At 42.8% G+C, this 72089-nt stretch overlaps 4 protein-coding genes across 7 annotated transcripts in view; 1 reads left to right on the top strand and 3 right to left on the bottom strand.

Annotated features, from left to right (window-relative positions):
* Positions 1-8382, bottom strand: part of LOC109865036 (SPARC) — a 19537-nt gene extending 11155 nt beyond the window's left edge. Inside the window, exon 1 of the mRNA XM_031797798.1 lies at positions 8234-8382. The gene's annotated coding sequence lies outside the window, so the exon portion shown is untranslated. The remainder of the gene's footprint in view (positions 1-8233) is intronic.
* Positions 8383-31377: 22995 nt separating this feature from the next.
* LOC109865038 (copper transport protein ATOX1) lies at positions 31378-36052 on the bottom strand. Its single transcript, XM_020453153.2, has 4 exons — positions 35709-36052; positions 32406-32478; positions 31975-32131; positions 31378-31841 (listed from the first exon to the last, which is right to left on the bottom strand). Exons 1-3 carry the CDS (start codon positions 35715-35717, stop codon positions 32004-32006), a joined length of 210 nt encoding a protein of 69 aa, XP_020308742.1. The 5' UTR covers positions 35718-36052; the 3' UTR covers positions 31378-31841; positions 31975-32003.
* On the top strand, positions 36018-68575 carry slc36a1 (solute carrier family 36 member 1). 4 transcript variants are annotated; one of them, XR_004204236.1, is made up of 14 exons: positions 36507-36672; positions 48454-48542; positions 50617-50713; positions 51688-51814; positions 52099-52189; positions 53124-53212; positions 54116-54205; positions 54357-54441; positions 55761-55979; positions 59086-59184; positions 60174-60340; positions 63382-63551; positions 65028-66774; positions 66806-68575. XR_004204236.1 is itself a non-coding variant. In XM_031797796.1 (13 exons), exons 3-13 carry the CDS (start codon positions 50683-50685, stop codon positions 65300-65302), a joined length of 1443 nt encoding a protein of 480 aa, XP_031653656.1. In that variant the 5' UTR covers positions 36018-36672; positions 48454-48542; positions 50617-50682; the 3' UTR covers positions 65303-68575. The 4 variants fall into 4 exon arrangements, 2 of the variants coding, with proteins under 2 accessions (XP_031653656.1, XP_031653657.1); XR_004204237.1 differs by having other exon boundaries at positions 65028-66857; positions 66889-68575; XM_031797796.1 differs by having other exon boundaries at positions 36018-36672; positions 65028-68575.
* A 2059-nt stretch (positions 68576-70634) lies between these two features.
* The window catches only part of LOC109910216 (protocadherin Fat 2), an 82929-nt gene continuing 81474 nt past the window's right edge, over positions 70635-72089 (bottom strand). Inside the window, exon 28 of the mRNA XM_031797795.1 lies at positions 70635-72089. This exon is cut by the window's right edge and continues 707 nt beyond it. The gene's annotated coding sequence lies outside the window, so the exon portion shown is untranslated.

Genomic DNA, 72089 nt, shown 5'->3' with positions numbered 1-72089 from the left:
TTCTATTGGCCAGTCTGAGATATGACTATTTCTTTGCAACTCTGCCTAGAAGCCCAGCATCCCGGAGGCGCCTCTTCACTGTTGACGTTGCGACTGGTGTTTTGTGGGTACTATTTAATGAAGCTACCAGTTGAGGACTTGTGAGGCGTCTGTTTCTCAAACTAGACACTGTAATGTACTTGTCCTCTTGCTCAGTTGTGTACCGGGGCCTCCCACTCCTCTTTCTATTCTGGTTAGAGCCAGTTTGCGCTGTTCTGTGAAGGGAGTAGTACACAGCGTTGTACGAGATCTTCAGTTTCTTGGCAATTTCTCGCATGGAATAGCCTTCATTTCTCAGAACAAGAATACACTGATGAGATTCAGAAGAAAGGTTTTTGTTTCTGGACATTTTTAGCCTGTAATCAAATTCACAAATGCTGATGCTCCAGATACTCAACTAGTCTAAAGAAGGCCAGTTTATTGCTTCTTTAATCAGAGCTACAGTTTTCAGCTGTGCTAACAAAATTGCAAAAGGGTTTTCTAATGATCAATTAGCCTTTTAAAATGTTAAACTTGGATTAGCTGACACAATGTGCCATTGGAACACAGGAGTGATGGTTGCTGATAATGGGCCTCTGTACGCCTATGTAGATATTCCATTAAAACATCTGCAGTTTCCAGCTACTGTAGTCATTTACAACATTAACAATGTCTACACTGAATTTCTGATCAATTTGATGTTATTTTAATGGACAAAAAAAATTGCTTTTCTTTCACAAACAACAAGATTTCTAATTGACCCCAACACACACACACACACACACACACACACACACACACACACACACACACACACACACACACACACACACACACACACACACACACACACACACACACACACACACACGCACACACGCACACACACACACACACACACACACACACACACACACACACACACACACACACACACACACACACACACACACTCACACTCACACACACACACGCATCAAAGGGACATTTACAATGGAAGGAGGCCAGCCAGACAGTGAGCCACTAGATAGTGGATAAAGGAAGGAATATAAGGGACTTATAAGGGATCTTTGTCCTGTAGAGCAAAACCCCTGTCTCCCCTCTCTCTCTTCCCTCTCTTTCTGACTGAGCCCTGTGAAGAGTTTGATCTGTGCTTCAAAACAAGGGCCCTTTGTCTCACAGGTGCACTCCACTCTCTCTCTCTCTCTCCCTTTCTCTCTCTCTATCTCTCTCTCTCTCTCTCTCTCTCTTTCCCTTTCTCTCTCTCTCTCTCTCTTTCCCTTTCTCTCTCTCTCTCTCTCTCTCTCTCTCTCTGCAAGCACGTGGACCCCAAAAAATGTCTGGGTGTCAGAACAGCCCTGTTCACCCTCCTATCCTCACTAAACTAGGATACAGCAAGTGTCGGCGATAGGTTTGAAACTAAACGGTTCCTATTAGCCAATAATGAAATAATAGACAGGCCGCAGCTCAGCTTCAGATTGTCATAGACATGAATCGATGTATACCCATACGCATCAGAGTCACGTCTTTCGCGGGCATTTTAAGAGTTAAATATTGTTATAGATTATATTATATTACTATGCTCTATATTATCTGGATACTTTTTATTTATTTATTTCAAAATATTAAGCTAACAATAGGTTTCCCCACTGCGAGGTCAGCTGTCCGTCCTGTCTCCCTGTAGCGCTGTCTTAGGCATCTCACAGTACGGACATTGCAATTTATTGCCCTGGCCACATCTGCAGTCCTCATGCATCCTTGCAGCATGCCTAAGGCACGTTCACGCAGATGAGCAGGGACCCTGGGCATCTTTCTTTTGGTGTTTTTCAGAGTCAGTCGAAAGGCCTCTTTAGTGTCCTAAGTTTTCATAACTGTGACCTTAATTGCCTACCGTCTGTAAGCTGTTAGTGTCTTAAAACGACCGTTCCTCAGGTTCATGTTCATTAATTGTTTTTGGTTCATTGAACAAGCATGGGAAACAGTGTTTAAACCCTTTACAATGAAGATCTGTGAAGTTATTTTGATTTTTACGAATTATATTTGAAAGACAGGGACCTGAAAAAGGGAAGATTTATTTTTTTGCTGAGTTTAGTAATGATAAATAGTGGTATGATGGCCTACAGTTTTCTGGACATTTTGTTTGAATTATTGCAATGGGCTCATGTTTTACCGGTACGGTGTTCCGCCACGATGTCTTTTGCTCGGATGATGTACCGGACTGTACCGCCTAACTTTCACCCCTGACAGATACTCATGTCACAGATACCCCCCCCCCCCCCCAAAAAAAAGGTCAGGGCGTGGATCAGAAAACCCGTCAGTATCTGGTGTGACCACCATTTGACTCATGGAGCACCACACATCTCCTTTGCATAGAGTTAATCAGGCTGTTGATTGTGGCCTGTGGAATGTTGACCCACTCCTGTTCAAAGGCTGTGCGAAGTTACTGGATATTGGTGGGAACTGGAACACGCTGTCAAACACATTGATCCAGAGCATCCCAAACATGGTCAATGGGTGATATGTCTGGTAAGTATACATGCCATGGAAAAACTGGGACATTTTCAGCTTCCAGGAATTGTGTACAGATCCTTCCGACATGAGCTGTGCATTATCATGCTGAAACATGACGTGATGGCGGTGGATGAATGGCACGACAATGGACCTCAGGATCTCGTTATGGTATCTCTGTGCATTCAAATTGCCATCGATAAAATGCAATTGTGTTCGTTGTCTGTAGCTTATGCCTGTCTGCCCATACCATAACCCCACTGCCATCATGGGGCACTATTCACAACGTTGACATCAGCAAACCGCTCGTCCACACGCAAACCGCTTCTCCCCGGTACAGTTGAAACCAGGATTCATCCATGAAGATCACACTTCTCCAGCGTGCCAGGGGCCATCGAAGGTGCGCATTTATCCACTGAAGTCAATTACTACCCTGAACTGCAGTCAAGTCAAGACCCTGGTGAGGACAATGAGCTTCCCTGAGACGGTTTCTGACAGTTTGTGAAGAATTTCTTTGGTTGTGCAAATCCATAGTTTTATCAGCTGTCAACAGACCACTGCTGATGAGGACCATATGCAGTTTGGGTCATGTTCCTGCAAAAGTTGAGTGACAATGTAAGCAGCCAATTACAATGGCCTAAGATGTCACCACAACCAATCATGCCAAGCCTGTTTAGTCTGTTCAATCCCCATTCACATTGTTTTGATTGGCCAGGGAGGAAAACTACCCAGTAGGAGAAGGGATCAAGGCCCTGGTCTAGAGATGAGCCCTGCTATGTGTTCCTCTGCTGCGTCTGGAACTCTGGATGTGGAAAAAACCAGTGACTAGCTGGCAGCAGTTGGGCATGATGACGTCCCAAAATACTATGCACAAGGAAAGTTCTCTCTGCTTTGAAAAATAAAAAAAAGGTGTTTATTCACTGAGAACTTGGACTACCACCTCTAACAAACATATAGCTAGGTAGTGTCTGAGAGGAAGCTAGAGATGTGAAAACAAAGATACTGGTATCATCTCCAAGAAATGTCCATATTTAGCTTGGAGGGCTACTGCGTTCCCAAACTTCCTATTTAATGATATTTTAACATATTCGTACTTAGTCTTGTTTTCTTAAATTATGTGTAAGTCAATCAGTTCATTGGGAGGATGACTGACGTAACAGCAAAACAAATTATTTTATTTGGAAAGAAGTGCTCAAAATCAAACAGGGTAGAGGTAGAGGAAACTGTGATATAAAGAGGCCCTTTTTCAGCAGGTATTTCATTTGGATGTTTGTTGGGTTGGGGTGTAAACTCGACTATGAGGGAAAACAGCCCAGGCAGATCTAAATGGTTTTCAAAGAGGCTTTAAAGGCTGCAGGATTAGGGAATTCTTTCTGCTTATCCAGGGTGATATAACCGGTGGTTAAATGTCTTGGAAAAGAAGCCTGGTGGCTATAGGGGGACTAGTGGTTCAGTCTCTGTGCATGTCGGTCAGAGGAGGACCTCGGCATGGTAAATAGACAAACATTTACCTGCATTAAATGTACATTCTGAAAAACACTGGTAAAGTCCCTCTCAAAGACTCAATGCATTATTTGAACTCATGCACTTTTTTAGAAATAAAATATTTGTAAAAAAAGAAAAAAAAAACATTCTCTGGACAACTAGGTCCAATGAGATACATGATGCCGTAAAGGAAACAGGTGGTATCTGTCACAGGACACACCTGTCCATTCCATTCCTGAACCTTTACTGCAAATCTCACAACATGTCAAATGTTTAGAACCTATTCCAGAACCTTCAGGAATAGGTATGTTCACAATGTATATCCCAATCTTGATGTTATCGTTCTTTGAATAGCAAGCAATTGGAATAGCAAGCATATTTTACCATGCTTTAAATGACACCTTTTCACAACAAATCAAAGTGCTCCATCTGAGAAAAAGTCTCAGGAGTTTTTATATTGACACACGTGGGCCATTCATAACACATGGGCCATTCATAACACATGGGCCATTCATAACACATGGGCCATTCATAACACATGGGCCATTCATAACACGCGGGCCATTCATAACACACGGGCCATTCATAACACATGGGCCATTCATAACACATGGGCCATTCATAACACATGGGCCATTCATAACACGTGGGCCATTCATAACACATGGGCCATTCATAACACGTGGGCCATTCATAACACACGGGCCATTCATAACATGTGGGCCATTCATAACACACGGGCCATTCATAACACATGGGCCATTCATAACACATGGGTCATTCATAACACATGGGCCATTCATAACACACGGGCCATTCACAACACACGGGCCATTCATAACACATGGGCCATTCATAACACGTGGGCCATTCATAACACACGGGCCATTCATAACACACGGGCCATTCATAACACATGGGCCATTCATAACACATGGGCCATTCATAACACATGGGCCATTCATAACACATGGGCCATTCATAACACGTGGGCCATTCATAACACATGGGCCATTCATAACACGTGGGCCATTCATAACACACGGGCCATTCATAACACGTGGGCCATTCATAACACGTGGGCCATTCATAACACACGGGCCATTCATAACACACGGGCCATTCATAACACACGGGCCATTCATAACACATGGGACCTCTAAGCTACACAAGAGAGAACGGGAGAAAAGTCAAGGACTGATATATGGAGTCCATGTAACCCAAGTTAAGACTTAGTCACCTGAGCCGTTTAAATCATCCCTATCCCACCATCACCTCTCTCTTTCTTGGTCTCTGTCTCAGAGGGTTAACCTTAAAGCAGTGGGTTGAAACATGTGCCTAAGATACAAATCTGAATGGAGTTCCTGAGTCCTATAACTTAAATATGTGTTAAACCCTTTTTTTGTCATTCTCTCTGAACTTAAAATCCTCTCAGTTTGTCTACTGGTCCCAAACTTCAAACACACGCCTGTCTCACATAAAAATAAAATCCAGAAAGCTGTAACTAATAGAAAATCTGTGCCAATCAGGTGTTTGAGTTTGTACTGAGTTTGGAGTTTGCTTTGTTTCTTTAATAAACACATTTCCCTCTGAAGTCTGGCCTGATGTGGCTATATAGAGTATGTCAGTCATTTACTACGTAACACAGAAGCTCTTTTGTCATCTACAGTGGGCTAGTCAGTCTGCAACACTGGATACAGGCCTACAGACCCTCATCGCTCTAGCTGTACTGGCACGGAGCCAGAGGAGTGTCGCTAGACAATACGTTCCTGCTTCCTGTAAATCTAAACCTCTCTCCTCCTCTGAGTCTCTCTCTCTCCCTCTCTCTCACACCCATCCCCCCTGTGTTTCCATCCCCTTGTGATTCTGTACATTTGCTCAGTGGTTAAAGAAGTGAAGGAGTGAGATCCGGCGTTCCTGGTCTAGCTAAGGACTCTATGGTTAATTCCATCGTATTTTTTTATAATGCTGACTCGAGTTTAGATTTTCGCCATGTCCACGTCAGACTGTTGGTGAAGAGATGGCATGAGGACAATAACTTCCTTCCTGTCGAGGATTAGAGCTTTCTTAGGGTTGCCATGCAGCCAATTCAAAATGTCCACAGTCCTTTCTCTCTTTCTTGAATTGGTTTAAACTTTAAACTCTGCACAACAGTAGCTACCCTTCAGCACATAGAACCAAACAACTAGAAGAGGGAAATGCGACCTCCTCTCATACTAAGTTAGACAGTTAAATAAAGTATTTAAATTCACCAAAAGGCAAGAGGATAAGTGAAGAAAAAATAACTTTCCATTGCGTAAACAGTTTGCCATTCTTTAGTCTTTAACTCAAACCTGAATACTTAATTTAGTTCACTGCTAGACTGAAGATAAAAAAAATAGATCCTTTAAGCCAGCTTTGATTTCTCAACGGGTGAAACGGGCTTTTCCTGAAAAGCTGACAACTTCAAAACATGAAGAAAAAATATAAAAACATTGACTAATATGTCCTAATAGAGTTATATCATTGTACAAAATGGCAATTGAGAATAGATGGTTGTCCCTTTTCTTGTTTTAAAAGTATTTATTTGTATTAAAAGTTGCAGTTCTTCTCAGGCAGAACAGTGGACAGAGAGTTTGTCAAACTCAGAGTCCATCAGACAGACATCTGCAAGGTCTCACAAAGCCTCTAAACAGCTGGTGGGGATTGCCATGGTAACATGCATTCCTTTTGATGGAAGTAATTGGGAGTGGAGGGAGGGATCTGTTTTGAAAATAGCTCCTCTCTGTCTATTTCTCTCTCTCTCTCTCTCTCTCTCTCTCTCTCTCTCTCGCTCTCGCTCTCTCTCTCTCTCTCTCTCTCTGTCTCTCTCTCTCTCTCTCTCTCTGTCTCTCTCTCTCTCTCTCTGTCTCTCTCTCTCTCTGTCTCTCTCTCTCTCTCTCTGTCTCTCTCTCTCTCTCTCTCTCTCTCTCTCTCTCTCTCTCTCTCTCTCTCTCTCTCTCTCTCTCTCTGTTCTCTCTCTCTCTCTCTCTGTCTATTTCTCTATTTCTCTCTCTCTATTTCTCTCTCTCTGTCTATTTCTCTCTCTCTCTCTCTCTCTGTCTCTCTCTCTCTCTCTCTCTTGTCTATTTCTCTCTCTCTCTCTCTCTCTCTCTCTCTCTCTCTCTCTCTCTCTCTCTCTCTCTCTCTCTCTCTCTCTCTCTCTCTCTCTCTGTCTCTCTCTCTCTCTCTCTCTCTCCTCTCTCTCTCTCTCTCTCTCTCTCTCTCTCTCTCAATTAAATTCCATTTCAATATCAATTTAAGGGCCTTATTGGCATGGGGAACATATGTTAACATTGCCAAAGCAAGTGAAGTAGGAAATAAACAAAAGTGAATAAATAAATAAAAAATAACAGTAAACATCTCTGTCTCTCTGTCTCTCTGTCTCTCTGTCTCTCTCTCTCTCTGTCTCTCTGTCTCTCTGTCTCTCTCTCTCTCTTCTCTGTCTCTCTGTCTCTCTGTCTCTCTGTCTCTCTCTCTGTCTCTCTGTCTCTCTGTCTCTCTCTCTGTCTCTCTCTCTCTCTCTCTCTCTCTCTCTGTCTCTCTGTCTCTCTGTCTCTCTGTCTCTCTCTCTCTCTGTCTCTCTCTCTCTCTCTCTCTGTCTCCCTGTCTCTCTGTCTCTCTGTCTCTCTCTCTTTCTGTCTCTCTCCCTCTCTCTCTCTGTCTGTCTCTCTCAGGCTTTGTCGAGCCCCATCCCCCTCCACCACTCCTACTAGTGACTATGTGGCACACAATACTTCTGGAACATTGTGCTGTTCCAAAAGAGAATGAATGAAAAAGGACATCAATTGTTTGACTATAACTTTTCTATATTCTGTTGAAATAAATATTCTATTAACACTAGTTTAAAATAAATATTTACTCATTTCAAATTTTGCACTAAAACCTTTTAACCTATGCACCTTTCAAATATAATATATATTTTGTCGTGTCATTACTCTCTCACACAATATACTTTAACTTTCAAGGTGCGGTCAAGAAATAAACTATGATTTTCAAGCATAACTTGAATATATCTGCTCTTTTTTACAACCACAGGAAAGCCTCCAATCACTGTTATGCATATAAACACTGTGAAAACCCTGACATAGTTCAAGTATCACAGCAACTCAAAACACTGCACAATGTTTCTAGTGCCACGTTAGCTGAGAAGTCCTTACTGGCTAAATCGCAGCAAGTCATTCTGGAGGATACTCAGTCTTACCTTTAGAACACCAACAAGCAGAAAAGACAGAAGAGAAGTCAGCTGTGCAGGCTCCTGGGTCAATCTAACTGCTACACAAGTTCACACAGAAGACATTTACAGTGGGCTGGCCCAAGCAGCCCCCCTGATCCCCTCCCCCCTCAGGGGGTGGGAGGGTCTGACAGACGCTCCTAAATTTAACTCTATGCTGCCTTCTAGACAGAAGGCACTCTGAGGTGTGCTTTTTACTTCATTTTTGTTGTTGTTGACATTATTTAGAGACTGGGAGGATATGCATTTTCAGAAGTGATTATTCCAATGTTTCTATTTTACAGTAGACAGCAGATATTTAACTGTGTATGCATTTTACTTGACAGTGATAACGTTTTGAAAAACATGAAACCACTCCTGTTCAGCTTCTATGTTGTCTGACGAAGTGTCTGGGAAACTAAGGGGAGGATCTAATGACTGTTATTACTGTGATGTAACCGTCCTGACCAGGGTCATGTCATCGTGGTTCAAACCTAACTAATTAGGCCTACAGGTTTCCATCCTCGGTATGATATACACAACCACTAGATGACATTTGACAGTGACAGGTTTCCATCCTCGGTATGATATACACAACCACTAGATGCCATTTGACAGTGACTCCACGGGACTAACGATATGCTGTAACTACTGTAACTAAGTTGCTGGAATACAGAGAACACCCATTGTCAAATGATCATGTGTTTCACTCTCAATTTCAATGTCAGATGAGATGAAATATTGATTCATACTATTGTTTCTATAAGTTTAAAACATTGTTTCAAATATTTCTCATAAACATCAAGGGAACAAATTGAGAGGCAACGTGGAGATCAGTCATCTTATTGGCCTGCTGCAACAATTTCTCTATCATTGGGGGGAGTCAGTGACTGGTGCAACGTTGAACCATCAGACAGAAATAATCCATCTCAAATCACATTTTTGTGAAGTGGGTTACAGGAGTGTTTCCCATCTCCAGTCCTCCAGTACCCTCAACAGCCCACATTTTTGTTGTAGCCCTGGACAAACTCACCTGATTGAACTCATTGAGGGCTTGATGATTAGTTGACAAGTTGAATCAGGTGTGTCCGGGGTTGCAATAGAAACGTGTACTGTTGGGGGTACTGGAGGACTGGAGTTGAGAAACACTGGGTTGAGATACATATATATATCGGATGGTGCCTCTCTATGGTGGATTACTAATGTCTGTTTCCCAGTCAAGACCCGTGTGGACGGAGAACAACATCTGGATCAGACAAGGGGAAAATAGCTGCAATGCAACGTGGCATTTTCCATTCTGGCCGGAACAGATTCTTAAACCCCAGGCCCAATGCACGAAGAAGGAGGAGGTGTAATTATACAGAGTTGAACTGAGTCTCACGGTTCCCTGTAGACGTGGCAGCAGTACTGTCTGTACAGGCTGCTGTGTCTGAAATGGCCCCCTATTCCCTATGCGGGATCTGGTCAAAAGTAGTGCACTATAGAAAATAGGGGGCCATATAGTACACAGACTGTATCTGAACCAACAAGTCGTCACAGATGTAGTTATACAGAAGGGCTGGAAGATTGAATCTAGTGTAGACAGTGGTGATTTTAGAATGGAAATCTTGGTGGGGCAAAAACATAAATATGTATCTATTTTTTTTACATTGTTTGCAAACTGATATGTGACACGTATTACAGTTTTTCTCAATTGCTAAAACACTAAAACCCATTGGCTGAACAAAGTTCTCAGTTGTCTGGACTCATTTAGCTAATTATGCAGTCTGTTGTCAATACCTTAAACCCTTTCACATGGTAAAACACAATTTGCAGACTTTTCAGCAAAACTCTAAACACGTTCTCATTCTCAAAACACATTCTGCTCTCTAATGCACATGTCATCCATACTGGTAAACACATTCTGCACTCTAATGCACATGTCATCCATACTGGTAAACACATTCTGCTCTCTAATGCACATGTCATCCATACTGGTAAACACATTCTGCTCTCTAATGCACATGTCATCCATACTGGTAAACACATTCTGCTCTCTAATGCACATGTCATCCATACTGGTAAACACATTCTGCTCTCTAATGCACATGTCATCCATACTGGTAAACACATTCTGCTCTCTAATGCACATGTCATCCATACTGGTAAACACATTCTGCTCTCTAATGCACATGTCATCCATACTGGTAAACACATTCTGCACTCTAATGCACATATCATCCATACTGGTAAACACAAGTGGCAACAATCAAATACAAATAGAGAACACATGTCATTGATTGAACACAACCACTCAACATGGATTTAACCTGTTTCAAATGATGCGACACAACCAATATAAGTTGTTTCAGAGAGCAAACAGGTTGTTGAAGGTGGGAAGGAGTAAGTCTGAGAATAGATAGAAGAAACAATGTGAGAGGACGAGTGCGTATGCGAGGTGGGCGACGAGGAGGAAGAGGAGGAGGAGGAGGGCAAGAAAGAGGAAGAGGAGGACGAAGAGGAAGAGGAAGACAAAGAGTGGAAATATCTGATGAAATTCCACCAACAGTTATAGACCATGTTCTTGTCCATGGACTGACAATGAGGCAGGACTTAGAGTGCAACCCAATTTGAGCCGATGTTCTGTGTCCACCATAGTAAGGACATTCAGAGAAGAGAACAGGTACAGTATACTACTGTATTTTTGTAATTGCAAATTTACTGTACTACACTATATGGAGCAGTTTCAATAGACATGTGTAAAGTTAATCACTGTAAGTATTGTACTGCATGAATATGTTTTGTCACTGCACAACTACGTTTTGTAGAATTGCAAGGCTGCCACATGCAGGTGGAAGGACAGCTATATTCACTCTGGAGCAAGAGGCTGTTATAGTTGGCATGGTCCTTCACGATAATGCAATACGACTCAGAGAAATCCAGGAACGAGTGATACAAGACAACACACACTTCCAGGGAATCGACAGTGTGAGCATTTCCACAATTGACCCTGTCCTCCATCGTAACAGGATGCGAATGAAACAAGTATACAGAGTACCTTTTGAGCGCAACTCACCAAGGGTGAAAGAACTGCGAGCTCAGTATGTGCAAGTAAGTGTACATTCAGAAACATTTACTGTAATCCAGATTGTCTACAGTACTAACACATGCTATGTGAATGACATTACTCTTCAGTACATACAATGTATGTGAATCAGAAGCCTAATTGTACTCTACAGTATAGCACTGTCTCAGTACGACTTACAAAATCCTACATACAGTATATTGTATTTCTACACAGACAATATTTGACTTGGAATCCTTGGACAGATCTCATGAGTTCATCTTTGTCAATGAAGCAGGCTTCAATCTGACAAAGAGGAGAAGGAGAGGCCGAAACATGATTGGACAGCGGGCCATTGTTGAAGTCCCTGGTCAACGAGGTGGCAATGTCACAATCTGTGCTGCTATCAGCAACCATGGTGTTCTACATCACCATGTTACACTCGGGCCATATAACACCCAGCACATTCTAAGATTTATTGCCAATCTAAGAGATATTTTATTTGAGCAGGAGGTTCAAGAGCAGCAGGATCAAGAGCTAAATGAGAATCCCATTCCCACCTATGTGATAGTGTGGGACAATGTCAGTTTCCACCGAGCTGCTCAGGTAAGGGAATGATTTAACATCAATGGGCAGTTTGTGAACTTGTACCTCCCTCCATACTCGCCTTTCCTGAATCCGATTGAGGAGTTTTTCTCCTCTTGGAGATGGAAAGTGTATGATAGACAACCCTACACCAGAGTAAATCTGCTGCAAGCCATGGATTTAGCCTGTGGTGATATAGGTGAGGAATCATGTCAGGGCTGGATACGGCACACAAGAGGCTTCTTCCCCCGTTGCCTCAGGAGGGACAATATAGCTTGTGATGTCGACGAAGTGCTCTGGCCTGACCCAGCCCAAAGACAAGAAGAAGCACATTGATCAAATGTTTACTCCTTTGATTTTTGTCCCTTGTAGTATTGTATACTGTAGTACAGTGCATTGTAGGCTGTATACTGTAGTACAGTGCATTGTAGGCTGTATACTGTAGTACAGTGCATTGTAGGCTGTATACTGTAGTACAGTGCATTGTAGGCTGTATACTGTAGTACAGTGCATTGTAGGCTGTATACTGTACAATGGAAAAATTGTATGACCCTGAACATTTTGCTTTCCATTTATTAACAGTACTGACTGCTCAATAGATTTTGACTGGTTGCAGGTTCATATCAACAAAGAACAAGAATTACAGTATCACAGAGACAAAGGACAAGTTTGTGAGATGCAGGGTACAGTACTGTAAAAATAGGGGTACAAGGAGGAGGAAGAACAAAAAACAAAATTGCAAAGAGCAAAGCAGAGTAGTCATTTCTGATCGATTTTGAGCTACTATGATAGAACATGTTTTCGTTCATCAAAAGACAATGACGGAAAAATATGAATATATATATTTTTTTTGATTAAAAATGTACTTCTCCCTGAGAATTGTATGTTTTGAACAATGTGTTTTCTATTTTTCGGTGTATTGTTTACTGACTGCTTGAGAGTGTATATCATTTTGATCACTTTGTTTATGATTTGAGAGCAGTGTTTGATTTTGAACACAGGTAAAACTGTTTTGAGGCGAATGTTTCATTTTGCGAGAGGAGTCAGAGATTATGTAAATAATGCTTGAAGATGAGGTTTTGTGTTTAATGTTTTCAGGAAATGGAGCAAGGTTTCAGAAATTGTGTTTTAGCAATTGAGAAAAACTGTAATGCCAAAATAACATGCAAAACAGGCAACCCAGCTCATCGCCTTGCACTTTCACCACCCTGTGAAGTTCATCATCATGTATTTCATCTGTAGCCTAATAAACTGCATGCTTTCCTGAGTCGTAGTGGGAGGACCACATAACATGTCATCGCGTGACTCCAAATTTACGAAGGTTATTGGTTATTATATCATATTATATTGTGAATAAAAGCATTTCCACCGACATTTCTCGCATAGTAATTTTTACCAACACAAAAAGATCCCATCTTGTCTAGCATATTTTGTTTTGTCAACATTTGGAAAGTTTACTGACAAATGTTGTGTTTACATCAAGCCTGTCACAATTTTTTTGTTGTTGTTGACTTTACAGGCATAAAAGGATGGAAACCTGCTTAGTGGTGTGATGTTTTAGTTTTCTACAGTTTTTATATTTCACTTCTGGCAGACCTGCATGTGAATGAATGAAGTATATTAAATAAACCCTTCAGCATGAGTGAATTAGTAAAGTATATAAGTAATCCTTCAGCACGAGTGAATTAGTAAAGTATATAAGTACATTCTTCAGCATGAGTGCACACCACGGGGAAGCTGGGAAATCCAAAAAGGGGAGAGGGGAGGATTGAACATTAAATGCTGCTGGAAAGATCAAACACCTCAGCCTCATTTTCTCTATGAAGCCCCACTGAGTCCTAAAACAATGACTACTGCACTGGGAGGGACAGAGGTCCCTTTATATGATAGATGTTTGGCTTTATGCTAACCGCTACAAATGGTCAAATCTGCACCCTATGGGCCCTGGTCAAAAGTAGTGCACTACATAGTGAACATTGCCATTCGGGATGCAACTCCAACAGTAGCACAAACACGGACTGGAATAAATGAAAGCCTAGTGAGTTCATTTAGGGTTTTCCTCTTTGGTTAAAGTGTAAATTATAGGTTCTTGATTGACCTCTATTTGAACACCCACAATGATGACAATGCAGGCTGATGCAGCCTTATGCTAAATCCCTTGTTGTTACTTTAAGACTGTACACTGTCATGGTCAAAACATATCGATTCAATGGTTGTAAGGATGGGGAGATGGTCTGTCCGTAATAAAGAGATGCTTTTTGACCCAACACTCCACAAAGCCCTGCAGGCAGGAAGAAATTAGAGGAAAAACTAAAAGAAATGGAGGAACTTATTCAAGAAAGATCCAGTGTACTATATATATATTTTTAAATAAAGCAAACTGGATGGAAGATGGGGAAAAATGCACCAAATTATTATTTCTATCTCCAACATAGAAATGTTACCAAAAATAATTTACTGAATCTTGTTACAAATGACGGAGTCACCCATGATTCACCAAATTATATTTTGAAAGAGGAAGCAAAGGACTTTTCGATGAATAATGTAAAATTAAGAAAATTACAGAAAGACTCAGGTGGAGGTGAAATTACAGAGGAGGAACTTCTTGATGCAATTACAGCCTTTAAGTTGGGGAAAACTCCAGGGCTGGATGGCATACCAGTGGAGGTATACCAAACCTTTTTAGATATACTGAGAGGACCGTTATTAGCATGTTTTAACCACTCCTATGTAAATGGTAGATTATCAGACACTCAACAAGAAGGTCTGATTTAATTACTACTGAAACAGGATCCCATGTGGGAAATATAAAGATCCAGTCCATAAAAAAAAAATGGAGATCCCTTACATTTCAGTGTTGTGATGCAAAAATTCTAGCAAAATGTATAGTGCATAGAATTAAAAAGGTATTGTCGGACATTATTCATTCTAATCAGACTGTTTTTTTCCATGGACGATACATTGGTGATACTGCAAGTATTGTAAACAAAAGAACACTATGACAAATCTGGGAAACCAGGCCTGCTATTCATAGCTGACCTTGAAAAGGTTTTTGATAAAGTACGACTTGAGTTTATATATAAATGCCTGGAACATTTCAATTTTGAAGAATTTCATAAAATGGGTTAAAATCATGTATAGTACCCCTAGGTGTAAAATAGTAAATAATGGCTACTTCTCATAAAGATTTAAACTGTCAAGAGGAGTAAAACAAAGTTGTCCACTATCGGCATATCTTTTTATAGTGGCGATCACATTGTTAGCTATTAAAATCAGATCCAACAATAGAATCAAGGCATTAGAAACCCATTGCTTAAATACAAAGGTGTCATTGTACGCTGATGATTCATGTTTTCTTTTAAATCCACAACTTGGATCCACAGCCTCATAGAGGATCTAGATAATTTTTCTAACCTTGTCTGGATTACAACCAAATGATGATCAGTGATGATCATATTACGTATTGGATCACTAAAAAATATGACTTTTACATTATCATGTAGTTCAACAATAAAATGGCTGATGGTGATGTGGATATAATCGGTATACACATTCCAAAATAAATAACTGATCTCACTCCAATACATTTTAATAGAAAGTTAGAAAAAATAGATAAGATCTTGCTCCTGGCTGGCTGGCGGCTCTGGCGGCTCCTGGCTGGCTGGCGGCTCTGGTGGCTCCTGGCTGGCGGCTCCTGGCTGGTTGGCGGCTCAGGACAGACTGGCGGCTCTGGCGGCTCAGAACAGACTGGCGGCTCTGGCGGCACAGGACAGACGGGAGACTCTGGCGGCTCAGGACAGACGGGAGACTCTGGCGGCTCAGGACAGACGGGAGACTCTGGCGGCTCAGGACAGACGGGAGACTCTGGCGGCGCTGGGCAGGAGGAAGGATCTGGCAGCGCTGGACAGGCGGGAGCACCTGTAGGGAGAAGACGGAGAGACAGCCTGCTTGGTCCTTTTTTGGTGGGTGGTTCTGTAAGGGTTGTCGTCGGTGGACGAAGGAGAGGACCAAAGCGCAGCGTGGTTAAGGTTCATCTTTTTAATAAACAACTGAACACTTCAAAAATACAGAACAACAAAGTGACAACCGAAACAGTTTTATCTGGTGCAGATACACAAAGAATGAAAATATAGAAAAACTAACATAGACTGCCCACCCCAACTCACGCCCTGACCATACTAAATAAAAACAAAACAAAGGAATGAAGGTCAGAACGTGACACACACACACACACACACACACACACACACACACACACACACACACACACACACACACACACACACACACACACACACACACACACACACACACACACACACACACACACACACACACAAACTATATGTCAATGTTTTAAATATGTGTCAATTGTAAACTCTTTTGTCTGTAATGTAATTTTGTGTTATGTGTCAGACTAAGACTAGCTGTCTCTATTTGCATCGGCCAATGAGGATCCTAATATATCAAAACTAATCCAATCAAATGCATGAATGTTGTTATGCAGAATGTTTTTTCCCTCACCCTAATATGTTCTTTGTTCTTGCTCTGTTGCACCAACCTGGTCCCATATTTGTGTGTGATGTCTCGCACAAACAACTCTGAGGCCATGCTATCGTAACTGTCTGTCTGACCACATAGTAACCCTGGAGACTTATACTGATTGGCAGTTAGTTGTACTCTCTGTAATTACACAGAGACACACAGAGGACACCAGGTGACGCTAACGGTGATGTCATCGTGTGGAGCAGTTTTTAGGCCCATCCATGATGTGTTTTAGGCTTCACTAGCCTACAAATTGTTAATATTGAGAGAGAAAGTGTATTTGATTATCAAGAAATAAAAGGACCTATGTTGGCAGGATGCAGAGAAGAAGACCTATTTTGCCAGGATGCAGAGAAGAAGACCTATTTTGGCAAGATGCAGAGAAGAAGACCTATTTTGGATGGATGCAGAGAAGAAGACCTATTTTGGCAAGATGCAGAGAAGAAGACCTATTTTTGCAGTTATTTCATTCTCCCATTAACTGACTGAGATAATAGCTAGAATGCATAGATGACTTAAAATGACTATCAAGGACAGTGCAGAACAGTGAAGCCCCATGGACTGACTGACAGCTCTTCTAGCTACATTAATATAGCTAATAGTAGTCATTATCCATTCTTGAAATAGGACAGTATCTTTTACTACAATCCAGCAGGTGAAGAGACCTTTCAACAGGCTATAACTGAGGATTAGCTGCCAGCATGGCAGCCGACTAGTCCCTCTGAGTAGTGAAATGTCTGCAGATGTAGCCCACTGTTTAAAACTCTGATGACGTGGTGTATGGGAGTACTGAATCACAGCCTGTGCTTGGTGTTCTGGTCTGGCCAGGCACTTTGGCTCACGTCCTGCCCAGCTGGACAGAGGAGATGAAACAGGCTGTTCAGGCCGTACAGAGGAATTAAGGACATTGGTCATTAATTTGAGATTCCACAGAAAAGTTACTTTACTGAAACTTTCACTAAATCTTAAAAATGACTTCGTAAATTTGAGCATAAACCGGTCTGGTTATTGTTAACAAATTAAAGGGTGCAGTGTTCTTAATTCATTTTTAGGATGACTCCAATGTCTTTCAGTCACAGCACATGTGGCTTCAACTCTCTCAAATAAACACATCGTCCATTTTGGGTTCTTCCTAGAGGCTAGTCTTTTTCTATTTGAAGTTCTGATAGGGGTTATGTGTGTGTTATGTTAGTGTCTGCATGAGCATGAGAGGATCATCTGTGTCTGGAGTTGTCTTGTGTCTGAAGGTGTCTTTTTCTATGAGGCTTGGATAGAGGCTGAGCCTGTTATTGTCTTCTGTTTGAGCAGTAGAGCAGTCTGTCTCTGTGTCTCTATGTCTCTAAATGTCTCTGTCTCCTAATTTCTCTGTGTTCTGTGTCTCTAAATGTCTCTATGTCTCCAAATGTCTGTGTCTATAAATGTCTCTGTCTCTATGTCTCTAAATGTCTCCAAATGTCTGTGTCTCTAAATGTCTCTGTGTCTCTAAATGTCTCTAAATGTCTCTGTGTCTCTAAATGTCTCTAAATGTCTCTCTGTCTCTAAATGTCTCTGTCTCCAAGTGTCTGTGTCTATAAATGTCTCTGTCTCTATGTCTCTAAATGTCTCTAAATGTCTCTATGTCTCTAAATGTCTCTATGTCTCTAAATGTCTCTGTGTTTCTAAATGTCTCTATGTCTCTATGTCTCTAAATGTCTCTGTCTCTAAATGTCTCTAAATGTCTCTATGTCTCTAAATGTCTCTATGTCTCCAAATGTCTGTGTCTATAAATGTCTCTGTCTCTATGTCTCTAAATGTCTCTAAATGTCTCTGTCTATACATGTCTCTATGTCTCTAAATGTCTCTATGTCTCTAAATGTCTCTGTGTCTGTATCCGTCTCTGTGTCATGTCTGCAGCTGCCATTTTTATAGATGGAGCCATGATTTTAGAAGAGGAGGAAGTCTAAACAAACCACTGATCTGAGATCAGTCTACCTGCTCCATGTTATCAGCAGCACTATCAGCCTTCCTGGCCAGAGGAGACATTCAACGTTGGAATGCAATGAAAATCACTGCTGTGAGCTCGTCAGAACAAGCCCAAGGTGTTCTGATGTCCATCATTTCTGCAGCTACACAATAAATGCTGTTTGATTCTTGGTATTTGTTTGAAAAGACAAGGCCTCACAGTATCCATCAGCAGCAGCTGGGACTGGATTTATGTTGTCTAAAAAGTATCACTAAGTATTAATTCGCTATATTTTGTGCACCTTCAATCATACTACGAAATGGTATTTAAAGAGGTAAGGCTGCTGTTTGGCTGGTAAACTAATTATAGATTGTGGCTTTAATATCCGGCTCCATTGCGTTCCATTGTTGGCTGTGTAAAGTCAGAGTTTAGACACCCCCCCCCCCCCCCCCCTTTTACACCACTGCTACTCTCTGTTGTTATCATCTATGCATAGTCATTTTAATAACTCTACCTACATGTACATATTACCTCAATTACCTCGACTAACCAGTGCCCCCAGCACATTCACTCTGTACCGGTACCCCCCTGTATATAGTCTCACTATTGTTATTTTACTGCTGCTCTTTAATTACTTGTTCATTTTATTTCTTATTTCTTGTTCATATTCTTTTTATTATTATTATTTTTGTATTCATGTTTGTATTTTTTTTAAACTGCATTGTTGGTTAGGGGCTCGTAAGTAAGTACTTCACTGTAAGGTCTACTACACCTGTTGTATTCAGCATTTCACTGTAAGGTCTACTACACCTGTTGTATTCAGCATTTCACTGTAAGGTCTACTACACCTGTTGTATTCAGCATTTCACTGTAAGGTCTACTACACCTGTTGTATTCAGCATTTCACTGTAAGGTCTACTACACCTGTTGTATTCAGCATTTCACTGTAAGGTCTACCTGTTGTATTCAGCATTTCACTGTAAGGTCTACTACACCTGTTGTATTCAGCATTTCACTGTAAGGTCTACCTACACCTGTTGTATTCAGCATTTCACTGTAAGGTCTACTACACCTGTTGTATTCAGCATTTCACTGTAAGGTCTACTACACCTGTTGTATTCAGCATTTCACTGTAAGGTCTACCTACACCTGTTGTATTCAGCATTTCACTGTAAGGTCTACTACACCTGTTGTATTCAGCATTTCACTGTAAGGTCTACCTACACCTGTTGTATTCAGCATTTCACTGTAAGGTCTACTACACCTGTTGTATTCAGCATTTCACTGTAAGGTCTACTACACCTGTTGTATTCAGCATTTCACTGTAAGGTCTACTACACCTGTTGTATTCAGCATTTCACTGTAAGGTCTACTACACCTGTTGTATTCAGCATTTCACTGTAAGGTCTACACCTGTTGTATTCAGCATTTCACTGTTAGGTCTACACCTGTTGTATTCAGCATTTCACTGTAAGGTCTACACCAGTTGTATTCAGCATTTCACTGTAAGGTCTACACCAGTTGTATTCAGCATTTCACTGTAAGGTCTCCACCAGTTGTATTCAGCATTTCACTGTAAGGTCTACACCAGTTGTATTCAGCATTTCACTGTAAGGTCTACACCAGTTGTATTCAGCATTTCACTGTAAGGTTTACACCAGTTGTATTCAGCATTTCACTGTAAGGTCTAACCTGTTGTATTCAGCATTTCACTGTAAGGTCTACACCAGTTGTATTCAGCATTTCACTGTAAGGTTTACACCTGTTGTATTCGGCATTTCACTGTAAGGTCTACTACACCTGTTGTATTCAGCATTTCACTGTAAGGTCTACCTACACCAGTTGTATTCAGCATTTCACTGTAAGGTCTACCTACACCTGTTGTATTCAGCATTTCACTGTAAGGTCTACTACACCTGATGTATTCAGCATTTCACTGTAAGGTCTACTACACCTGCTGTATTCAGCATTTCACTGTAAGGTCTACTACAGCTGTTGTATTCAGCATTTCACTGTAAGGTCTACTACACCTGTTGTATTCAGCATTTCACTGTAAGGTCTACTACACCTGTTGTATTCAGCATTTCACTGTAAGGTCTACTACACCTGTTGCATTCAGCATTTCACTGTAAGGTCTACTACACCTGTTGTATTCAGCATTTCACTGTAAGGTCTACTACACCTGTTGTATTCAGCATTTCACTGTAAGGTCTACTACACCTGTTGTATTCAGCATTTCACTGTAAGGTCTACCTGTTGTATTCAGCATTTCACTGTAAGGTCTACTACACCTGTTGTATTCATCATTTCACTGTAAGGTCTACCTGTTGTATTCAGCATTTCACTGTAAGGTCTACTACACCTGTTGTATTCAGCATTTCACTGTAAGGTCTACTTGTTGTATTCAGCAGTTCACTGTAAGGTCTACTACACCTGTTGTATTCAGCATTTCACTGTAAGGTCTACTACACCTGTTGTATTCAGCATTTCACTGTAAGGTCTACTACACCTGTTGCATTCAGCATTTCACTGTAAGGTCTACTACACCTGTTGTATTCAGCATTTCACTGTAAGGTCTACTACACCTGTTGTATTCAGCATTTCACTGTAAGGTCTACTACACCTGTTGTATTCAGCATTTCACTGTAAGTTCTACTACACCTGTGGTATTCGGCATTTCACTGTAAGGTCTACACCAGTTGTATTCAGCATTTCACTGTTAGGTCTACACCTGTTGTATTCAGCATTTCACTGTAAGGTCTACACCAGTTGTATTCAGCATTTCACTGTAAGGTCTCCACCAGTTGTATTCAGCATTTCACTGTAAGGTCTACACCAGTTGTATTCAGCATTTCACTGTAAGGTCTACACCAGTTGTATTCAGCATTTCACTGTTAGGTCTACACCAGTTGTATTCAGCATTTCACTGTAAGGTCTACACCAGTTGTATTCAGCATTTCACTGTAAGGTCTCCACCAGTTGTATTCAGCATTTCACTGTAAGGTCTACACCAGTTGTATTCAGCATTTCACTGTAAGGTCTACACCAGTTGTATTCAGCATTTCACTGTAAGGTTTACACCAGTTGTATTCAGCATTTCACTGTAAGGTCTAACCTGTTGTATTCAGCATTTCACTGTAAGGTCTACACCAGTTGTATTCAGCATTTCACTGTAAGGTTTACACCTGTTGTATTCGGCATTTCACTGTAAGGTCTACTACACCTGTTGTATTCAGCATTTCACTGTAAGGTCTACCTACACCAGTTGTATTCAGCATTTCACTGTAAGGTCTACCTACACCTGTTGTATTCAGCATTTCACTGTAAGGTCTACTACACCTGATGTATTCAGCATTTCACTGTAAGGTCTACTACACCTGCTGTATTCAGCATTTCACTGTAAGGTCTACTACAGCTGTTGTATTCAGCATTTCACTGTAAGGTCTACTACACCTGTTGTATTCAGCATTTCACTGTAAGGTCTACTACACCTGTTGCATTCAGCATTTCACTGTAAGGTCTACTACACCTGTTGTATTCAGCATTTCACTGTAAGGTCTACTACACCTGTTGTATTCAGCATTTCACTGTAAGGTCTACTACACCTGTTGTATTCATCATTTCACTGTAAGGTCTACCTGTTGTATTCAGCATTTCACTGTAAGGTCTACTACACCTGTTGTATTCATCATTTCACTGTAAGGTCTACCTGTTGTATTCAGCATTTCACTGTAAGGTCTACTACACCTGTTGTATTCAGCATTTCACTGTAAGGTCTACCTGTTGTATTCAGCAGTTCACTGTAAGGTCTACTACACCTGTTGTATTCAGCATTTCACTGTAAGGTCTACTACACCTGTTGTATTCAGCATTTCACTGTGAGGTCTACTACACCTGTTGTATTCAGCATTTCACTGTAAGGTCTACTACACCTGTTGTATTCAGCATTTCACTGTAAGGTCTACTACACCTGTTGTATTCAGCATTTCACTGTAAGGTCTACTACACCTGTTGTATTCAGCATTTCACTGTAAGGTCTACTACACCTGTTGCATTCAGCATTTCACTGTAAGGTCTACTACACCTGTGGTATTCGGCATTTCACTGTAAGGTCTACTACACCTGTTGCATTCAGCATTTCACTGTAAGGTCTACTACACCTGTTGTATTCAGCATTTCACTGTAAGGTCTACTACACCTGTTGTATTCAGCATTTCACTGTAAGGTCTACTACACCTGTTGTATTCAGCATTTCACTGTAAGGTCTACTACACCTGTTGTATTCATCATTTCACTGTAAGGTCTACTACAGCTGTTGTATTCATCATTTCACTGTAAGGTCTACTACACCTGTTGTATTCATCATTTCACTGTAAGGTCTACTACACCTGTGGTATTCGGCATTTCACTGTAAGGTCTACTACACCTGTGGTATTCGGCATTTCACTGTAAGGTCTACTACACCTGTGGTATTCGGCATTTCACTGTAAGGTCTACTACACCTGTTGTATTCAGCATTTCACTGTAAGGTCTACTACACCTGTTGTATTCAGCATTTCACTGTAAGGTCTACTACACCTGTTGTATTCAGCATTTCACTGTAAGGTCTACTACACCTGTGGTATTCGGCATTTCACTGTAAGGTCTACTACACCTGTTGCATTCAGCATTTCACTGTAAGGTCTACTACACCTGTTGTATTCAGCATTTCACTGTAAGGTCTACTACACCTGTTGTATTCAGCATTTCACTGTAAGGTCTACTACACCTGTGGTATTCGGCATTTCACTGTAAGGTCTACTACACCTGTTGTATTCAGCATTTCACTGTAAGGTCTACTACACCTGTGGTATTCGGCATTTCACTGTAAGGTCTACTACACCTGTTGTATTCATCATTTCACTGTAAGGTCTACTACACCTGTTGTATTCAGCATTTCACTGTAAGGTCTACTACACCTGTGGTATTCGGCATTTCACTGTAAGGTCTACTACACCTGTTGTATTCAGCATTTCACTGTAAGTTCTACTACACCTGTTGTATTCAGCATTTCACTGTAAGGTCTACTACACCTGTGGTATTCGGCATTTCACTGTAAGTTCTACTACACCTGTGGTATTCGGCATTTCACTGTAAGTTCTACTACACCTGTGGTATTCGGCATTTCACTGTAAGTTCTACTACACCTGTTGTATTCAGCATTTCACTGTAAGTTCTACTACACCTGTGGTATTCGGCATTTCACTGTAAGTTCTACTACACCTGTTGTATTCAGCATTTCACTGTAAGTTCTACTACACCTGTGGTATTCGGCATTTCACTGTAAGTTCTACTACACCTGTGGTATTCAGCATTTCACTGTAAGGTCTACTACACCTGTTGTATTCAGCATTCCACTGTAAGGTCTACTACACCTGATGTATTCAGCATTTCACTGTAAGGTCTACTACACCTGTTGTATTCAGCATTTCACTGCAAGGTCTACTACACCTGTTGTATTCAGCATTTCACTGTAAGGTCTACTACACCTGTTGTATTCAGCATTTCACTGCAAGGTCTACTACACCTGTTGTATTCAGCATTTCACTGCAAGGTCTACTACACCTGTTGTATTCAGCATTTCACTGTAAGGTCTACTACACCTGTTGTATTCAGCATTTCACTGCAAGGTCTACTACACCTGTTGTATTCAGCATTTCACTGTAAGGTCTACTACACCTGTTGTATTCAGCATTTCACTGTAAGGTCTACTACACCTGTGGTATTCAGCATTTCACTGTAAGGTCTACTACACCTGTTGTATTCAGCATTTCACTGTAAGGTCTACTACACCTGTTGTATTCAGCATTTCACTGCAAGGTCTACTACACCTGTTGTATTCAGCATTTCACTGTAAGTTCTACTACACCTGTTGTATTCAGCATTTCACTGTAAGGTCTACTACACCTGTGGTATTCGGCATTTCACTGTAAGGTCTACTACACCTGTGGTATTCAGCATTTCACTGTAAGGTCTACTACACCTGTTGTATTCGGCGTATGTGACTTGATTTAGATTTGAATTAAAGCTAATGATGTGGGCGGTGCAGTAAATAAATACTATTTCAGCCAATCTAACCATGTCTGTATGCCCACTGTTGCATATTTACTATCAGCACTCAATATGCACATTTACCTCAATTCTCGATAAGTCAGATTTCTGTTTCCTTTGGCAGGGACCACAGGATCTAACAGGAGCGTTTCCCTCCACCTCAGGAGGACGGCCTCACTGGTCAACTCAGGAAAGAGTTGTGAGAGGAGGGTGAATTTACTGTACCTCCCTGGGATTTCCTATCTAAGCTGTTGAGGCACTTGATTGGACAAGTCAATTATTCAATCGTAGCTCATCAATCAGTCTCTATATTAAACAAGCAACTGTCTTGGGTTGCAGGAATTCCAAAAAGTGACAAATATTTTAATGTACATTTTAACAACACCTACAGTAAGTTATCTATTGCCTAATAACGTGTTTAATTACTGTTTGATTCATTCAGTCGTAAATGTATTTATTTATAAGTTATTATTATTACTTTTATTTATTTTATTTAGAAATATTAAAAATGAAATTGTATGAATTACAAAAATAAGTCTCCCTGTTTCCATAGATCTCCCTCTGCAATGAATAAGTTGAGTGAAGCGTTATAATTGTCACTAGATAGCCTTCATTATTTTGTGGATGAAAGCAATGCAGATTATTTTTACAATAACAAAGTATTTAATAAGCATCTGTTCCCAGATATACCTGCCTTATGGTCAACGTTTGGCAAAATCACAAAAGCAAATAGACTGTATTTGTGACCGTCTAGCTAAGCCAGTATCATTTGTGATAGAATAAACATGATATAATTGACAGAACAGAATACACATCACATTCTGAATGCAGGAACACAAAGATCCAAGGCTGTCATTGGACACAACCATTTCTGAACGAAAGAAGCCTAACCATTTCAATCAGATAGGCTATAACGTGTAAACTAAAAGGCTATCCCTGATCTTCCAGTAATGAATTAATCTGACTGAGCTGCTTGAAAGAGGACCTTTTCAAGAACATCTGAGGAACAGAGAAAGACAATAACGAGTGGCATGAGGAGCCCAGTAACAGTGATGACAGCCATGGTGTCTGTGGAGTTTAGGCTGTACACAACATGCCTGTGTGCCCCCATGGTGGCTGGTCCAACCGGAGGGGACCAGTAGGGCCTGTTTGCCATTTTTTATTTTTTTATTTAACCTTTATTTAACTAGGCAAGTCAGTTAAGAACAAATTATTATTTTCAATGATGGCCTAGGAACAGTGGGTTAACTGCCTCTTCAGGGGTAGAACGACAGATTTGTACCACGTCAGCTCAGGGGTTTGAACTTGCAACCTTCCGGTTACTAGTCCAACGCTCTAACCACTAGGCTACCCTGCCACCTCTACACTCTAACCACTAGGCTACCCTGCCGCCTCTACACTATAACCACTAGGCTACCCTGCCACCTCTACACTCTAACCACTAGGCTACCCTGCCGCCTCTACACTCTAACCACTAGGCTACCCTGCCACCTCTACACTCTAACCACTAGGCTACCCTGCCGCCTCTACACTCTAACCACTAGGCTACCCTGCCACCTCTACACTCTAACCACTAGGCTACCCTGCCACCTCTACACTCTAACCACTAGGCTACCCTGCCACCTCTACACCCTAACCACTAGGCTACCCTGCCACCTCTACACTCTAACCACTAGGCTACCCTGCCACCTCTAACCACTAGGCTACCCTGCCACCTCTACACTCTAACCACTAGGCTACCCTGCCACCTCTACACTCTAACCACTAGCCTACCCTGCCACCTCTACACTCTAACCACTAGGCTACCCTGCCACCTCTACACTCTAACCACTAGGCTACCCTGACGCCTCTACACTCTAACCACTAGCCTACCCTGCCGCCTCTACACTCTAACCACTAGGCTACCCTGCCACCTCTACACTCTAACCACTAGCCTACCCTGCCACCTCTACACTCTAACCACTAGCCTACCCTGCCGCCTCTACACTCTAACCACTAGGCTACCCTGCCACCTCTACACTCTAACCACTAGGCTACCCTGCCGCCTCTACACTCTAACCACTAGGCTACCCTGCCACCTCTACACTCTAACCACTAGGCTACCCTGCCGCATCTACACTCTAACCACTAGGCTACCCTGCCACCTCTACACCCTAACCACTAGGCTACCCTGCCACCTCTAACCACTAGGCTACCCTGCCACCTCTAACCACTAGGCTACCCTGCCACCTCTACACTCTAACCACTAGGCTACCCTGACACCTCTACACTCTAACCACTAGGCTACCCTGCCACCTCTAACCACTAGGCTACCCTGCCACCTCTACACTCTAACCACTAGGCTACCCTGCCACCTCTACACTCTAACCACTAGGCTACCCTGCCGCCTCTACACTCTAACCACTAGGCTACCCTGCCACCTCTACACTCTAACCACTAGGCTACCCTGCCGCCTCTACACTCTAACCACTAGGCTACCCTGCCACCTCTAACCACTAGGCTACCCTGCCACCTCTACACTCTAACCACTAGGCTACCCTGCCACCTCTAACCACTAGGCTACCCTGCCACCTCTACACTCTAACCACTAGGCTACCCTGCCACCTCTAACCACTAGGCTACCCTGCCACCTCTACACTCTAACCACTAGGCTACCCTGCCGCCTCTACACTCTAACCACTAGGCTACCCTGCCACCTCTACACTCTAACCACTAGGCTACCCTGCCACCTCTACACTCTAACCACTAGGCTACCCTGCCACCTCTACACCCTAACCACTAGGCTACCCTGCCACCTCTAACCACTAGGCTACCCTGCCACCTCTACACTCTAACCACTAGGCTACCCTGCCACCTCTAACCACTAGGCTACCCTGCCACCTCTACACTCTAACCACTAGGCTACCCTGCCACCTCTAACCACTAGGCTACCCTGCCACCTCTACACTCTAACCACTAGGCTACCCTGCCACCTCTACACTCTAACCACTAGGCTACCCTGCCGCCTCTACACTCTAACCACTAGGCTACCCTGCCACCTCTACACTCTAACCACTAGGCTACCCTGCCGCCTCTACACTCTAACCACTAGGCTACCCTGCCACCTCTACACTCTAACCACTAGCCTACCCTGCCACCTCTACACTCTAACCACTAGGCTACCCTGCCGCCTCTAACCACTAGGCTACCCTGCCACCTCTACACTCTAACCACTAGGCTACCCTGCCACCTCTAACCACTAGGCTACCCTGCCACCTCTACACTCTAACCACTAGGCTACCCTGCCACCTCTAACCACTAGGCTACCCTGCCACCTCTACACTCTAACCACTAGGCTACCCTGCCACCTCTACACTCTAACCACTAGGCTACCCTGCCGCCTCTACACTCTAACCACTAGGCTACCCTGCCACCTCTACACTCTAACCACTAGGCTACCCTGCCACCTCTACACTCTAACCACTAGGCTACCCTGCCACCTCTACACTCTAACCACTAGCCTACCCTGCCACCTCTACACTCTAACCACTAGGCTACCCTGCCGCCTCTAACCACTAGGCTACCCTGCCGCCTCTACACTCTAACCACTAGGCTACCCTGCCACCTCTAACCACTAGGCTACCCTGCCACCTCTACACTCTAACCACTAGGCTACCCTGCCACCTCTAACCACTAGGCTACCCTGCCACCTCTACACTCTAACCACTAGGCTACCCTGCCACCTCTAACCACTAGGCTACCCTGCCACCTCTACACTCTAACCACTAGGCTACCCTGCCACCTCTACACTCTAACCACTAGCCTACCCTGCCACCTCTACACTCTAACCACTAGGCTACCCTGCCACCTCTACACTCTAACCACTAGCCTACCCTGCCGCCTCTACACTCTAACCACTAGCCTACCCTGCCGCCTCTACACTCTAACCACTAGGCTACCCTGCAGCCTCTACACTCTAACCACTAGCCTACCCTGCCACCTCTACACTCTAACCACTAGGCTACCCTGCCACCTCTACACTCTAACCACTAGGCTACCCTGCAGCCTCTACACTCTAACCACTAGGCTACCCTGCAGCCTCTACACTCTAACCACTAGGCTACCCTGCAGCCTCTACACTCTAACCACAAGGCTACCCTGCTGCCTCTACACTCTAACCACTAGGCTACCCTGCCACCTCTACACTCTAACCACTAGGCTACCCTGCAGCCTCTACACTCTAACCACTAGGCTACCCTGCAGCCTCTACACTCTAACCACTAGCCTACCCTGCCGCCTCTACACTCTAACCACTAGGCTACCCTGCAGCCTCTACACTCTAACCACTAGGCTACCCTGCCACCTCTACACTCTAACCACTAGCCTACCCTGCCACCTCTACACTCTAACCACTAGGCTACCCTGCCACCTCTACACTCTAACCACTAGCCTACCCTGCCGCCTCTACACTCTAACCACTAGCCTACCCTGCCACCTCTACACTCTAACCACTAGCCTACCCTGCCGCCTCTACACTCTAACCACTAGGCTACCCTGCCGCCTCTACACTCTAACCACTAGCCTACCCATACAAACATGAATAGAAAAATAATAATAATAATAAAGAATATGAACAAGAAATAAGAAATAAAATGAACAAGTAATTAAAGAGCAGCAGTAAAATCACAATAGTGAGACTATATACAGGGTGGTTACCGCTACAGAGTCAATGTGCTGGGGGGGGGGACGACAATGCCTTGTTTTAGGCTCTGCAACAGCTACGAAGGCTTCTCCAGTTGCACCGTGTTCCCAGCATGGACGGGTGAACAGCGTTGCCGTTACATGTTGTCCTTTTGTGGAGGGAGAGTGACTACATCCCTAATCGCACCATATTCCCATTATAGTGCACTACTTTTGACTGGAGGCCTATAGAGCACTACGCTATCGGGGGGGGGGGGGGGGGGGGGGGGGGGGGGGGGGGGGGGATAAGGGTGCCATTTGGGATGCATGCAGTGCTATTCCAAACCACTGTACTAGAGAACAATTGGGCCACTGTGACAGTATGTTGGTAGTAGTGTATGTGTGACATACTGTCATCAAACTCAAAGCGTTATGGCATCAGGCTCTTTCTTCAGGGTAAGCACATTTTGTCAGGCAGCAGTCTCCCACTCACAAGATGTGATGAATGTGGGCTATTCATTAAACTGGGCTACATTGACGTACACATCTGTTTTATTCAAGAGAACGAGAACAGGTTTATAAAGTATATATCTTCAATTGCAGTATATAACTACAATTACAGCATATTAGAACTTGAGGCCTAGTCTCGTTTTAAAATGGTGGATGTTTCTCTCTAAATAACACAAACATGTACCTGAAATGGCTGACTGTCTGCCTACTACTATGTGTACAAATGTCAACATAGGCTAAGTTGATGGAATGAATGTCAGATACCTTATAAGTACCTATTTCATTCATTATCCTCTCTGGCTCCAGTGCTCTCTCCTTTGCTTCTCTTTTCACTATCAGACCAGCTCTCGACAGTGGTAGGAGCGACATTGCTGCACTACTCCTCGATATTATCTCAGGTAGGCAATGAAATATTATCTCAGGTAGGCTATGAAATATGTCTCAGGTAGGTGTTTGTGCTCGCTTAAGGATTTGTCACTACATTAGAGCATTATGACATGGAGTGGAATCCAGATTGATATGAATCCAAACAGATATGCTCCATACAGTTAAATGGAGTATCAGTTTGTATTCCAGGTTACATAATGCCCAGGATGTGAAAAAATACTTGCTAGTTTATATGCATATATATATATTCATCCTGATTTCTGTTGGCTGCAATACATGCTTGGTGGGAATTTGTATGTGATCGGGATGCAAGATCAGCTTTTATACGCCAGATGTATTTGTTACTTGGAAGGTGTTTTTATCTTCATGTTTTAAAATAATAATTCTGCATTGTATTACTGCTGCTGTTTAATTATTTGTTACTTTTATTTTCTATTTTGTTTTTACCTAAAAACCCTTTTTTTCTTCTTAAAACTTCTTAACGCTTTGTTAGTTAAAGGCCTGTCAGTAAGCATTTCACTGTAGGGTCTACACTTGTTGTATTCGGTCCACGTGACAAATACAATTCTATTTGGATTTTCCTCTCTGTCAATATATTATTAAGTTTTCATTGTTTTTTTGTTCTATCCCTCCCAGTGGTCCTGTGTACCAGTACTGTAATCCTCTTCCTGGTGTCCATCGAAGAGCAGTCATCACTGATGTTCAGATATCTTGGGTGGTCTTTCTACATCTGCTGTGCCACCCTCTTTTATGAATTGGTAGTGTCCGTTGTCCTGGGACTTGTGGAAGGTCCCGTTCGGATTGTACCAACTAACATAGGGGTAAGGGATGGTTCGCCTGTCATAGCACCGTAGACTAAATAGCAAATTGTCTCAGAGATAGTATATACACCGTGTCTCATACCATATCTTCTTAAAAATGTACTTTTTTCTAATAAACTACATAACACTCTTACCCCTTCAGAATAAGCATGAAAAAGCTATATGATTTACAAATCTACTAAACGCAGCTCAATTATTTATCTTTGACGAAAACGGCTGATGTTGGCATTTGCACGGCTGAAGGTACATGACATTGCGCAAGAAACTGAAGTCGAATTCCACGCAATCGATGAAAAAGGGGAGGGATCCTCCTGTCAAATTAAACCAAGAACAAACACTACCACCTAGTGGCAGTCACATCATACAATCTGGCAAGACATCTCCAAACTAAAACAATATGTTACTCATCAGAACTTGTATGCGGACCAATTTGGTTTTTATTATTTCTTAGGTAAATTAGGCCGTATTTTCTTGGGATAACAAACAGCTCTTTAGGACGGCCTTCCGCAGAAGTTTTGACTATGTGTGAAAATAAAAAATAAGAGGACAGGTGTCTAGAATCACTGTTTTTTTTTATTTGACATGTGGGTAAACATGAACAATATTCAGACAGAGAAAGGAAAACGTAATACAAGATGGTTGCCGTTCCCCCCAAATCAATGTGAATTACAATAGGTGCTTTCATTAAGACAAAGCAGAGACAGTGATCTTTACATCCTTTCATTTCCCTGCGGTAAAGTTAACCCATATAGATAACATGATATATTTAATCCTGCGCATCAATCACACTGGATATTCACAGTGGATTCCTCCCTAAAGGGTACTCTATTCCATATACAGTGCCCTACTTTGGAACCTGGGCCTTTATAGTGGCATTTGGGACACATCAATAATAGTGCTTAAATTACTGAAAGTGGACAGCTTGGCAGTGCAAGCTCATTCCAGTGGTCCATGAAGACATGTCAGCCAGGGTTCTTTCTTCTCATGATCATCCTTCATATCAGCACCAACCAACAGCTAACACACAGAAACAAGGACACGATAAGGCTAAACGGGTTGCGATGGTGAGAAGAGGAAGGAGCTGTAGGGATGGATGGGAAGTTTGTTCAATATTGAATTGACTGTCACTTAATATATTTAGAGAGTTCACCTGTTCTATAGAGAAAAGAGGATGATAAGTCACTTGGGGCCGATGTAGTTAGCCTCCTTTCCAGTCTTCTTAAGTGTTTCCAGAAGCACGTCCGTGTCCTTGTCAGACTCAATGAAAACCTTCTTGTTGGGGAGGTCGATCTCAAATTGGACACCACCTTACGCCAACAAATAAGACAGAAAGAGAAAATAAAACAATTTTAGCAAGCCAGTCAATATGACACAAGTAATCTATATTTGCTGAATTTAGCTAAACCAAAGCACACCATTCTCAACAAAGTGTGTGAGCCTGTGTGTGTGTTGTTTAACAGATGTTCCAGAAAGCTGGATTTGCTGTGACATTTAGCTACTCACCCAGTTTATTGAGGACTCGGGTGACATTTAGCTACTCACCCAGTTTATTGAGGACTCGGGTGACATTTAGCTACTCACCCAGTTTATTGAGGACTCGGGTGACTGCCCCAGAGCATCCCTCACATGTCATGTCCACAAAGAATTCGTGCTTCTGTGGGAATAATTCACAAAATGATTAATATTCCGGGGGTTGTGTGTCATTCTCATGCTAGTATGGGACAGCTAACCAGTTTGCAAGCAATGACTAGCTAAGCTAGCTAGCTATGTATTCGTTTGATTAAATCAGGCTGTAATAAAATCAGGCTGTAATACACAATTAATTGGCATATACAGCCTGAAAAATCATGTAAAAATGTTCCTTACAAGCCAGAATGTCGAATAAAATTACATTTAAACTTACTCTACATCGGTTGTCTGTGCGGTTTAATTTGTTATTCAGCTGCTTGAAATTTGAGACAAAATATCCACAGGAAAGTATTGTTAACCTATAGAGCCCCACAGTGGTGATGTCATAATACCCATAAAATCTAGCGGTCAAACAGGGAAATGGTTCCAATCGTTTTTTCCACCATTCATTTTCCCCATAAGGGATTTTTGAAACACTTAAATAAGGGCTGTGTTTCGTGTAGGCTTACCCTGGAGTGACATTTTGATACCCATGTAAATCTCTCTCGGACAAGGTGACTTTGATCAATATATTCGGCTCTGAAGTGAAAGTGTCCACCACCATGGACTCTTCAGGAGCACCATTCAAACCCTCAACCCTTTTAACATCTGTTGCATATGACATGCTCTGGACAGCCCTGTCTTTGGGCACCTCATTGTCTTTCCTTCTTGTGGGGCATTCCAAAGACGTGGCTTCATGGTTCCCTCCACAGTTACAACATGTCACATTTTCATCACTTTTATAACACATGACATGATCTTTCCCACAACTTGGACATCTTGTCTTCTCCCTTCTGCAAACACTTGCTACGTAACCAAAAGCTTCACAGTGATCACACTGCATTGGTCTTGGGATAAATGCTTTGACTCTGTAGTTTCTACAGTGCATTTGGAAAGTATTCTGACCCCTTGACTTTTGCCATATTTTGTTACGTTACAGACTTATTCTAAAATTGATTAAATATTTATTTTCCCCTCATCAATCTAAAACACAATAACCCATAATGACAAAGCAAAAACAGGTTTATATAATTTTGGGGCAAATGTATTACAAATAAAACAACTGAAATATTCAGACCCTTTACTCAGTACTTTGTTGAAACACCTTTGGCAGCGATAAACAGCCTAGAGTCTTCTTGGGTATGACGCTACAAGCTTGGCACACCTGTATTTGGGGAATTTCTCCCATTCTTCTCTGCAGATCTTCTCAAGCTCTGTCAGGTTGGATGGGGAACGTCGCTGCACAGCTATTTCCAGGTGTTCGATCAGGTTCAAGTCCGGGCACTGGCTGGGCCACTCAAGGTCATTTAGAGACTGGTCCCGAAGCTACTCATGCTTTGTCTTGGTTGTGTGCTTAGGGTCGTTGTCCTATTGGAAGGTGAACCTTCGCCCCAGTCTGAGATCCTGAGACCTATGGAGCAGGTTTTCATCAAGGATCTCTCTGTACTTTGCTCCGTTCATCTTTCCCTCGATCCTGACTAATCTCCCAGACCCTGTCGCTGAAAAACAGCTCAGACACGAGACGTATGTGGCAGGGTCTACAGACAATCACGAACTACAAAAGGAAAATTAGCCATGTCGCGGACACCAACGTCTTGCTCCTGGACAAGCTAAACAGCTTCTTCACCCGCTTTGAGGATAACACAGCTCCACTGACGGCGGCCCGCTACCAAGGACTGTGGGCTCTCCTTCTCTGTGGCCAATGTGAGTAAGACATTTAAATGTGTTAACCCTCGCAAGGCTGCTGGTCCAGACGGCCAGACGGTCAACACCATAATTAAGCTTGAGGCCCTGGGTCTGAACTCCACCATGTGCAATTGGGTCCTGGACTTCCTGATGGGCCGCCCCCAGGTGGCAAAGGTAGGAAACAACACCTCCACTTCGCTGATCCTCAACACTGGGGCCCCACAAGGGTGCATGCTCAGCCCCCTTCTGTATTCCGTTCACCCATGACTGCGTGGCCACGCACGCCTCCAATTCAATCATCAAGTTTGCAGACAACACTACAGTGGTAGGCTTGATTACCAACAACGACGAGACAGCCTACAGGGAGGAGGTGAGGGTTACGGGAGTGTGGTGCCGCGAAAACAACCTCTCACTCAACATCAACAAAACAAAGACGATCATGGACTTCAGGAAACAGCAGAGGGAGCATCCCCCCATCCACATCGACGGGACAGCGGTGGAGAAGGTAGAAAGTTAAGTTCCTCGGTGTACACATCACAAAAAAACTGAAATGGTCCACCCACACAGACAGTGTGGTGAAGGAGGCGCAACAACGCATCACAGGGGGCAAATTACCTGCCCTCCATGACAACTACAGCACCCAATGTCGCAGGAAGGCCAAAAAGATCATCAAGGACAACCACCACCCGAGCCACTGCCTGTTCACCCCGCTATCATCCAGAAGGCGAGGTCAGTACAGGTGCATCAAAGCGGGGACCGAGAGACTGAAAAACAGCTTCTATCTCAGGCCATCAGACTTTTAAATAGCCATCACTAGCACAGATAGGCTGCAGCCTACATACACAGACTTGAAATCATTGGCCACTTTAATAAATGGAACACTAGTCACTTTAATAATGTTTACATATCTTGCATTACTCATTTCATATGTATATACTGTATTCTATTCTACTGTATCTTAGTCTATGCTGCTCTGACATTGCTCCTCCACATATACATATATTTATTTATTTGAACCTTTATTTAACTAGGCAAGTCAATTAAGAACAAATTCTTATTTACAATTACGACCTACACCGGCCAAACCAGGACGACGCTGTCCGCTGCCCTAGGGGGTCTCAATCACGGCCGGTTGTGATACAGCCTGGAATCGAACCAGTGTGTCTATAGTGACGCCTCAAGCACTGAGATGCAGTGCCTTAGACCCATTCCTTACTTAGATTTGTGTGTTTTGGGTATATGTTATGTAATTGTTAGATTACTTATTAGATATTGCTGCACTGTCGGAACTATAAGCACAAGCATTTCGCTACAGGTAAACTAGTTCGTTTCCTGTGGATATTTTGTCTCAAGGACAAACCGCACAGACAACAGGTAGACTACGTGTAAATATAATTGTATTAAACGTTCTGGCCTGTAAGGAACATTTACACGATTTTGCAGGCATTAGTTTCAGGCTGTATATGTATCACAGCACCGCAATCTCAGCACCAGCTAGCTACTTAACAATGTAACAATAACACATCTTACGGTCGTCATGTTGTGGTTGAGTTCAAGATCAATTGACGTTCGCCTCTTTCAAAGCTTGCACGAATAACTAGGTAGTGAATGTGTTGCTGCCGGGCTAGCGACATCAAAGTTAGGGACCATCAACACTTTGCTAGATATTGGTGAAAGTAACTTGGCATTTTTGAGGCAAAATTCACATGTATAACGTTAGTGGGATGAGAGCACAATTGTACTGACGAATATAAAAAAAAAATCATAACACTTTACAATTAAATTATTTTGGGAGAAGTAATTTTTTCCCCATAGCTACATTGTTGCAGGTAACTTATCCAGATCCCTTAATATGTCACACCGGAATGCGGAAGTTGTTTTATCATTCTGGAACGTTTTGGAATTCTTTTTTTTATTTTTAGTAATCAGCTACAATTAAACCAAATATGAAACAATGGCCGAGTTCGCGAAAAAGTGACACATGGTGTCACAATATCGATAGATTCTGGCGCGGATTTAAATTTTTCAGATAAACAAAAAAAATGTAAGACTAGCCCAGTCTTTTCCATGGGCGAACACGCAGCGCTTTTACGCTTGTATCAACTTGGCCAATTAAATGTTTGTGGTGATGTTTCACGCCAAACAATCGGCATCATTTCAGACTAACGATAATTGACTTAGCTAGTATTGATGGAAATAGATAGTTTGCGTAACAAGACAGCTAGCAAGCTACAAAATCAAGTATCCAACATTTGGTCAGCTGACATGCACCCTTTTCCAAACCATGTGACCAAACGACCTTTGTACCGGTAGTGGTCTTCAAAAAGCTAGCATTAGCAGTTCGCTTGTATTTCTACAGAGATCGCCTTTTCCTCTCACATCAAGTACAATATCGACGTGCATAGTAGGAAAAAAATACTGCTCTGCCAAGAGATGCCCCTCTAGCGAACTCCTTTGATGTAACACTACCGAGGCAGGAATCACCGCTTTACAGGTGAGTTATCGTGAATGAATCGTATATAACTTGCTAACTAACGTTACTTAGACACGATTGGAGCATGCAAAACAAACTGATTAATGTTTTGTCCACTAACGTTAACCAGCTGGAGGTGATGTAGCTGTAATATGTGATCAAACAATGATCACATATAACAAATACAGCTCCAAACCGAACGGTTTCTAATCATGTCTTTGAATTTTTTTTGAAACTGCAGTAAAATTATAATAACTTCAGTCGACTGTGCTAATTTGGACGCAGTAATTGCAGAATGTAATTTTTGGGGGGTAATTGGGTCTAAAGTGCAGTACCTGGCTAACGTTATACCTATAGCTTTTTTGTTGTTGTCAGCTAGTAAATTAAGTGGGTAGTTGTGGGTAAGTAGCTAACTGACAGCTACTGTGCCAAAGCCCTTTCGTAGGTACTTCTGTTAATTAATTGATTAATGAATGTCCTTATTATGTCCAGATAAATGAGTAATGTCGTCTGACGAAATACTGGACCAGTTACTTCAACATTTTAGGCTAATCCAGGCATGTTTATATTCAGATGTAAAGCAAAGGCTAATGGCATGTCCATGCAGTTTTCAAACAATGTACTGGCAAGTGCTAGAATAGAGGTGTGTTCCTGTCACCAGATCTCAGCTAGGGCTGGGCGATATATCAAATTAATGTTGTTTTGCACAATATTCCAAATGCCTGTATCGCAAGAATCAAGTTCTTTTGATGTTTTTTTTAATGAGTGTTTATGTCGGCTTGTTCTCCTGTTGTGTTTTTGGTCTCGTCTCCTTCACTCCTGTGTTGTGTGCACCTTCTCATTTACACCAGAGATCTGGATATAATGATGTTCACGTCTGCACCCTAACAATGGGAGTCATTGTACCGAAGGCGGGAGGGTAGATGACAAGCCCATAGAAAAGCATTATGCTTATTTTGAGAGCTTCTGGCCTCTTTCTCTCTGTTTACACACGCACTCATCAAGCCCCTCCCCCTGCCACTCACAAAATCAAATCACATTTTATTTGCCACATGCCTCGTCAGCAACAGGTGTGTAGACTAACAGTGAAACGCTTACATACGGGTCCTTTTCCAACAGTGCAGAGTTAAAGGTGAACACACAGAGAAAAAAAAATAGAAATAAATCCACAATGAGTAAAGATAACTTGGCCCTATACACAGGGTATCAGTACCGAGTCCGTAATAACTTGGCCCTATACACAGGGTATCAGTACCGAGTCCGTAATAACTTGGCCCTATACACAGGGTATCAGTACCGAGTCCGTAATAACTTGGCCCTATACACAGGGTATCAGTACCGAGTCCGTAATAACTTGGCCCTATACACAGGGTATCAGTACCGAGTCCGTAATAACTTGGCCCTATACACAGGGTATCAGTACCGAGTCCGTAATAACATGGCCCTATACACAGGGTATCAGTACCGAGTCCGTAATAACTTGGCCCTATACACAGGGTACCAGTACCGAGTCCGTAATAACTTGGCCCTATACACAGGGTACCAGTACCGAGTCCGTAATAACTTGGCCCTGTACACAGGGTACCAGTACCGAGTCCGTAATAACTTGGCCCTATACACAGGGTATCAGTACCGAGTCCGTAATAACTTGGCCCTATACACAGGGTACCAGTACCGAGTCCGTAATAACTTGGCCCTATACACAGGGTACCAGTACCGAGTCCGTAATAACTTGGCCCTATACACAGGGTACCAGTACCGAGTCCGTAATAACTTGGCCCTATACACAGGGTACCAGTACCGAGTCCGTAATAACTTGGCCCTATACACAGGGTGCCAGTACCGAGTCCATGTGCAGGGGTACTAGGTCATTGAGGTAGATATGTACATATAGGTAGGGATAAAGTGACTAGGCAACAGGATAGATAATAAACAGTAGCGTATGTTGATTTCAAAATAGGTATTGCAAAAATGGTCAACACAGATAGTCCGAGTGGTTAACTAATTTATAACTTATTAATAATGATCCATAGGCCCATGCTGAATCTTTTCAGCCTCCTGTGGGGGAAGAGGCATTTTCATGGCTTCTTCATGACTGTGTTGCATTGAGCCTTTAAAAAAAAAAACTTTTTAGGGGGTAGATCAGCTTTAATATTGCAGATTGTGGCTTCTATCAATGTAATTGTCTGCATCATTTCCAATCCCCCGGATTAAACAACAATATATATATATATATATTATTTTCCCCTAACCACCCCTCCCCTAATTGGAGTAAACTAATGGACAACAACTTTTAGGCTTTTACTTCCAGCTTATACATACTATATACATTTTATGTTTGTTTGTTTTTAGGCCCATTCATTCAGCCTCACTCAACCCCTCCCATCTTATCTCTGAAGACCATCCAGTTGTGATGTTTCAAAAAGGTTCTGAACCCGTATACATTTTACATGAGTTCTTTTTAATTTAATTTAATTTTTAGTCCCACTCTTGAGAAATAATTTTACGGTAATGGAGGAGAAGTTGACCTTTCTACTGATAGCCTTTTTATGTCTCAACTCCTCAAATTACGTGCGGAGTAAACACTACTACAACGGGAGTATCCATGAACATTGATTTTGGGAAATGAATCCTCAGTTTGTCGAGCACAGCATTGAGGTAACACGTACCGCTAGCAGCATTTTAGCCAAAGACTGTTATACTAGCTGTCTAATCTATTTTTATAAATGTGCAAAAAGCATAAAACACAGTTTTATATAAGGATATGGCAACTCATTCTCATTGTGAGAAATGTGGTAGGCCACTTGATTTCAACATCTGAACAAAGTGGACAGTCTAGTATGCTGTTCAAACAGTCGGAGATAGACAGAAAGGTGGCCATACTTCAACTGTTCAGCCTTGTTAACTAGCAAATAGATCCAAGTTGGTTAAACTTGTAGTCATAGACTGTTCTCTCTGCTACCGCACAGCAACAGTACCGGAGTGCCAAGTCTAGGTCAAAAAGACTTCTTAACAGCTTCTACCCCCCCAAGCCATAAGACTCCTATTACAGCTAAGCAAATATCTACCCAGACTATTTGCATCCCCCCCTCTTTATGCAACTGCTACTCTCTGTTTATTATCTTTGCATAGTCATTTTAATTCTACCTACAGTTGAAGTCAGAAGTCAATAACTAGTTTTTCAACCACTCCACAAATTTCTTGTTAAAACAAACTATAGTTTTGGCAAGTCAGTTAGAACATCTACTTTGTGCATGACACAAGTAATTGTTCCAACAATTATTTACAGACAGATTATTTCACTTTTTCACAATTCCATTGGCTCAGAAGTTTACATACACTAATTTGACTGTGCCTTTCAACAGCTTGGAAAATTCTCGAAAATTATGTCATGGCTTTAGAAGCTTCTGATAGGCTAATTGACATAATTTGAGTCAATTTGAGGTGTACCTCTGGATGTATTTCAAGGCCTACCTTCCAATTCATTGCCTCTTTGCTTGACATCATGGGAAAATCGTAGACCACCACAAGTCTGGTTCATCCTTGGGAGCAATTTCCAAACGCCTGAAGGTACCACGTTCATCTGTACAAACAATAGTACGCAAGTATAAACACCATGGGACCATGCAGCCGTCATACCACTCAGGAAGGAGACACGTTCTCTCCTAGAATGTGAATAGTGGTGTGAATAGTGCAAATCAATCCCAGAACAGCAAAGGACCTTGTGAAGATGCTGGAGGAAACGGGTACAAAAGTATCTATATCCACAGTAAAACGAGTCCGATATCGACATAACCTGAAAGGCCTCTCAGCAAGGAAGAAGCCACTGCTCCAAAACCGCTGTCCTCTGGTCTGATGAAACAAAAAAATAACTGTTTGGCTATAATGACCATTGTTATGTTTGGAGGAAAAAGCATCCCAACCGTGAAGCACAGGGGTGGCAGCATCATGTTGTGTGGTTGAGGTGCTGCAGGAGTGACTGGTGCACTTCACAATATAGATGGCATAATGAGGATGGAAAATTATGTGGATATATTGAAGCAATATCTCAAGGCATCAGTCAGGAAGTTAATTAACGCTTGGTCGCAAATGGGTCTTCCAAATGGACAATGACCCCAAGCATACTTCCAAAGTTGTGGCAAAATGGCTTAAGTACAACAAAGTCAAGGTATTGGAGTGGCCATCACGAAGCCCTGACCTCAATCCTATGGAAAATGTGTGGGCAGAACTGAAAAAGCGTGTGCAATCAAGGAGGCCTACAAACCTGACTCGGTTACACCAGCTCTGTCAGGAGGAATGGGCCAAAATTCACCCAACTTATTGTGGGTAGCTTGTGGAAGGCTACCCGATACATTTGACCCAAGTTAAACATTGTAAAGGCAATGCTACCAAATACTAATTGAGTGAATGTAAACTTCTGACCCACTGGGAATGTGATGAAATAAATCAAAGCTGAAATAAATCATTCTCTCTACTATTATTCTGACATTTCACATTCTTAAAATAAAGTGGTGATCCTAACTGACCTAAGACAGGGATTTGTTACTAGGATTAAATGTCAGGAATTATGAAACTGAGTTTAAATGTATTTGGCTAAGGTGTATGTTAACATCCGACATCAACTGTACATATTACCTCGACTAACCTGTACCCCCTGCTCATTGACTCTGTACCGGTAACCCCTGTATATAGCCTCCACATTGACTCTGTACCGGTACCCCCTGTATATAGCCTCCACATTGACTCTGTACCGGTGCCCCCTGTATATAGCCTCCACATTGACTCTGTACCGTAATACCCTGTATATAGCCTCCACATTGACTCTGTACCGTAATACCCTGTATATAGCCTCCACATTGACTCTGTACCAGTACCCCCTGTATATAGCCTCCACATTGACTCTGTACCGTAATACCCTGTATATAGCCTCCACATTGACTCTGTACCGTAACACCCTGTATATAGCCTCCACATTGACTCTGTACCGTAACCCCCTGTATATAGCCTCCACATTGACTCTGTACCGTAATACCCTGTATATAGCCTCCACATTGACTCTGTACCGGTACCCCCTGTATATAGCCTCCACATTGACTCTGTACCGTAATACCCTGTATATAGCCTCCACATTGACTCTGTACCGTAATACCCTGTATATAGCCTCCACATTGACTCTGTACCGTAATACCCTGTATATAGCCTCCACATTGACTCTGTACCGTAATACCCTGTATATAGCCTCCACATTGACTCTGTACCAGTACCCCCTGTATATAGCCTCCACATTGACTCTGTACCGTAATACCCTGTATATAGCCTCCACATTGACTCTGTACCGTAACACCCTGTATATAGCCTCCACATTGACTCTGTACCAGTACCCCCTGTATATAGCCTCCACATTGACTCTGTACCGTAATACCCTGTATATAGCCTCCACATTGACTCTGTACCGTAATACCCTGTATATAGCCTCCACATTGACTCTGTACCGTAATACCCTGTATATAGCCTCCACATTGACTCTGTACCGTAATACCCTGTATATAGCCTCCACATTGACTCTGTACCGTAATACCCTGTATATAGCCTCCACATTGACTCTGTACCGTAATACCCTGTATATAGCCTCCACATTGACTCTGTACCGTAATACCCTGTATATAGCCTCCACATTGACTCTGTACCAGTACCCCCTGTATATAGCCTCCACATTGACTCTGTACCGTAATACCCTGTATATAGCCTCCACATTGACTCTGTACCGTAACACCCTGTATATAGCCTCCACATTGACTCTGTACCAGTACCCCCTGTATATAGCCTCCACATTGACTCTGTACCGTAATACCCTGTATATAGCCTCCACATTGACTCTGTACCGTAATACCCTGTATATAGCCTCCACATTGACTCTGTACCGTAATACCCTGTATATAGCCTCCACATTGACTCTGTACCGTAATACCCTGTATATAGTCTCCACATTGACTCGGTACCGTAATACCCTGTATATAGCCTCCACATTGACTCTGTACCAGTACCCCCTGTATATAGCCTCCACATTGACTCTGTACCGTAATACCCTGTATATAGCCTCCACATTGACTCTGTACCGTAACACCCTGTATATAGCCTCCACATTGACTCTGTACCGTAACACCCTGTATATAGCCTCCACATTGACTCTGTACCGTAACCCCCTGTATATAGCCTCCACATTGACTCTGTACCGTAATACCCTGTATATAGCCTCCACATTGACTCTGTACCGGTACCCCCTGTATATAGCCTCCACATTGACTCTGTACCAGTACCCCCTGTATATAGCCTCCACATTGACTCTGTACCGTAATACCCTGTATATAGCCTCCACATTGACTCTGTACCGTAATACCCTGTATATAGCCTCCACATTGACTCTGTACCGTAATACCCTGTATATAGTCTCCACATTGACTCGGTACCGTAATACCCTGTATATAGCCTCCACATTGACTCTGTACCGTAATACCCTGTATATAGCCTCCACATTGACTCTGTACCGTAATACCCTGTATATAGCCTCGCTGTTGTTATTTTACTGAAGCTCTTTAATTATTTGTTACTTTTATTTTTTACTTATCTGGTTTATACTGTTCTTTCGTTGTCCAGAAGCCAAAGGCTCAATCCTAGTCATATTAGCAACCTCTGCTAGCTGTTGCTATTATATTCCCCCTCTTTCTAAAATTCCAACAGAGATTTTCATCTCTATCACAACTGCTCGCATTAGGTTAAGAAGGGTGTTTTCCGCGAATTACATTTTTGGTAAATGTATGAAAATTAAGTTTTATTAGCGGCTTTATTACAGGAGTTGCATGTTCAATAACAGGATATAGCCTTTTGGGTTGCGGACTGATAACAGGATATAGCCTTTTGGTTTGCGGACTGATAACAGGATATAGCCTTTTGGTTTGCGGACTGATAACAGGATATAGCCTTTTGGTTTGCTGACTGATAACAGGATATAGCCTTTTGGTTTGCTGACTGATAACAGGATATAGCCTTTTGGTTTGCGGACTGATAACAGGATATAGCCTTTTGGTTTGCGGACTGATAACAGGATATAGCCTTTTGAACTGTCAGACAATAGGCTTGTCATTGTTGCATGTTTCCTTTAAGCTCGTAATGAAAAATGTCTTACTTGTAGGCATGCATATTATCAGAGAAGAGGCAAAGCAAGAGGTATCACTCTCATCTAAATCTGTCCAAAATACACCTGCTCGTTGAACATCTCATTCCAAAATGATGGGCATTAATATGGAGTTGGTCCCCCCCCCCCTTTTGCTGCTATAACAACCTCCACTCTTCTGGGAAGGATTTCCACTAGATGTTGGAACATTGCTGTGGGGACTTCCATTCTACCACTAGCACATTAGTGAGGTAAGGCGCTGACGTTGGGCGTTATTTGGCATTCCATTTTATCCCAAAGGTGTTCGATGGGGTTGAAGTCAGGGCTCTGTGCAGGCCAGTCAAGTTCTTCCACACTGATCTCGACAAACCATTTCTGTGTGGGCCTCGCTTTGTGCACGGTGGCATTGTCATGCTGAAACAGGAAAGGGCCACAAAGTTGGAAGCACATAATTGTCTAAATTGTCATTCTATACTATAGCGTTCCCTTCACTTGAAATAAGGGGCCCAAACCATGTAAAACAGCACCAGACCATTATTTCTCTTCCACCAAACTTTACGGTTGGCACTACTATGCATTGGTGCAGGTAGCGTTCTCCTGGCATCCACCAAACCCAGATTCGTCCGTCCTCTGCCAGATGGTGAAGTGTGATTCATCATGCAAGAGAACACATTACTACTGCTCCAGAGTCCAATGGCGGCAAGCTTTATACCAGTCCAGCCGACGCTTGGCATTGCGCGTGGTGATCTTAGGCTTGTATGCTGCTGTTCGGCCATGGAAACGCATTTCATGAAGCTCCCGACGAACAGTTCTTGTGCTAACATTACTTCCAGAGGCAGTTTGGAACTCGGGAGTGAGTGTTGCAACCGAGGACAGACGATTTATACAAGCTACACACTTCAGCACTCGGCGGTCCTGTTCTGTGAACTTGTGTGGCCTACCACTTGGCGGCTGAGCCATTGTTGCTCCTAGACGTTGGGAAGGTGGCATCATATGACAGTGTCTCGTTGAACGTTACTGAGCTCTTCAGTAAGGCCATTCTACTGCCAATGTTTGGCTATGGAGATTGCATGGCGGTGTGCTTGATTTTATGCACCTGTCAGCAAAGGATGTTGCTGAAATGGCCGAATCCACTAATTTGAAGGGGTGTTCACATACTTTTGTGTATATGTTGAGCCTAGCCCAGAGCTGAACCCCTAAACTGTCTGTACAACTGAGTCTATAAGGTCCAGTTCTGTGTTTATATTGCATCATCTGTAGAACTGTGCATTTTCCATGTCAGAAGTGATTTTCTTATTTGCATTTCATCATAACCTGGAACAAAGTAAATAAATAAATTACAACATTCAGCAAATTGTATTGCTTCATGACGCCGACAGGTTAGAGGTCAAAAGTTTGGATCTATGAATATAGTCTCCTAGCTAAGAAGGGTATCATCTCCTAGCTAAGAAGGGTATCATCTCCTAGCTATGAAGGGTATCATCTCCTAGCTATGAAGGGTATCATCTCCTAGCTAAGAAGGGTATCATCTCCTAGCTAAGGATCTTCAATGCAAGATCATTTTCTATGTTCCTCCTCTGACAAGGAACAGAAAGAAAAAGAACTGTACTTGATTGTCTAAAAATAATAAATATTGATTAGGTTTAATAGCCATTTTTAAAAACTCACTTGACTACTTACTACTTGTCTAAGTAGTTCTTCATCACACATGGTAGCACGTTGTGCTGCTAATAACTTACTGTCCATCACTCCCCTGAGGGAGGAAACTGATGGATTGGTACGTAATGTACATAGGCCAACATATGTTGACAAAGAAATTGGAAGTGAAAACCAAGAGAGACAACAAAATATCAGAAGTCACACTTTTAGGGGAACAGAATGTAGCCTGCCTCGTTGCCTTTTTCAGAACAGGGGAACAGAATGTAGCCTGCCTCGTTGCCTTTTTCAGAACAGCGATGGTCATATCAAGGTTGTTCAGCAGAGGCAGTCAGCATCTGACTGTTCAGTAATATCATTGATCTAGTTGCTGTCAGCATCTGACTGTTCAGTAATATCATTGAACTAGTTGCTGTCAGCATCTGACTTTGCAGTAGTGTTGCATGGTATACCACTACAATGGTAATATCATGATACCAAACATTTTAGAATACCGTAGTCCCGTTTCGTATAATACTACTAACTTTTTCAGCCTCACCGATCGAAAGAACCTGCTGGCTGTATGTGCCGGTCCAATAATAACCAATTCACGTTCGTGCTTCTATCACGTGTGGCAGCTGTACTCAGCCAGCTGGCAGCTGTACTCAGCCAGCTGGCAGCTGTACTCAGCCAGCTGGCAGCTGTACTCAGCCAGCTGGCAGCTGTACTCAGCCAGCTGGCAGCTGTACTCAGCCAGCTGGCAGCTGTACTCAGCCAGCGGGCAGCTGTACTCAGCCAGCAGGCAGCCACATTCCCTACCAGCCCTCACTCAGGCAGCTGTACTCAGCCAGCTGGCAGCTGTACTCAGCCAGCTGGCAGCTGTACTCAGCCAGCTGGCAGCTGTACTCAGCCAGCTGGCAGCTGTACTCAGCCAGCTGGCAGCTGTACTCAGCCAGCAGGCAGCTGTACTCAGCCAGCAGGCAGCTGTACTCAGCCAGCAGGCAGCTGTACTCAGCCAGCAGGCAGCTGTACTCAGCCAGCAGGCAGCTGTACTCAGCCAGCAGGCAGCCGTACTCAGCCAGCAGGCAGCCACATTCCCTACCAGCCCTCACTCAGGCAGCTGTACTCAGCCAGCAGGCAGCCGTACTCAGCCAGCAGGCAGCCGTACTCAGCCAGCAGGCAGCCGTACTCAGCCAGCAGGCAGCCACATTCCCTACCAGCCCTCACTCAGGCAGCTGTACTCAGCCAGCAGGCAGCTGTACTCAGCCAGCAGGCAGCTGTACTCAGCCAGCAGGCAGCTGTACTCAGCCAGCAGGCAGCTGTACTCAGCCAGCAGGCAGCTGTACTCAGCCAGCAGGCAGCTGTACTCAGCCAGCAGGCAGCTGTACTCAGCCAGCAGGCAGCTGTACTCAGCCAGCAGGCAGCTGTACTCAGCCAGCAGGCAGCCACATTCCCTACCAGCCCTCACTCAGGCAGCTGTACTCAGCCAGCAGGCAGCTGTACTCAGCCAGCAGGCAGCCGTACTCAGCCAGCAGGCAGCCACATTCCCTACCAGCCCTCACTCAGGCAGCTGTACTCAGCCAGCAGGCAGCTGTACTCAGCCAGCAGGCAGCTGTACTCAGCCAGCAGGCAGCTGTACTCAGCCAGCTGGCAGCTGTACGCAGGCAGCTGTACTCAGCCAGCTGGCAGCTGTACTCAGCCAGCAGGCAGCTGTACTCAGCCAGCAGGCAGCTGTACTCAGCCAGCAGGCAGCTGTACTCAGCCAGCAGGCAGCTGTACTCAGCCAGCAGGCAGCCACATTCCCTACCAGCCCTCACTCAGGCAGCTGTACTCAGCCAGCAGGCAGCTGTACTCAGCCAGCAGGCAGCTGTACTCAGCCAGCAGGCAGCTGTACTCAGCCAGCAGGCAGCTGTACTCAGCCAGCAGGCAGCCACATTCCCTACCAGCCCTCACTCAGGCAGCTGTACTCAGCCAGCAGGCAGCCACATTCCCTACCAGCCCTCACTCAGGCAGCTGTACTCAGCCAGCAGGCAGCCACATTCCCTACCAGCCCTCACTCAGGCAGCTGTACTCAGCCAGCAGGCAGCTGTACTCAGCCAGCAGGCAGCTGTACTCAGCCAGCAGGCAGCTGTACTCAGCCAGCAGGCAGCTGTACTCAGCCAGCAGGCAGCCACATTCCCTACCAGCCCTCACTCAGGCAGCTGTACTCAGCCAGCAGGCAGCTGTACTCAGCCAGCAGGCAGCTGTACTCAGCCAGCAGGCAGCCACATTCCCTACCAGCCCTCACTCAGGCAGCTGTACTCAGCCAGCAGGCAGCCACATTCCCTACCAGCCCTCACTCAGGCAGCTGTACTCAGCCAGCAGGCAGCTGTACTCAGCCAGCAGGCAGCTGTACTCAGCCAGCAGGCAGCTGTACTCAGCCAGCAGGCAGCTGTACTCAGCCAGCAGGCAGCTGTACTCAGCCAGCAGGCAGCCACATTCCCTACCAGCCCTCACTCAGGCAGCTGTACTCAGCCAGCAGGCAGCCACATTCCCTACCAGCCCTCACTCAGGCAGCTTTACAGCAAAGGGAACTGCTTGCCTCTGCTTAAAATATCAAAGGGACGCAAAACCAAAAGTGTCTGTGTGTCTCTCCAGTCTACACAACATAAACCCCCAGAAACCATCTCTCATTGGCCATATCTGGTTTACAATCGCATACTTTTCTCAGGGGTTGGAGAGAAAAGATATGACCTATGAGAGATGGTTTCTGTAAAGGTGGTTCTCACACACACACACACACACACACGAGAGGTTTTTGAAAACAGTTGTAGGTAAACCGAGACAGTGGTTGGTGGTGGTCATCTTAGACTGTGAACAGATCTACTTTTGGATATCAGGTAAAGTTTCATACCCAAATAAGGAAATGAGATGACGATGATGAAGCCTAGTATCTGGACTATTAAAATACATGTTTCCAGGGTAAAAAGAAGATATCTTTTTGTGATCTCTTATAGCATATTCATCATAACATCAATATCATCATCTGACTGGAGAGACACACCACCTATTTTGATTAATCCACATTCAACTCCCAAAGACCAGGGTAAGAAGTTCTTAGTTATTTTTGTACTAATCTGCACTTAAAAATATTTCATGTGTTTTTAAAATATTGAAATATCAAATATCACTCACATTAGGCAGAATAATTATAATAATAGTCATTTATTGCATTTTTTAAAATTGCTTTTCATTATACAAGAGTGAAGTGCATCAGTGTATATGTGGTAGCTGGGATGCAGACCCTGATGAGTCTTCTGTTTAAACTGTTTTGTTACATTGGAGCGGCTTTCAGAGTGAGCAATGTTGACACACATATCATTTCAGCAACGTTGACACACGTGTATCATTTCAGCAACGTTGACACACGTGTATCATCGCCTGTTATAACCAATTGCACAGACCAGTCTGAGTAGACTGAGCCAATCAGCCATTCAATGTAGGATTCTATTAACCACTGACCAGTGAAGTTAAATTCAATATGTTGCATTGAGTAAAAGTGTGAATTTCCTTGACCGATATCGTGATACTTGGCCTGGTATCGTTAGTACACTGAACAAAAATATAAAACCCAACATGCAACAATTTCAAAGATTTTATTGAGTTACAGTTCATATATGGAAATCAGTCAATTTAAATAAATTCATTAGGCCCTGATCTATGGATTTCACATGACTGGGAAAACAGATATGCATCTGGTCACAGATACTTAAAAAAAAAAGTTGGGGCGTGGATCAGAAAGCCAGTCAGTATCTGGTGTGACCACCATTTTGCCCCATGCAGTGTGACACATCTCATTCACAGAGTTGATCAGGCTGTTGATTGTGGCCTCTGAAATGTTGTCCCACTCCTCTTCAATGGCTGTGTGAAGTTTCTGGATATTGGGGGGGAACTGGATCACGCTGTTGTACACATTGATCTAGAGCATCCCAAACATGCACAATGGGTGACCATGTCTCATGAGTATGCAGGCCATAAAGAAACGAAGACATTTTCATGTTCCAGGATTTGTGTACAGCATCTTGCCACATGGGGCTGTGCATTATCATGCTGAAACATGAGGTGATGACGGCAGATGAATGGCATGAAAATGGACCTCAGGATCTCATCACGGCATCTCTGTGCATTCAAATTACCATCGATAAAATGCATTTGTCTTCATTGTTCGTAGCTTATGCCTGACCCGTACCGTAACCCCACCAATGGGATTCTCTGTTAACAATGTTGACATCAGCAAACCGCTCTCCCACACGACCTATGCTATCTGCCCGGTACAGTTGAAACCTGGGATTCATTTGTGAAGACCACACTTCTCCATCGTGCCAGTGGCCATCACAGGTGAGCAGTTGCCCACTGACGTCGGTTACGACACTGAACTGCAGTCAGGTCAAGACCCTGGTGAGGGTGACGAGCACGCAGATGAGCTACCCTGAGACGGTTTCTGACAGTTTGTGCAAACCCCCAGTTTCAGCAGCTGTTCGTGCGGTTGGACGTACTGCCAAATTCTCTAAAATGACGTTGGAGCCGGCTTATGGTAGAGAAATTAACATTCAATTATCTGCCAACAGCTCGATTGGACATTCCGGCTGTCAGCATGCCAATTGCATCCTCTCTCAACTTGAGACATCTGTGGCGCTGTGGGACAAAACTGCTTATTTTAGTGGCCTTTTATTGTCCCCAGCACAAGATGCACCTATGTAACGATCATTCTGGTTAATCAGCTTCTAGATATGCCACACCTCTCAGGTGGATGGATTATCTTGGCAAAGGAGAAATGCTCACTAGGGATGTAAACAAAGGTGTGTGTGTGCACACAATTTGAGCGAGAAGGTTTTTGTGCATATGGAACATTTCTGGGATCTTTTCAGCTCATGAAACAATGGGACCAACACTTTTATATTTTAGTTTAATATAAAATCTTAATATCGTGACTACACTACTGTGCAGTAATAACGCTTAACTAGTTGCTGTCAGCATTTCTGACTGTGCGGTAATAGCATAGAACAAGCCTCAACTCCAGCAGTTCTATGTTTCTCCACATAAGAACACTGCTGATTCTTTGAGATCTGGTAAGCTAGTATAACATGGAATTCACTTCTGTTACATTGTCCTTACCACAGTGGCTCTGAAGGAGGAATCCGAGACGAAGGCAGCAGGAGGATCCACCCAGCGCCAGCGGACCAACCATGACCTCCAACACTGACAATCGTCAAGACGGTATTTTTTTTGAAACCCAGAACAGGGCCTGTATTCATAAAAAGTAGGACTGCTCGTCTGGTATCAGTGTTTCCCTATGAGTAGGAGTGCTGATCTAGTCCTTTTTTAAATGTGTTTATTTATCCTAAGGAATACGTTTATATGGACAGGAGGCGACCTGATGCTAGATTAGTACTCCTACTCTGAGAAGCTTTAGAATTATGAGCCCTGGGCTGCGTTCAACAGGGCACAACCTTGTGGAATGTGCAGATGGCAATCTGGACAAAGTATCCCAATAGGACAAACATGATTCTCCGACACGTAGAAGAAGGAATGAGATCCGGGCTATTCATGACATTTCTACCTACAGCATTTGCCTAGTGAACATTGAGTAGGAACACACATTTCTACCTACAGCGTTTGCCTAGTGAACATGTCCAGGGAACTCATGTACCCTGTGATTGAGTAGGAACACACATTTCTACCTACAGCGTTTGCCTAGTGAACATTGAGTAGGAACACACATTTCTACCTACAGCGTTTGCCTAGTGAACATATCCAGGGAACTCATGTACCCTGTGATTGAGTAGGAACACACATTTTCCCACATACGCAGGATATGTCTCTTTCAATACTTTCCATTCAGTGATTCTTCTTTTAGATGAGAAGTAGCCTAAAGTGTCTTGTTAGTGGCCCATCATGAGATCATTAGCTTACAGCAATAACCCGCTGTGTTGTTTGCGTCAACAAGCCAGGGCCTAGTCTCGCGGACCGATTTTATGGCTAGAACTCTGGTCCTTCTGTGGGGATTCTGTGTAGTTGAACCCTGCTATCGACAGTATGAAGTCATGTCATCTCAGCGACAGAATTAAGACGTTCTTCTGACTGAGGGAGTTGAATTAAGTATTTATTTGAAGTTTCTCTTCTACCCATGTAACAACATTGTAGCTACATAGCAACTTAATGTAGACGGACTGTGTGTCCCTGTATTGCAGGCCCAGGTCCAGTTCTCTCCAGGATATCAGCGAGCACCTCTGAGGAGGATGTTCTCTGTCCTACTCCACCTCTGCCCCCAGGACCTGATTCTCAGTATGAGAGAATCGGAGGCCAAACAGGGGCTTCGTAAGTAATGGTTATGTTACATGCAAATATATATTTTTTTTAAATTCCAGATCTTGGTCGTTACAAAGCACAACTCTATTGTATTGAAACTGTTACTTTTTTATTTCCAAAGTAAAAGTCCTTAGCAGCACAGTTTCCGTCCTGAGACCTTCCTCAGGCCCCATACAAAGAGCTGATTTTATATGAGAGTGTGTGAGAGAGCCTGCATTCATAAGTGTTTGGTTCCATTATTGTGTTGCGTGTTGTGATGTGACACTGATCGTGTTTTATTTGTTATGTTGTAGGTTTTTACAGACCCTGATCCACCTCCTGAAGGGGAACATTGGTACAGGGCTGCTAGGTCTACCTCTGGCGGTCAGGAACGCAGGCCTTGTGGTAAGCAAACAGTTAACAATGAAGTAATAATAATTCCTGATAACCAAATACCCATTCTACCAGACTCAGCCTTAGAACGGTCACCCTGCCTGTTCTACCACTCAGCCTTAGAACGGTCACCCTGCCTGTTCTACCACTCAGCCTTAGAACGGTCACCGTGCCTGTTCTACCAGACTCGGGCTTAGAACGGTCACCCTGCCTGTTCTACCAGACTCGGGCTTAGAACGGTCACCCTGCCTGTTCTACCAGACTCGGCCTTAGAACGGTCACCCTGCCTGTTCTACCAGACTCGGGCTTAGAACGGTCACCCTGCCTGTTCTACCAGACTCGGGCTTAGAACGGTCACCCTGCCTGTTCTACCAGACTCGGGCTTAGAACGGTCACCCTGCCTGTTCTACCAGACTCGGGCTTAGAACGGTCACCCTGCCTGTTCTACCAGACTCGGGCTTAGAACGGTCACCCTGCCTGTTCTACCAGACTCGGGCTTAGAATGGTCACCCTGCCTGTTCTACCAGACTCGGGCTTAGAATGGTCACCCTGCCTGTTCTACCAGACTCGGGCTTAGAATGGTCACCCTGCCTGTTCTACCAGACTCGGGCTTAGAATGGTCACCCTGCCTGTTCTACCAGACTCGGGCTTAGAATGGTCACCCTGCCTGTTCTACCAGACTCGGGCTTAGAATGGTCACCCTGCCTGTTCTACCAGACTCGGGCTTAGAATGGTCACCCTGCCCGAACCACCATTTTATTTCAGTGTTCTCTTTTTTTGTTCAAAACCTTTGTTTAAATAATGATAATCTTGCTTTGATCTATTCTAGAGCTCCTTGGTAGATGTCCATGGCTAATACATTTATTCTGCAAGTGTAGTGTGAGGGAATGACAGAATCCCAATGGGACAACACCTAATGACACTTATCTTCTCTCTTCCTTTCCAGTTAGGACCTCTGAGTCTGTTTGCCATGGGGATAATAGCAGTCCACTGTATGAATCTGCTTGTAATCTGTTCCCACCACCTCAGTGTAAAGTAAGTGGAGCCTTTCTCACACCTTCTGCCTGCAGTGCACCTCAGTTGTTCCATAAACGGATCCTATTGTTGTGGATACTGTTGTGCAACTAGTTTGAGTCAAGCATCAAGAAGAGAAGTACAGTACTTTCACATTGTGCACTTCCTCTTTTTGAGTTTGACGTCTGAGGAAATCTCTCGCGTTGTCCTGGAAACTGGAATGGTGAAATGTGTTCAGTTCATAGATTAGCGTAAGTCAAAGTCACCTAAATGCAGCTATGCCATCAAGCCTAGTATTGGATAAAGCAGGATTTTTAATGAAGCGAACCAAGCCAGTCATAGGTCCACTGTGTTCACACCCTTATGGGTGTGTTCAGACTGCAAGGTATGTTGTTGATCTGGTGCGGTTAGTTTCCTTGATAGGAGAAGTGAAAACCATTGTATTTTGTAATACAAACAAACCAAACTTTAATGAGTACGGTGTGAATGCACTTCTGTAGAATATTCTACATCCATTGTTCACAACCCTGTTCTCTATTAGACGATTAAACACATGATTAACCTATGTCGTGTACCACTGTCAGATTCCTCACGCTAGTGACCAGGTATCAGGCCCCCAGCTGAACACTGTCATGTTTAGTGAACATGGGGTCAACACTGTGTATGGTCATTTTGGTTTTGTGTTTTAGATGGTTGTTGATTTCTGGGCCCATTATTCAGTTTAGTCTTTTAGACCATAATGATTAATGTTCCATGGACAGGGTAGACCTGATCCTAGATCAGGTTCCATGGACAGGGTAGACCTGATCCTAGATCAGGTTCCATGGACAGGGTAGACCTGATCCTAGATCAGGTTCCATGGACAGGGTAGACCTGATCCCAGATCAGCACTTTTACCCTGAGTGATGGGTCCCTCTGTTCTAGGTTGAACAAGCCCTTTCTGGACTATGGCGATGCTGTGCAGTATGGTATGGAGAATGTCTCGTGGCTGAGAAGGCACTCAATATGGGGGAGGTAAATATAGAAAACTCCCTTTATTCTTATATTATGACTTGTGATTTGCCCTTTATTCAATAAGAGTTCTCAACTCCTCAGTGTTTGGGGGGGTCCCTTCTAATGTGTAGAACAGAGGTTGATTTGGGTCCTTGTTCCTGTTTTCCTTCAGGCGGATAGTGAACGTGTTTTTGATCATCACCCAGCTGGGTTTCTGCTGTGTCTACTTCGTCTTCCTCAGTGACAATATCAAACAGGTAGGGGACATGGTGTCATGTTCATATTTGGCTAGTACTGTTTCTCACCACAAGGTGGTGGTGTTTACTTCTTCCTGAGCAGTAACAGCAGTGTGGATGTTATCATCACTGGAGTGGACAAGATATCAGCAGTTTGGATGTTATCATCACTGGAGTGGACAAGATATCAGCAGTTTGGATGTTATCATCACTGGAGTGGACAAGATATCAGCAGTTTGGATGTTATCATCACTGGAGTGGACAAGATACCAGCAGTTTGGATGTTATCATCACTGGAGTGGACAAGATACCAGCAGTTTGGATGTTATCATCACTGGAGTGGCCAAGATACCAGCAGTGTGGATGTTATCATCACTGGAGTGGACAAGATACCAGCAGTTTGGATGTTATCATCACTGGAGTGGACAAGATACCAGCAGTGTGGATGTTATCATCACTGGAGTGGACAAGATACCAGCAGTTTGGATGTTATCATCACTGGAGTGGACAAGATACCAGCAGTGTGGATGTTATCATCACTGGAGTGGACAAGATACCAGCAGTTTGGATGTTATCATCACTGGAGTGGACAAGATACCAGCAGTACCAGCAGTTTGGATGTTATCATCACTGGAGTGGCCAAGATACCAGCAGTGTGGATGTTATCATCACTGGAGTGGACAAGATACCAGCAGTTTGGATGTTATCATCACTGGAGTGGCCAAGATACCAGCAGTGTGGATGTTATCATCACTGGAGTGGACAAGATACCAGCAGTTTGGATGTTATCATCACTGGAGTGGACAAGATACCAGCAGTACCAGCAGTGTGGATGTTATCACTGGTGTGGACAAGATACCAGCAGTTTGGATGTTATCGTCACTTGAGTGGACAAGATACCAGCAGTACCAGCAATGTGGATGTTATCATCACTGTGTGGAGAGGACACGATACCAGCAGTTTAGATGTTATCATCACTGTGTGGAGAGGACACGATACCAGCAGTTTGGATGTTATCGTCACTTGAGTGGACAAGATACCAGCAGTACCAGCAATGTGGATGTTATCATCACTGTGTGGAGAGGACACGATACCAGCAGTTTGGATGTTATTATCACTCCTATATAGGTACCAGCAATGTGGATGTTATCATCACTGTGTGGAGTGATCTTCTCCTCATGCTGTTACTCAGCTATACTATGCCCTCTGTCCGGCCCTCTGTTCGGTCCTGTCATCACAGTTGCATGAACTTTGCTGGGAAGGGTAATGTGAAGAAAATGCTAGATAGTGTGAAAAGGATACCCTAACATGTGTTCATTGTTTTGTGGCTTTCTTTTAAGGTGGTGGAAGCTTCTAACGGGACAACCATGAACTGCCACAACAACCAGACGGCTGTGACCGTCCCCAGCTTTGACTCCCGTCTCTACATGTTGTGTTTCCTGCCAGCTGTTATAATCTTGGTGTTCACCCGCAACCTGAAGTACCTGGCCCCCCTCTCTCTGGTAGCCAACCTGGCCATGTGTACTAGCCTGGTCCTCATCTACTTCTTCTGCTTCACGGTACGTACTGCAGGACTGTCTTCTGCTTCACGGTACGTACTGCAGGACTGTCTTCTGCTTCACGGTACGTACTGCAGGACTGTCTTCTGCTTCACGGTACGTACTGCAGGACTGTCTTCTGCTTCACGGTACGTACTGCAGGACTGTCTTCTGCTTCACGGTACGTACTGCAGGACTGTCTTCTGCTTCACGGTACGTACTGCAGGACTGTCTTCTGCTTCACAGTACGTACTGCAGGACTGTCTTCTGCTTCACGGTATGTACTGCAGGACTATCTTCTGCTTCATTATGTACTGCAGGACAGTCTTCTGCATCACGGTAGGTACTACAGGACTGTCTTCTGCTTCACGGTACGTACTGCAGGACTGTTTTCTGCTTCACGGTACGTACTGCAGGACTGTTTTCTGTTTCACGGTATGTACTGCAGGACTGTCTTCTGCTTCACGGTACATACTGTCTTCTTGGGGAGGGACTAACATGATGCTTAAGTACTCTGAAGTGTTACATTTCTAACTCAAAACAGCAGTACAGAATTTCATCAACATCTTTGTTTTCGTTAATAAAATAAAAACATTCTTTCAAAATGTTGATGTTTATTTAGTTATGAATCCATAACGAATTACTATTGGAATAAATGTCAGTGAATTACAGAAGTATTGGAACAAAGTAGTCTAATGAAGGTAAAACAAATGGTTGCTTACTGGAAAATACTCTTTTAAACACACATGGTCACGTTGTACAGTGCCATTATGGCTATTAGCAGGGCTATATATTGGCCTTTATGGGCGGCGCACAATTGGCCTAGAGCTTCTCTCCCTCTGAAAACAGAAATGCATGTTTTGGCCTTTATTCAGATTTCAATCGCTCTTTCGTTTAAAAAAAATAAAAAATAAAAAAACACCATAATATCGTTATATATTATCAAGTTGATGACACCGTCATATAGCGGCACCTACATAAAGCTGAGTGACTCACTCATTCATGACTTTGGATCAAAATAAATAAATACTAACATTCTTTCTGATAAGTCTTTACTTAATAAAGAAAGGTTTTGGTTATCCTGACCTGGACACCATGTACAGTATTATAATAGCCCATTATGGGCTATTAGCAGGACAATAAACCTTTACCAACACCCCTCTGTATTTTGATACTTTGTGGATGGGGGCTCCCACAGTGGATGGGGGCTCCCACAGTGCAAAATGTGTTGCTACAGATGCAGGTTCGATACCCGTGCCGGCCGCCACCGGGAAACCCATGAGGAGGCTTTTGGTTTTAATTTAGAATCCTTCAATCCTCTATGTGTAATTATTGGCGAAGTGTCGTCATATTTTTCGATGTAGTGTAGGCCTATCGTAGGCGACATAAGTCTCACTCATGTTGAGTAATGTGCTATTAAAAGTGGTGTAGGTGTTATTTATTTAAAGAGCATATTGAAGTTCGACGCAATAGAATTTGAAGCAAAAGCCTACAACTTTTAGCATCGTTTTGCGCTGCTCTGAGACAAGAATGGGGACTGGTCTTGATAAATCAATTAGAATTTTATTTTCACTTAATCTCTGTTTGGGTATTGGTTAGACTAGAATCAAAAAAATAAGTTGCAGAAATGTTATGCTCTTAATGTAATCTTTATTCATCTAGGCAAGTCAGTTCAGAACAAATTCTTATTTACAAGGACAGCCTACTCTGTCCTACCCATCCGGGAATTGAATCCCGGTCTCCCGCATGCCCTGCACGCACAAGGGGATTCTTTAGCTAAACAGCACAGTACTGTACTGCCGACCGTCAGGTTGTACAGCGCCATATTTTCCGTTCTATCCTAACGGAAACCCAGAGTTTTTTTTTTATGGAAAAGAAATACCATAATATTAAATGAATTATGCAAGTACCAATCAAAAGTTTTGACACACCTATTCATTCAAGGGTTTTTCTTTATTTTTACTATTTCCTACATTGTAGAATAATAGTGAAGACATCACAACTATGAAATAACACATATGGAATCAATCACAAATTCTTATTGACAAGGACCGCCTACTCCGTCCTCCCCGTCGTTGAATTGAACCCCCGGTCTCCCGCGTTCCCGCATTTTCTAGTACAGCCAATATTGAAGGTACTCGAGGTCAAGGAGAAAGTCTGGTGATGGCCTGCTCTCTCTTTTATATAAGGAATTCTACACTTTCCCATGTTTACTACAGTATGTATTGTAGGCTATGTTTACTTGCCAGACTGCACAGTAGCCTAATAAACAAATGCTAGCCCTAACACTTTGTAGTTCGTCTAGCAGCCAGCTATCTAAACTTATAGTAATCAAGGTCTACCGACCGGGGGCCCTCATTGATCATCAGATATATTAAAAACGTCAAAAATTTGTCTCCACCCTACGGCAAAATGTGTAGAATTGCAAGAAATTAGCTGTAAAATTGCACATTTTTCTCTCCGTCAATAGCAAAATGAGTAGAATTGCCCCAACAAAATGTTGGTTCGGGCCCCTAAAAGGCTAGGGTTGTCTCTGACCGCATGTGGGAGGTATGGATGTAGGTGCAGACCTGTGAGCTACTTCATGATAAGTTCCCATTCTTTTAACGCAATAGACCTTCAGAATGGTGAGAGAAATGCATGCTGAGGACAAATAGAGCGTAACTGCCAAAATAAAGGAAACACTTGAGTAAATGAAGGATACAAAGTATATTGAAAACAGATGCTTCCACACTGGTGCGTTTCCGGGCTGAAAGACACAATGTTGCAGTTTTATAACTAATTTCCTATAATAAAAATAAATGAATATACATTGATGGCCCCCCCCAAAAAAAACTACAGCAGTAGGGGGCCCTCTGCCGTGGGGGCTGTGTGCTTTGCCAGGGTCACCACCGCATCAACAAAACATCAAATGATGGAATTTTGGGTGAAATAATGGTGTCACATCCCTCCAACAGAGTCCTAGACACTTGTAGAATGTACGCCAAGGCGCATTGAAGCTCTTCTGGTGGCATCTCGTGTTGGACGAGAGCCCTATTATGTGAACTTGCTAATTATGTTAACTGTTATGGATTTTTATTTGATTGCCTGACTGTTAGTAACCTTTTTTCCCCCCTGTGATTTCCAGAACATACCAAATCGTATCAGCCTGCCGAAGGTGGGTCATGCCAAAGACTATCCTCTCTTCTTTGGAACGGCCATCTTTGCTTTCGAGGGGATAGGAGTGGTAACGTATTACTGTTCATGTTCAACATATGGCGCAACAATATTACTGTGTACATGTTAACATTTACATGTTATTACAACATACTACAACAGTTGGAACTGAGTAGTTTCATAGGTATAATGGTAGTTTCATAGGTATAATGGTAGTTTCATAGGTATAATGGTAGTTTCATAGGTATAATGGTAGTTTCATAGGTATAATGGTAGTTTCATAGGTATAATGGTAGTTTCATAATGGTAGTTTCATAGGTATAATGGTAGTTTCATAATGGTAGTTTCATAGGTATAATGGTAGTTTCATAATGGTAGTTTCATAATGGTAGTTTCATAGGTATAATGGTAGTTTCATAATGGTAGTTCCATAGGTATAATGGTAGTTTCATAGGTATAATGGTAGTTTCATAATGGTAGTTTCATAGGTATAATGGTAGTTTCATAGGTATAATGGTAGTTTCATAATGGTAGTTTCATAGGTATAATGGTAGTTTCATAGGTATAATGGTAGTTTCATAATGGTAGTTTCATAGGTATAATGGTAGTTTCATAGGTATAATGGTAGTTTCATAGGTATAATGGTAGTTTCATAATGGTAGTTTCATAGGTATAATGGTAGTTTCATAGGTATAATGGTAGTTTCATAATGGTAGTTTCATAGGTATAATGGTAGTTTCATAGGTATAATGGTAGTTTCATAGGTATAATGGTAGTTTCATAGGTATAATGGTAGTTTCATAGGTATAATGGTAGTTTCATAATGGTAGTTTCATAGGTATAATGGTAGTTTCATAGGTATAATGGTAGTTTCATAATGGTAGTTTCATAATGGTAGTTTCATAGGTATAATGATAGTTTCATAGGTATAATGGTAGTTTCATAGGTATAATGGTAGTTTCATAGGTATAATGGTAGTTTCATAGGTATAATGGTAGTTTCATAGGTATAATGGCAACTTAAGGTGAAGTGTTAACATTGTTCCTCCCCATGTCTCAGGTCCTGCCCCTGGAGAACAAGATGCAGAAGCCTCAGAGTTTCAATATGGTTCTATATCTGGGAATGGGCATCGTCACCTTCCTCTATATCAGCTTGGGGACCATAGGGTACATCACCTTTGGAGAGGCCATAGGGGGAAGTATCACCCTTAACTTACCCAACTGCTGGTGAGTTATTCTTATGTGATTATTTATCACATCCTGTTGGTCTAGATTAGATTATTTATCACATCCTGTTGATCTAGATTAGATTATTTATCACATCCTGTTGGTCTAGATTAGATTATTTATCACATCCTGTTGGTCTAGATTAGATTATTTATCACATCCTGTTGGTCTAGATTAGATTATTTATCACATCCTGTTGGTCTAGATTAGATTATTTATCACATCCTGTTGGTCTAGATTAGATTATTTATCACATCCTGTTGGTCTAGATTAGATTATTTATCACATCCTGTTGGTCTAGATTAGATTATTTATCACATCCTGTTGATCTAGATTAGATTATTTATCACATCCTGTTGATCTAGATTAGATTATTTATCACATCCTGTTGGTCTAGATTAGATTATTTATCACATCCTGTTGGTCTAGATTAGATTATTTATCACATCTGTTGGTCTAGATTAGATTATTTATCACATCCTGTTGGTCTAGATTAGATTATTTATCACATCCTGTTGGTCTAGATTAGATTATTTATCACTTCCTGTTGATCTAGATTAGATTATTTATCACATCCTGTTGATCTAGATTAGATTATTTATCACATCCTGTTGGTCTAGATTAGATTATTTATCACATCCTGTTGGTCTAGATTAGATTATTTATCACATCCTGTTGGTCTAGATTAGATTATTTATCACATCCTGTTGATCTAGATTAGATTATTTATCACTTCCTGTTGGACTAGATTATTTATCACATCCTGTTGGTCTAGATTAGATTATTTATCACATCCTGTTGGTCTAGATTAGATTATTTATCACATCCTGTTGGTCTAGATTAGATTATTTATCACATCCTGTTGATCTAGATTAGATTATTTATCACATCCTGTTGGTCTAGATTAGATTATTTATCACATCCTGTTGGTCTAGATTAGATTATTTATCACATCCTGTTGGTCTAGATTAGATTATTTATCACATCCTGTTGGTCTAGATTAGATTATTTATCACATCCTGTTGGTCTAGATTAGATTATTTATCACATCCTGTTGGTCTAGATTAGATTATTTATCACATCCTGTTGGTCTAGATTAGATTATTTATCACATCCTGTTGATCTAGATTAGATTATTTATCACATCCTGTTGATCTAGATTAGATTATTTATCACATCCTGTTGGTCTAGATTAGATTATTTATCACATCCTGTTGGTCTAGATTAGATTATTTATCACATCCTGTTGGTCTAGATTAGATTATTTATCACATCCTGTTGGTCTAGATTAGATTATTTATCACATCCTGTTGGTCTAGATTAGATTATTTATCACATCCTGTTGATCTAGATTAGATTATTTATCACTTCCTGTTGGACTAGATTATTTATCACATCCTGTTGGTCTAGATTAGATTATTTATCACATCCTGTTGGTCTAGATTAGATTATTTGTCACATCCTGCCGGTCTAGATTAGATTATTTGTCACATCCTGCCGGTCTAGATTAGATTATTTGTCACATCCTGCCGGTCTAGATTAGATTATTTGTCACATCCTGCCGGTCTAGATTAGATTATTTGTCACATCCTGCCGGTCTAGATTAGATTATTTGTCACATCCTGCCGGTCTAGATTATTATTATTATTATTATTTTTTTAACCTTTATTTTACCAGGCAAGTCAGTTAAGAACAAATTCTTATTTTCAATGACGGCCTAGGAACAGTGGGTTAACTGCCTGTTCAGGGGCAGAACAACAGATTTTGTACCTTGTCAGCTCGGGGATTTGAACTTGCAACCTTTCGGTTACTAGTCCAATGCTCTAACCACTAGGCTACACTGCCTAGATTAGATCATTTAACACATCCTGTTGGTCTAGATTTTTTTTAAGACGGGGCTGCCCAACCCTCTTCCTGGAGATCTACTGTCCTGTAGGTTTTCAGTCCAACCCTAATTTAGCATATCTGATTCAGCTAGTTAAGGTCTTGTTGATCAGCTAATTAGTAGAATCAGATGGGTTAATTTAGGGTTGGACTGAAAACCCACAAGACTGTAGATCTCCAGGAAGAGGGTTGGACTGAGAACCTACAGGACGGTAGATCTCCAGGAAGAGGGTTGGACTGAGAACCTACAGGACGGTAGATCTCCAGGAAGAGGGTTGGGCAGCCCTGATTTATGAGATCCTGTTGGTCTAGGTTATTTATGGGTTGATCATATAGAAATATAAAAACATTCTTCTTAGGCGCGTAGTAAATTTAAATTACCATTTTTTTTTTTTTCATTCGTTTGTAGTAACCCATAGCCTTCTGGGAATGTTATGAAGTCCAACATTTTATGGGCGGAGTTAGGAAGTTGGCTGTCAGAAGTATTAAAATGGAAAGGTCATTTTAATCTGTCTGCATATTTCAAGACATGGCATATGAGGGTGCAATCGATGGATTGGATGATGCTTTTCCTGTCAGTCATCTTGAAAAACATTATTCTTGAACTGGATATCAACCAATTCTCCATCTTTAACACAATGGAAAGGTCAAATGGTTTATTATGTAAATGTTGAAAGTGTGTGGGGCGACGGACAGAAAGAAAATGGTGCAGTTTGAGGCCATGTGGCCGGAGAGAGATGGAGGTGTAAGCAGGTGGGTCTGAGAAGGTGTGATGTTGTCATTTGTATGTGTATGTTTTGTATTGGAAAAAAATATATAACATTGGAAAAATTATGGCTCACAACCATGGTGGCTGTGTCTGCCTTTGACATTAACCTCTGTCTGTCTCTCTCTCTCTCTCTCTCTCTCACTGTCGCTCTCTCTCTGTCCCTCTCTGTTGCTCTCTCTTTTTTTTTTCTCTCTCTTGCTCTCTCTCTTTCTCTCTCCCTGTCTCTCTCCCCCTGTCTCTCTCTCTCTCTCTCTCTCTCTCTCTCTCTCTCTCTCTCTCTCTCTCTCTCTCTCTCTCTCTCTCTCTCTCTCTCTCTCTCTCTCTCTCTCTCTCTCTCTCTCTCTCTCTCTCTCTCTCTCTCTCTCTCTCTCTCTCTCTCTCTCTCTAGGATGTATCAGATTGTAAAGTTGCTCTACTGTTTCGGTATCTACATCACCTTTGCCCTTCAGTTCTACGTGCCAGCTGAGATCCTGATTCCTCCGGTGGTGTCCCGTGTCTCCGAGAGATGGACACTGCCGGTAGATCTTCTGATCCGCGCTGTGCTCGTCATTTTTACCTGTGAGTATGATGTCTGTCTTTCTGTCTGACGCCCCCAGGGCAGTCTACCATCCCCAACACCTCAGTGTGTACAGTCGTGGCCAAATGTTTTGTGAATGACACAAATATTAATTTCCACAACGTTTGCTGCTTCAGTGTCTTTAGATATTTTTGTCATGTTACTATGGAATAATGAAGTATAATTACAAGTATTTCATAAGTGTCAAAGGCCTATAATGACAATTACATGAAGTTGATGCAAAGAGTCAATATTTGCAGTGTTGACCCTTATTTTTCAAGACCTCTGCAATCCACCCTGGCATTCTGTCAATTAACTTCTGGGCCACATCCTGACTGATGGCCGCCCATTCTTGCATAATCAATGCTTGGAGTTTGTCAGAATTTGTGGGTTTTTGTTTGTCCACCCGCCTCTTGAGGATTGACCACAAGTTCTCAATGGGATTAAGGTCTGGGGAGTTTCCTGGCCATGGACCTAAAATACTAAAATACCGATGTTTTGTTCCCCGAGCCACTTAGTTATCACTTTTGCCTTATGGCAAGGTGCTCCATCATGCTGGAAAAGGCATTCTTCGTCACCAAACTGTTCCTGGATGGGAGAAGTTGCTCTCAGAGGATGTGTTGGTACCATTCTTTTTTCATGGCTGTGTTCTTAGGCAAAATTGTGAGTGAGCCCACTCCCTTGGCTGAGAAGCAACCCCACACATGAATGATCTCCGGATGCTTTACTGTTGGCATGACACAGGACTGATGGTAGCGCTCAACTTGTCTTCTCAGGACAAGCTTTTTCCCGGAATCCCCAAACAATCGGAAAGGGGTTGTTAGCACGCACTGCGCCCGGCCCGCCACAGGAGTCGCTGGTGCGCGATGAGACAAGGATATCCCTACCGACCAAGCCCTCCCTAACCCGGACGACGCTAGGCCAATTGTGCGTCGCCCCACGGAACTCCCGGTCGCGGCCGGGTACGACAGAGCCTGGGCGCGAACCCAGAGTCTCTGGTGGCACAGCTGGCGCTGCAGTACAGCGCCACTGCGCCACCCGGGAGGCCCTCAAGTCCCTTCTTATACAACAGACTTTAAAGGTCCAATGCAGCAGTTTTATCTTAACATCAAATCATTTGTGGGTAATAATTAAGTACCTTACTGTGATTTGTTTAAATTAAAATGGTCGAAAATAAACAAAAATAGCTTCTTAGCAAAGAGCAATTTCTCAAGCAAGAATCTTGCTAGGACTGTCTGGGAGTGGTTTAAAGAGGGAGGGGAAAACTAAAAATGAGCTGTTATTGGCAGAGCGTTTTGGAACTCTTTCTCATTCGTCTAACTAATTCACTGAATGGTGATGTCACCATGGAAGCCCAAAACTCCATCCAACCAAAACGGACTGAAATTCCAGGTGGTCTTTTCAAACAGCTTTTACACTAAAAGGGGCATTATCATTTTCACAATTTCACATACTATTATTCCAACCTCTCTCCCCAGGTGTCCTGGCCATATTGATCCCCCAGCTGGACCTGGTCATCTCTTTAGTGGGGTCCATCAGCAGCAGTTTCCTGGCTCTCATCTTCCCTCCACTCCTCCAGATCCTCACCTACCACAACGAAGGTCTGTCTCCCTGGGTCATCGTCAAGAACACCCTGATCTCTGTCATCGGCTTCATCGGCTTCATCACCGGCACCTATATATCCATCACAGAGATCATCAAACGCAACGGCAGACATGACAATCTGGATGTGACCTTCTTCCAGGTCCAGTGAGAGATTTAGTGAGGAAGAGGAGGATATCTTGACAGTGGTTGGTCTGGCAAACAGTGGAGGCTGGTGGGTGGAGAAATCTGAGGACAGGTTCATTCTAGAATGGATGCTACCTTCCTCCGATTTAAGGTGACACCAGCCTCCACTGCTGTCAAGCAATCCAACCCAGAAGTCCTCACCCTGGCTACAGCCATGTTTTGTTTTTCTCACTTGCTCCATTGTCCATTGATTACACATTTATTGATATTGTGAGTCTGCTTACTGTTGTGGTTATTGGTCGCTGTGGAACAATTTATTTAATGGAATATAAGTGTTAAATCAACTATTTTCTACAGTAGCTGTATAGCCAAGTAGAGAACTTGTTCTTCTGACACGAGCGTCATTCTCTCTGTGCCTCATGAGCTTCGATGTTTTTAACTTCTTAATTTTATGACATACTTTTTATATTTTAAACTCTGCTATGCCGCAAGCGCACCTTCTATCTTACATGTTCATTATTTTATGTTGAATCATTTAACCAAATCATTGAATATTGAGCAATCACATTCTCGTAACATTTTATTATTATTGTTAAAACATCCTGGGATGTTGTTTTAAGTGATCAAATTAAGGCAATAAGGTACTTATGTGCCTTATTACTATTATAAACTGGTTACTAATGTAATTCGAGCAGTAAAAATACATGTTTTGTCATAGCCGTGGTATACGGTCTGATATACCATGGCTTTCAACCAATCAGCATTCGGAGCTCGAACCACCCGAGTTAATAATATCATTTAAATAACAGTTAAATGCCATTTTGAATGATATCTTCATTCTACAGACCTTACAAAGAGGAAGATGTATGTTTTTAACCACAGCGTGACTAGACTATTTCCAATAGAAATGGTAAATGGCTGACCGTGTTTAATAAGACTATCAGAACACAACAACCTGTAGTCTGTTGATCACCATCGTCATTACTGCTGTACATGTAGCTATGACGATGACCGTTGAATAACGTTTACTGATTGACTACATTTTAGAGACTAGATGTAATAGTTGAAAGTTCACTTTTTTTTGTTTTTAAAAGGTAAAGCTTCATTTACATTTTTAAGGCAAGCTGACTAGATCACCTACTGTAATACTGATGAACTTGAGGGACTGTAAAGAGAAAATACAAAACAATGTGTGTTATTGTAGAGCTAATACCATTTTTGTTATTTCTCAGTTGATGTTATTTATGTTGGCATTTTCCTTTTTTTACATTTGTCTCAGGTTGGGCACTGGATTTATTCATGTTACTAATCTTCCAGTTATCACAACTGCTATTTAATTTGTTTTATCACTTTATCACTTGTCTCGCTTGTACCAACGGTTTGAGTTTTTTTGGGTGGACTGAGGTGGGCCCAGATTAGACTGGGTTGGACTGAGGTGGGCCCAGATTAGACTGGGTTGGACTGAGGTGGGCCCAGTTTAGACTGGGTTGGACTGAGGTGGGCCCAGTTTAGACTGGGTTGGACTGAGGTGGGCCCAGATTAGACTGGGTTGGACTGAGGTGGGCCCAGATTGGACCGAGGTGGGCCCAGATTAGACTGGGTTGGACCGAGGTGGGCCCAGATTAGACTGGGTTGGACCGAGGTGGGCCCAGATTAGACTGGGTTGGACCGAGGTGGGCCCAGATTAGACTGGGTTGGACCGAGGTGGGCCCAGATTAGACTGGGTTGGACCGAGGTGGGCCCAGATTAGACTGGGTTGGACCGAGGTGGGCCCAGATTAGACTGGGTTGGACCGAGGTGGGCCCAGATTAGACTGGGTTGGACCGAGGTGGGCCCAGATTAGACTGGGTTGGATATCATGGTGATGTCACATGGCATTGGGAGAATTTAACTGATAGTCGGTCTCTTCGACTAGCCTTGAATAATGGCAGGTTTGAACTATTTGTTGAGTTTGCACTTTATTGTTGTTGAAATATAGTATTCTGAATTTCCCGTGAGAGAATACTGCTGAACATTTTATAAGGGGTCTTTTTTCGTGATCTTGAACATGTAAAAATAAAATGTTTTTATTTCACTACAGTCTAAATGGGAAAAAGTTCACAATTCTGGAAATTATACTAGCTTTGAATAATGGCAGATTTGAACTATTGTTGAGTTTGCACTTTATTTTAAATCAAATATAGTATTCATGAACATGTCATTTTTATTTCATTACAACCTAAATGAAAGAAGTTCACACTTCTGGAAATTATACTTAAGCATTTTTGTTGCTTGTTGTGGTGTTGACGGGAATTCTGATGTTTACATCCCCTTAAAAATTGTACTCATCATATAGGTTATGTCCCAAATTGCAGCCTATTCCCTTCGTAGTGCACTACTGTTGAGCAGAGTCCTATTGGGCCTTGTCAAATGTAGCGCACTATAATAGGGAATTGGGTGGCATTTGGGATGTAGGCAGTCTCGTTCACTAGTCTGATGTCTCTCTGGACATTAGCTACAAGGGGATGACTTGGAGGTTACCCATCATAGAACTGAAAGATCCTCTCCGGTACTTGTTAGCCAGTAGTTCTGGACAAAATTAGGCCCCTGAAAAGTGGTGTAGTACGGCGTATGTCCCACCACATCATTGCTCTCGCTCCCTCACTCTACTGTGTGTGTCTTGATAGTTGTCACTCAAATGGCGAGGTGCTGAAACTCTTAATTGCTACGGGGGCTGGCCCACGTGGGGGTAAATGTAGGGAAAATGTAGCTGCATAGGTTCCAGAAAACATCCGCTTTCAAGCTAGGGATTTTATTTTGAATAGAGATAAAAACAGTAATTCTGCTCATAGATGATGCATGTATGAACTACACATTGACACATCCAGCCCAAAGTGGGAGTAAAAAAAAGAGTACTATTTGCCAAAGTACCGGAGCATGTCAGTAGTTGAGGCGGCAGGTAGCCTAGTGCTTAAAGCGTTGGGCCAGTAACCGAAAGGTTGCTGGATTGAATCGCTGAGCTGACAAGGTAAACATCTGTCATTCTGCCCCTGAACAACGCAGTTAACCCACTGTTCCTAGATAAAGGTACATGTTTATTATCATTTATTTTTATTTTTATGTCTTTTAATGGAAATAAATATTTGCATATCATGAATACCTCAACTATCATCACAGCTTGTCTTGGGGTTTTTACAGATGTATGTTAAGCCAGAGTAATATTGTACATTTTGAGTCACTAAATGTACTGTAATTTCAGCAAAAATAAAAACGAATGCATATATAATAAAAGATGAGCATATTTCCTCACTGTCTGAAATGCTCTCCGCTATCTGAAATGCTCTCCACTGTCTGAAATGCTCTCCGCTATCTGAAATGCTCTCCGCTATCTGAAATGCTCTCCACTGTCTGAAATGCTCTCCGCTATCTGAAATGCTCTCCACTATCTGAAATGCTCTCCACTGTCTGAAATGCTCTCCACTGTCTGAAATGCTCTCCACTATCTGAAATGCTCTCCACTATCTGAAATGCTCTCCACTGTCTGAAATGCTCTCCACTGTCTGAAATGCTCTCCACTGTCTGAAATGCTCTCCACTGTCTGAAATGCTCTCCGCTATCTGAAATGCTCTCCACTGTCTGAAATGCTCTCCGCTATCTGAAATGCTCTCCACTGTCTGAAATGCTCTCCGCTATCTGAAATGCTCTCCGCTATCTGAAATGCTCTCCGCTGTCTGAAATGCTCTCGCTATCTGAAATGCTCTCCGCTATCTGAAATGCTCTCCGCTATCTGAAATGCTCTCCGCTATCTGAAATGCTCTCCGCTGTCTGAAATGCTCTCCACTGTCTGAAATGCTCTCCACTGTCTGAAATGCTCTCCACTGTCTGAAATGCTCTCCACTGTCTGAAATGCTCTCCACTGTCTGAAATGCTCTCCACTGTCTGAAATGCTCTCCACTGTCTGAAATGCTCTCCACTGTCTGAAATGCTCTCCGCTGTCTGAAATGCTCTCCACTGTCTGAAATGCTCTCCACTGTCTGAAATGCTCTCCACTGTCTGAAATGCTCTCCACTGTCTGAAATGCTCTCCACTGTCTGAAATGCTCTCGCTATCTGAAATGCTCTCCGCTATCTGAAATGCTCTCCGCTATCTGAAATGCTCTCCGCTATCGGAAATGCTCTCCGCTATCGGAAATGCTCTCCGCTATCGGAAATGCTCTCCGCTATCGGAAATGCTCTCCGCTATCGGAAATGCTCTCCGCTTAAGTTGTTTGGACTTCCTTGTATGCTTTCTGTTTAATTGTCCTGTTTTTACTGAGCTGTTGAGTGCCATGGAGAGAGTGGTTTGGGGTGACGTCTTTAACTTCTCTATAGGAGCTACACCAGGGTTCCCACCAGGGTTCCCCAACTGGTGGCCCGCAGGTGGTTTTATTTGGACAGTAGAGATACCTCTCGCTGTAATCACTATGGACAGACTGGACAGTAGGGATACCTCTCGCTGTTATCACTATGGACAGACTGGACAGTAGAGATACCTCTCGCTGTAATCACTATGGACAGACTGGACAGTAGAGATACCTCTCGCTGTAATCACTATGGACAGACTGGACAGTAGGGATACCTTTTGCTGTTATCACTATGGACAGACTGGACAGTAGGGATACCTCTCGCTGTAATCACTATGGACAGACTGGACAGTAGGGATACCTCTCGCTGTAATCACTATGGACAGACTGGACAGTAGGGATACCTCTCGCTGTAATCACTATGGACAGACTGGACAGTAGGGATACCTCTCGCTTTAATCACTATGGACAGACTGGACAGTAGGGATACCTCTCGCTGTAATCACTATGGACAGACTGGACAGTAGAGATACCTCTCGCTGTAATCACTATGGACAGACTGGACAGTAGGGATACCTCTCGCTGTAATCAGACTGGACAGTAGGGATACCTCTCGCTGTAATCAGACTGGACAGTAGGGATACCTCTCGCTGTAATCAGACTGGACAGTAGGGATACCTCTCGCTGTAATCACTATGGACAGACTGGACAAAAATATCTGGTCTTCACAAAGGGAAATTGTTTTATAAAATGAGACGTGTAAATGGCAAGGGAGTTTAATTCTACTAATGTAATCAAATTGTGTCTCCTTGTGGTCACCGCTGGTATTGCATGTATATGTTATAGACGTCAATCCAGCAGCCTCAGTGCATTACACATACAAGTATTACAATAAATACTGACAACATATATTTTGTTAATAATATAAGATCATATTTTATTCATGGCGTCTTTCCAGTGCTGAAAACAAATTGGCAATACGACTTAAACTCTCTCACAGAGAAACAACTTCAAAACATGGGGTTCATACACCTCACATTGATACAAAAATAATACACACAAAAACACATTGGACTAGCACACACATACACAGCACGTATAAACACATCGGGGCATCACGATAACTTTGAATTCAGTCATTTTCCCAGAATTCTCTGGTTTTCCAGATTAGATACCGCATTGACGTGTTCGGACTCAAAGTACTTATTACAAAAGAATAGAGGGGGGGGGGGGGGCATCAGAATACTTATTACAAAAGAATAGAGGGGGGGGGGCATCAAAGTACTTATTACAAAAGAATAGAGGAGGGGGGGGTGGCATCAAAGTACTTATTACAAAAGAATAGAGGGGGGGGGGCATCAAAGTACTTATTACAAAAGAATAGAGGGGGGGGCATCAAAGTACTTATTACAAAATAATAGAGGGGGGGCAACAAAATACTTATTACAAATAATAGAGGGGGGGGCATCAAAGTACTTATTACAAAATAATAGAGGGGGGGGGGTGGCATCAAAGTACTTATTACAAAAGAATAGAGGGGGGGGCATCAAAGTACTTATTACAAAAGAATAGAGGGGGGGGCATCAAAGTACTTATTACAAAAGAATAGAGGGGGGGGGCATCAAAGTACTTATTACAAAATAATAGAGGGGGGGCAACAAAATACTTATTACAAAATAATAGAGGGGGGGGGCATCAAAGTACTTATTACAAAATAATAGAGGGGGGGGGCATCAAAGTACTTATTACAAAAGAATAGAGGGGGGGGGGCATCAAAGTACGTATTACAAAAGAATACCACCAACCTTTACAACTCCGATAAAAACATTTTTTTTGGGGGGGGGGGGGGGGGTACTTCCACACTATGCACTATTTACACAATTGGACGTATCAGTGATAAAAGTTATATTGAATAGACAATCTGTTTTATGACAAACACATGTAATATTTATGTATATTTAGGATCCATTTATTCATTTAAATATGGATTTCTTCTTACTGTTAGGATCCAGTCCCCTTCATTATTTTGTCACTTGTGTCTACGTCTCAAATCGTACCCTATTCCCTATGTAGTGTCCTCCTTTTGACCGGGGCCTATAGGGAACAGGGTGCCATTTCAGACGCAATCCATATGACTACATACATACTGTACTGAATGGTGAGGTCATACGTATTACTGTATGCACCATCTTTTTGGTTATGTGGTTATTACTGTACGAAATGTAGCTATTTCCTGCACCACATGTAGACATATTCATTCTCGATAGGAATGGGGTTTTATACAAAGCCAGTCTCTCTCCCTCAGAGAGGGGTCTAGATGAGTGAGCGTTTGATATTGCTGCAGCGTTTAGTACAGCACATCTTTTGTTTGCGAGACCTTGTTGTGATAGTTTCAGATAAACATCCCGTACTACTGTTTAACCCTGAGGAAGAACATGTGAGGGACTCTTTCATTTACTCTACCGAATGTCAAGCCCACTTTGTCTCCATA

Source organism: Oncorhynchus kisutch, linkage group LG19, assembly GCF_002021735.2.
Source record: "Oncorhynchus kisutch isolate 150728-3 linkage group LG19, Okis_V2, whole genome shotgun sequence".
Classification (NCBI taxonomy): domain Eukaryota; kingdom Metazoa; phylum Chordata; class Actinopteri; order Salmoniformes; family Salmonidae; genus Oncorhynchus; species Oncorhynchus kisutch.
Note: the sequence above shows the minus strand (reverse complement) of the source record. Positions and strands in the feature narration are given on the sequence as shown.

Excerpts from the sequence above, each read along its gene's own strand:
- LOC109865038 (XM_020453153.2), bottom strand. Across the intron at positions 32,132-32,405 it reads CCGAGTCCTCAATAAACTGG|GTGGTGTCCAATTTGAGATC; the intron begins GTGAGTAGCTAA and ends TGTTGGCGTAAG.
- slc36a1 (XM_031797796.1), top strand. The coding sequence starts at position 50,683 with ATGACCTCCAACACTGACAATCGTCAAGACG. Across the intron at positions 51,815-52,098 it reads GGAGGCCAAACAGGGGCTTC|GTTTTTACAGACCCTGATCC; the intron begins GTAAGTAATGGT and ends GTTATGTTGTAG. Across the intron at positions 63,552-65,027 it reads TGTGCTCGTCATTTTTACCT|GTGTCCTGGCCATATTGATC; the intron begins GTGAGTATGATG and ends CTCTCTCCCCAG.